Here is a 72,089-nt window from a genome sequence, read left to right as displayed (position 1 = left end):
CACTGCCAACACCCCACATGCCACAGTTCTAAATGCTAACATTTCGCGACTGCTTGCGCTGGAAATGTTGCCTTTTAGGCTGGTGGAGACAGAAGCATTCCGTGACCTGATGGCGGCAGCTGTCCCACGTTACTCGGTCCCCAGCTGCCACTATTTCTCCCGGTGTGCCGTCCCCGCGTTGCATAACCACGTGTCACAAAACATCACACGTGCCCTGAACAACGCTGTTTCACCCAAGGTCCACCTAACCACAGACACGTGGACAAGTGCTTGTGGGCAAGGCCGCTAAATCTCGTTGACGGCACACTGGGTTAATATTGTGGAAGCTGGGACCCAGTCTGAGCGAGGGACGGAACACGTCCTTCCCACACCAAGGTTTGCAGGCCCTACCTCAGTCAGTGTTTCACCCACACTCTACAGCTCCGGAATGTCATGCTCTTCAGCCTCCTCCTCCTCCTGCGCATCCTCATCCACTGTACCCTCCACACCAGTCACAAGCTGGAAGCACTGCAGCACTGCCTCGGCGAAGCGGCAACAGGCTGTGCTGAAGCTAATCTGCATAGGTGATAAACCCCACAATGCAGAAGAGCTGTGGACAGCTCTGAAACAGCAGGCAGATCACTGGCTCACACCTCTGAACCTAAAGCCAGGAAAGGTCGTGTGTGACAATGGCCGGAACCTGGTGGCGGCTTTGAGGCGAGGCAAGCTGACACATGTTCCATGCGTGGCCCATGTGCTCAACCTCGTGGTTCAGCGGTTTCTAAAGTCATACCCAGAGCTGTCTGATCTGCTGGTAAAAGTTCGCCGCCTGTCTGCACATTTTCGAAAGTCACCTACTGCTTCAGCCGGCCTTGCCGGCTTTCAGCGCAGTTTGCATCTTCCGGCTCACAGACTGGTGTGTGATGTCCCCACGCGTTGGAATTCAACTCTGCACATGTTGGTCAGGATATGTGAGCAGAAGAGGGCAGTTGTTGAGTACCTGCATCACCTAAGCCATCGGGAAATGGGTCAAACTCCACACATAACACCTGAGGAGTGGAGATGGATGTCAGACCTATGTACCATCCTCCAAAACTTTGAGGACTCCACCAAGATGGTGAGTGGTGATGACGCCATTATTAGCGTCACCATACCGCTACTCTGCCTTCTAAAACGGTCTCTGCTGAAAAACAAACATGATGCATTGCAGGCGGAGCGCGATGAGTTGCAGCAAGAAACAGTAGTGGGTGTGGGTGATGATAACACACAGCCCAGCCTCGTCTCATCACAACGTGCAGTGGAGGACTATGACGAGGAGGAGGATGAAGACATGGAGCAACTCTCCGGCCAAATTGAGGATATGACATGCACACCAGTCATATCCTCGGTTCAGCGTGGCTGGCCAGAGGACAGGGTAGATGAGGAGGAGGAGGAGGAGGAGGACAGCATGTTCAGTCATCTTGTTGGTCAGGCTACTGAAGTCCTGGCTGTTAAGAGTCTGGCGCACATGGCTGACTTTATGGTAAGCTGCCTGTCTCGTGACCCTCGCGTTAAGAACATCTTGGCCGACAATCATTACTGGTTGGTAACACTGTTAGACCCACGCTACAAGGAGAACTTTTTGTCTCTTATTCCCGTGGAGGAGAGGTCAACCAAAATGCAGCAGTTCCGGAAGGCCATAGTCACGGAAGTAGGCAAAGCATTCCCCTCACAAAACACTAGCGGCATAGGTCATGAATCAGTGGACAACCGAGGCGTACAGCCGAGAGAGGCACAAGTCCAATCCGCCAGAGGTAGGGGAACAGTCTTTAAGATGTGGGACAGTTTTCTCAGCCCCTCACGTACCACAGCCCCTGAGGTGCGGGGTAGTGCCACAAGAAATCCTAAGTTTGCCCAGATGCTGAAGGAGTACCTTGCAGATCGAACAACTGTACTCCGACATTCCTCTGTGCCTTACAATTATTGGGTATCCAAGCTGGACACGTGGCATGAATTGGCTCTCTACGCCTTGGAAGTCCTGGCCTGCCCTGCTGCTAGCGTTTTGTCAGAGCGTGTTTTTAGTGCCGCAGGTGGAATCATTACAGATAAACGTACCCGCATGTCAACTGAAAATGCTGACAGGCTGACTCTGATCAAGATGAACAAGGGTTGGATTGGGCCAGACTTCACCACACCACCAGCAAATGAGAGCGGAATTTAAAGTTTGCCATGTACCTCCACTCACCCATGGGTACACACTTCTGGACTTTGGATAATCGCTGGACTGCTCCTCCTTCTCCTCATACGCCACCATGATGATGACCGTTACAAATTGCAATACTTAGGCCTTTGTTTCAGGTATACCCCCAGTGGTAAATTTTTTCGCCCATTCTTTGCAGAATGGACATTACAACGACAGGAGACCCGCTCCTTTGCAATGGGAACAATGTTTTGAGGCCCTCATGCACGTCTCTACCCAGGGACAACGTGGAGCCTCCCAATTTTTGGCTGCCCTGCCTAAGGGCTTTACTACAATAGACCCACTTCCTTACAATGGACACTTCAGGTTTACAGGCCCTCATGCACGTATCTATCCAGGGACAATGTGGAGCCTCCCAATTTTTGGCTGCCCTGCCTAAGGGCTATACTACAATAGACCCACTTCCTTACAATGGGCACTTCAGGTTTACAGGCCCTCATGCACGTCTGTATGCAGGGGCATTGGTGAACCTCACAATTTTGGACTGCCCTGGCAAAGGAAAATACTACAAAGACTCACTTCCTCAAAATGGGCACATTAGACTCAAGAGGCCTTCATGTACGTCTCTTCTCAGGGACATCGGAGTGCCACACAATGTTTTCACGTAAAATCTTTCATGTATTAATCTCAAAAAGTAACATACACCAGCTCTATCTCACTATTGGGTATGTGCCCTTAACATTTCCTCCATGAAAAATCATTTTGGGGTCATTTTGGAAGGTTTTCTGGTGAGTCCGTAAAAATGGCGTAAAACGCGGACAAAATTGTTCACAGCTGTGACTTTTCAGTGATAAATGCTTCAAGGGGTCTTCCCCATGCTGTTGCCATGTCATTTGAGCACTCTTCTGAGACTTTTGTGACATTTTTAGGGTTTCTCCATGCTGCCGGGGGGTCATTTCACAAAAACTCGGGTCTCCCATAGGATAACATTGGGCTCGTTGCTCGGGCCGAGTACACGAGTATCTTGGGAGGCTCGGCCCGAGCTTCGAGCACCCGAGCTTTTTAGTACTCGCTCATCACTAGTGGATATCTTAACCAAGAACCAAATAAGGGCAAAACACATGCAAAACTCAGATATTTCCTTGATATTTGAAACTCCCACTAGTGGGGGTGGAACCACCTGTGTTACCTCAGCATTGGCTAACATTCAAACATTAGATCAAACTGCGTCTGGGTTACTACTCAAAGATATACTACTGGTCTTCAACAAATCGATACAAAAAGACCTAGCAAGCTTAATACTCCATGTACAAGTCCTCACACAAGAGCTGGACCCAAGAGTGTCACACATAGAACATAAGATGGGGGAGTTTGCAAGCTCTAACAATAAATTTGCTAATGCCCATAATGATATAACAGAAGAGTTAGAAAACATCAAGACCAAACTCATAGATCTGGATGACCGATCCCTCCACAACAATGGCAGGTTGAGGGGGATCCCTGTAGAAGTGACAAATGGCAACCTAAGTAGATATCTACAAGACCCAATCAAAATATTGCTCCCTGAGTGTTCTACTTTGGACTTAACTATTGACAGGATTCACAGAGTGGCACGACCAAGGCACTTACCCAAAACCATCCCTAGAGATGTATTAGTTTGCATTTATTACTATCACATCAAACATGAGCTTCTAAACTCCTTCAGGAAAAAAGGGTAACTTCTATCCCCCTTTACTCATATAAAGATTTTCTCAGATGTGTCTGCTTCTAGTTTGCGATTTCAAAGACTGCTGTACCCCATCACTCAAATATTAAAAGAGAACCCTATCATCTGTTGCTTGAGATTCCCACTAAAATGTCTTATAAACTAAAAGAACTCTTGCCACTCCATCACAATGCTGGAAGAGGACAGAGACCTTCTAAGAAATGGGGCTACAACATCAGTGACCAAACACTTAGAGGGATCCGCTTCAAGGCGTCTGGAAAATGGCTGGCAAGACATCATGAACAGGAAGAAAAGGGACCTTTGATGATCTTTACCTACACACACACACACACACACACACAACAGACTCTGACGAGAGCTGATTCTGTTCACCTCAAAACATAGGAGCTGCTAACCTTTATTTTCCCCTCTGTTATCCTTATACTATATACCCCTATTTTGTGATATCTAGGAGCGACAATGTTGTCCTACCAAATTTTTGGCTATTTGCAATGTTCTTAAATTTGTTTTCATTTTGTTTGTTTTATTCCATTTTATGCTCGGAACTCGAATAGTAATCTTCCTGACAAATCTGAAGTTTTACTTTGTTACATGATTTGGTTCTGAATTACTTTGTTTTTCAGGGCCAAATGACTATCGGCAAATTGGCTACTTAACCATGGTAATTAAGATCTACTCTTTAAACGTAAATGGGTTGAATACCCCACAAAAAAGAGCTTTCATGTGAAGGGAAGCACTGTCCAATAAATGTGCCATTTTTTGTCCTCGAAAGACTCATCTTCTAGAGAGGGACTCGCATAGACTAAAACTTCCCTGCTTCCCACATATGATTCAAGCTCATTATAGAAAAAAGGAAAGAGGTATCCCATTAGCCATTAATGCAGCAGTAGCTTATTCCTTTGATGCCACAGTTAAAGACCCTCATGACAGATATGCTATCCATGTAGCTTCTGTAAATAATGTTTTGTACCCGGTGGTGGTGACGTGTGTGCCAAATAACAGTCAGATTGGATTTCTGTAAACTACTGAAAAAAGTAAACAAGATGAAGCAGGTTCACCTGCCATACTTCAACTCAGTCCATGACCCTGCTATAGATTCTACAACGCTGAACCGCAAACAACATATTCAATTTTCTAAAATCATATGTACATAAAGAAGATCTATGTGACATTTGACGCCTACAACACAACAAAAAAGATTATACCCTCTTTTCTTCTATTTATAGGTCTTACTCAAGAGTAGATTCATTTCTTGAAAGTAGATCCCTGCTAGACATCATAATATCATCATCCATTACTCAAATTACTTTCTCAGACCACGCTTCAATTTCAATTTTCATAGACGAAAGATTCTTGAGCCCTCAATTTTTCTCATGGAGACTCAACCCATATATCGTAGCTAGCCCATCAAATAAAGAATACTTGAGAAGTAACTTAAAATAATTTTAAGAAATAAATGCAAACTCCGTAGACAACTATTTTCAAGTATGGAATTCCCACAAGGCTTTCATTCGAGGGCTGCTTATCAAAATAGGCCATAGAGCTAAGAACGAAAGGGAGGAGAGATTAAATACTATACTCTCTCCAATAAAAAAAGCTGGAAGAGATGAACAAGCGATCCTTCTCAGAAAAAAAAGATGTCCGCCCTTAAAGACCTCTGCATTCAATTAAAAGACTGTCTACTAATATGAAAAAAAAACCTCAGGAAAAAATAGCTATCTACTACTCTCAAAATAATAAATTAGGAAAATTACTGGAAAATTGAATCAAAGCACAGAATTTAAAGGTAAAGATCCTGTTCATTTTGACAAGACCTATCCATATAGAAAACTGTATAGCCCAACAAATATCGCTAATGAATTCAAACACTACTACTCCTCTTTATATAACTTACAATCAAATTTAAATGTCCAAACACCCCCAGACTCAGCAGTAGAGTTGAGCGCGGTTCGTGGTTCGTGGTTCTCCAGTTCGCGGCTCGAGTGATTTTGGGGCATGTTCTAGATCGAACTAGAACTCGAGCTTTTTGCAAAAGCTCGGTAGTTCTAGAAACGTTCGAGAACGGTTCTAGCAGCCAAAAAACAGCTAAATCATAGCTTGGTTTCTGCTGTAATAGTGTAAGTCACTCTGTGAATCAAACTATTATCACATTTCAGTGTATAGTGTGCGTGAACAGCGCCTTCAGATCACTGCTGTTTCTATAATGGCGATCGCCATTTTTTTTTTTTTTTTTTCTTGTCTTCCTTCCCTAAGCGCGCGCGTCTTGTGGGGCGGGCCAGCATGTCAGCCAATCCCAGACACACACACAGCTAAGTGGACTTTGAGCCAGAGAAGCAACGGCATGTGTGATAGGATCTGCATGTCACATGTCCCTGCATTATAAAACCGGACATTTTCTTCACGGACGCCATTATCTGCCTTCTGCGTCTTTGGTGTCAGACATCACTGTCGCAGCTCCGTCTTCCTGAGTCCTATAGCCGATACAGCTGTATGCGCTGCATACACAGCGTTAGACAGCTTAGGGAGAGCACTTTATAGCAGTCCTTTTAAGGGCTCCAACCGGCAGGGTCAGAGAGCCATAGGTGACAGGTCCTGCAAACAGCAACAGCGTCTGTGTAGCCCAGGTCAGGGATTTCCTACCTGCATTTCACCATTAGGAGGGAATAGAAAGGCAGTCTTCCATTCCTCTACCCAGAGCACCACAATCCTGCCACTGTACCCTCTTGTCCTCTGCACACTCCAACTGATAACTAAGCCATTATACTAGCAAACACTCAGTGTACCTAGTGGCATCCTATACGTGGCTATTGGACTTTGCTATAGTCCCACTAGTGCAAAGACATTTGCAGAGCGCGTCTGCCTGCATTGCACACTACAACTCATTCTAACCAAGCCATTATACTAGCAAACACTCAGTGTACCTAGTGGCATCCTATACGTGGCTATTGGACTTTGCTATAGTCCCACTAGTGCAAAGACATTTGCAGAGCGCGTCTGCCTGCGTTGCACACTACAACTCATTCTAACCAAGCCATTATACTAGCAAACACTCAGTGTACCTAGTGGCATCCTATACGTGGCTATTGGACTTTGCTATAGTCCCACTAGTGCAAAGACATTTGCAGAGCGCGTCTGCCTGCGTTGCACACTACAACTCATTCTAACCAAGCCATTATACTAGCAAACACTCAGTGTACCTAGTGGCATCCTATACGTGGCTATTGGACTTTGCTATAGTCCCACTAGTGCAAAGACATTTGCAGAGCGCGTCTGCCTGCGTTGCACACTACAACTCATTCTAACCAAGCCATTATACTAGCAAACACTCAGTGTACCTAGTGGCATCCTATACGTGGCTATTGGACTTTGCTATAGTCCCACTAGTGCAAAGACATTTGCAGAGCGCGTCTGCCTGCGTTGCACACTACAACTCATTCTAACCAAGCCATTATACTAGCAAACACTCAGTGTACCTAGTGGCATCCTATACGTGGCTATTGGACTTTGCTATAGTCCCACTAGTGCAAAGACATTTGCAGAGCGCGTCTGCCTGCGTTGCACACTACAACTCATTCTAACCAAGCCATTATACTAGCAAACACTCAGTGTACCTAGTGGCATCCTATACGTGGCTATTGGACTTTGCTATAGTCCCACTAGTGCAAAGACATTTGCAGAGCGCGTCTGCCTGCGTTGCACACTACAACTCATTCTAACCAAGCCATTATACTAGCAAACACTCAGTGTACCTAGTGGCATCCTATACGTGGCTATTGGACTTTGCTATAGTCCCACTAGTGCAAAGACATTTGCAGAGCGCGTCTGCCTGCGTTGCACACTACAACTCATTCTAACCAAGCCATTATACTAGCAAACACTCAGTGTACCTAGTGGCATCCTATACGTGGCTATTGGACTTTGCTATAGTCCCACTAGTGCAAAGACATTTGCAGAGCGCGTCTGCCTGCGTTGCACACTACAACTCATTCTAACCAAGCCATTATACTAGCAAACACTCAGTGTACCTAGTGGCATCCTATACGTGGCTATTGGACTTTGCTATAGTCCCACTAGTGCAAAGACATTTGCAGAGCGCGTCTGCCTGCGTTGCACACTACAACTCATTCTAACCAAGCCATTATACTAGCAAACACTCAGTGTACCTAGTGGCATCCTATACGTGGCTATTGGACTTTGCTATAGTCCCACTAGTGCAAAGACATTTGCAGAGCGCGTCTGCCTGCGTTGCACACTACAACTCATTCTAACCAAGCCATTATACTAGCAAACACTCAGTGTACCTAGTGGCATCCTATACGTGGCTATTGGACTTTGCTATAGTCCCACTAGTGCAAAGACATTTGCAGAGCGCGTCTGCCTGCGTTGCACACTACAACTCATTCTAACCAAGCCATTATACTAGCAAACACTCAGTGTACCTAGTGGCATCCTATACGTGGCTATTGGACTTTGCTATAGTCCCACTAGTGCAAAGACATTTGCAGAGCGCGTCTGCCTGCATTGCACACTACAACTCATTCTAACCAAGCCATTATACTAGCAAACACTCAGTGTACCTAGTGGCATCCTATACGTGGCTATTGGACTTTGCTATAGTCCCACTAGTGCAAAGACATTTGCAGAGCGCGTCTGCCTGCGTTGCACACTACAACTCATTCTAACCAAGCCATTATACTAGCAAACACTCAGTGTACCTAGTGGCATCCTATACGTGGCTATTGGACTTTGCTATAGTCCCACTAGTGCAAAGACATTTGCAGAGCGCGTCTGCCTGCGTTGCACACTACAACTCATTCTAACCAAGCCATTATACTAGCAAACACTCAGTGTACCTAGTGGCATCCTATACGTGGCTATTGGACTTTGCTATAGTCCCACTAGTGCAAAGACATTTGCAGAGCGCGTCTGCCTGCGTTGCACACTACAACTCATTCTAACCAAGCCATTATACTAGCAAACACTCAGTGTACCTAGTGGCATCCTATACGTGGCTATTGGACTTTGCTATAGTCCCACTAGTGCAAAGACATTTGCAGAGCGCGTCTGCCTGCGTTGCACACTACAACTCATTCTAACCAAGCCAAATGTGGTGCCAATATTCAAAAAGGGGACAAAAACTGAGCCGGGAAATTATAGGCCAGTAAGTTTAACCTCTACGGTTGGTAAAATCCTTGAGGGTTTCTTGAGAGATGCTATATTGGAGTATCTCAAGAAAAATAACCTTATGACAGAGTATCAACATGGGTTTATGAGGGATCGATCCTGTCAAACTAATTTGATCAGCTTCTATGAAGAGGTAAGTTCAAGTCTGGACCAGGGAAATGCAGTGGATGTTGTGTATATGGACTTTTCAAAAGCTTTTGATACGGTGCCACACAAAAGGTTGGTACATAAAATGAGAATAATGGGGATAGGGGAAAATATGTGTAACTGGGTTAAAAACTGGCTAAGTGATAGGAAACAAAGGGTGGTTATTAATGGTACGTACTCGGACTGGGTCTCAGTTCATAGTGGGGTACCACAGGGGTCAGTATTGGGCCCACTTCTTTTCAACATATTTATAAATGACCTTGTTGGGGGCATGCGGAGTAGAATTTCAATATTTGCAGATGATACTAAACTCTGCAGGGTAATCAATACAGAGGAGGATAATTTTATATTACAGGGAGATTTATGTAAATTGGAGGATTGGGCTGAGAAGTGGCAATTGAAGTTTAATGTAGATAAATGTAAGGTCATGCACTTGGGTAGAGGAAATAACATTTATGATTATGTACTTAATCGTAGAACACTGGGTAAAACAGACACAGAAAAAGACTTGGGTGTATTGGTGGATGGTAAACTTCACTTTAGTGGACAGTGTCAGGCAGCTGCTGCCAGGGCTAATAAAATAATGGGATGTATTAAAAGAGGTATAAGTGTTCATGAAAAAAATATAGTTCTACCTCTGTACAAGTCACTAGTGCGACCGCACGTAGAATACTGTGTACAATTCTGGTCACCGATATATAAGAAGGACATAGCTGAACTGGAGAGGGTGCAGAGAAGAGCCACCAAGATTATTAGAGGAATGGGTGGGCTGCAATACCAAGACAGGTTATTAAACTTGGGGTTATTTAGTTTGGAAAAACGAAGGCTTAGGGGGGATCTAATCACAATGTATAAATATATGAGGGGACAGTACAGAGACCTTTCCAAAGATCTTTTTACACCAAGGCCTGCGACTGGAACACGGGGGCATCCACTACGTCTTGAGGAAAGAAGGTTTAATCATAATCACAGACGAGGATTCTTTACTGTACGAGCAGTGAGACTATGGAACTCTCTGCCACATGATGTTGTAATGAGTGATTCACTACTAACATTTAAGCAGAGCCTGGACGCCTTTCTTGAAAAATGTAATATTACCAGTTATGTATATTAGATTTTATGACAGGGTATTGATCCAGGGAACTAGTCTGATTGCCGGATGTGGAGTCAGGAAGGAAATTTTTTCCCCATTGGAACTTGTTTGCCACATTGGGGTTTTTTTGCCTTCCTCTGGATCAACATGTTAGCCTACAGGTTGAACTAGATGGACTTAGAGTCTCCCTTCAACCTTAAAAACTATGATACTATGATACTATGATTATACTAGCAAACACTCAGTGTACCTAGTGGCATCCTATACGTGGCTATTGGACTTTGCTATAGTCCCACTAGTGCAAAGACATTTGCAGAGCGCGTCTGCCTGCGTTGCACACTACAACTCATTCTAACCAAGCCATTATACTAGCAAACACTCAGTGTACCTAGTGGCATCCTATACGTGGCTATTGGACTTTGCTATAGTCCCACTAGTGCAAAGACATTTGCAGAGCGCGTCTGCCTGCGTTGCACACTACAACTCATTGTAACCAAGCCATTATACTAGCAAACACTCAGTGTACCTAGTGGCATCCTATACGTGGCTATTGGACTTTGCTATAGTCCCACTAGTGCAAAGACATTTGCAGAGCGCGTCTGCCTGCGTTGCACACTACAACTCATTCTAACCAAGCCATTATACTAGCAAACACTCAGTGTACCTAGTGGCATCCTATACGTGGCTATTGGACTTTGCTATAGTCCCACTAGTGCAAAGACATTTGCAGAGCGCGTCTGCCTGCGTTGCACACTACAACTCATTCTAACGAAGCCATTATACTAGCAAACACTCAGTGTACCTAGTGGCATCCTATACGTGGCTATTGGACTTTGCTATAGTCCCACTAGTGCAAAGACATTTGCAGAGCGCGTCTGCCTGCGTTGCACACTACAACTCATTCTAACCAAGCCATTATACTAGCAAACACTCAGTGTACCTAGTGGCATCCTATACGTGGCTATTGGACTTTGCTATAGTCCCACTAGTGCAAAGACATTTGCAGAGCGCGTCTGCCTGCGTTGCACACTACAACTCATTCTAACCAAGCCATTATACTAGCAAACACTCAGTGTACCTAGTGGCATCCTATACGTGGCTATTGGACTTTGCTATAGTCCCACTAGTGCAAAGACATTTGCAGAGCGCGTCTGCCTGCGTTGCACACTACAACTCATTCTAACCAAGCCATTATACTAGCAAACACTCAGTGTACCTAGTGGCATCCTATACGTGGCTATTGGACTTTGCTATAGTCCCACTAGTGCAAAGACATTTGCAGAGCGCGTCTGCCTGCGTTGCACACTACAACTCATTCTAACCAAGCCATTATACTAGCAAACACTCAGTGTACCTAGTGGCATCCTATACGTGGCTATTGGACTTTGCTATAGTCCCACTAGTGCAAAGACATTTGCAGAGCGCGTCTGCCTGCGTTGCACACTACAACTCATTCTAACCAAGCCATTATACTAGCAAACACTCAGTGTACCTAGTGGCATCCTATACGTGGCTATTGGACTTTGCTATAGTCCCACTAGTGCAAAGACATTTGCAGAGCGCGTCTGCCTGCGTTGCACACTACAACTCATTCTAACCAAGCCATTATACTAGCAAACACTCAGTGTACCTAGTGGCATCCTATACGTGGCTATTGGACTTTGCTATAGTCCCACTAGTGCAAAGACATTTGCAGAGCGCGTCTGCCTGCGTTGCACACTACAACTCATTCTAACCAAGCCATTATACTAGCAAACACTCAGTGTACCTAGTGGCATCCTATACGTGGCTATTGGACTTTGCTATAGTCCCACTAGTGCAAAGACATTTGCAGAGCGCGTCTGCCTGCGTTGCACACTACAACTCATTCTAACCAAGCCATTATACTAGCAAACACTCAGTGTACCTAGTGGCATCCTATACGTGGCTATTGGACTTTGCTATAGTCCCACTAGTGCAAAGACATTTGCAGAGCGCGTCTGCCTGCGTTGCACACTACAACTCATTCTAACCAAGCCATTATACTAGCAAACACTCAGTGTACCTAGTGGCATCCTATACGTGGCTATTGGACTTTGCTATAGTCCCACTAGTGCAAAGACATTTGCAGCACGTCTGCCTGCGTTGCACACTCCAACTAATTATAACTAAGTTGCATTGTCAGGGATATTTATTCTTTATTATTCTGCTGTTAATAAAGCTAGACCACCACTGCAATCTTCACCACCTCTCAATTTTTACTACCACATTTTCAGTCCACAATCTTGTCGCAATCAACATGAGTGGCAAAATGACAGATGCTGGTGGAAAGGGGAAGAGGCGTGGTGGAAAAGGCAAAAAAGGTTTTGTCCGTGGGGAAGGTGGCAAAGCTCCATTATCATCTGCTGAAGATAGACCATCTACCAGCAAAAGTAAGATGTCTACTACTTACCGTGGACAATCCGATGTGCTCCCTTTGTTACGGACACGAACAACAGGAACAAAGGTAGATGATGGGCAAAAAAGGAAAATGCTTGAATGGATCTCAAGTGGTCCAACAAGTGCCCTCTCTGCCACTTCAAGTACCGCATCCAAAAAACACCAGTCCTCTGAGTTGTCATCCCAATCAAACTTGCTTTCTCCCAGCTCTGAAGTCTCCATCAGCCCTGCACAGTATGGTGGAACTGAGATGGCTGAGTCTGCAGAGCTGTTCAGTCACACTATAGCCTGGGAATCAGAGGTCTGCTCCCAAGCTACAGTGAGTACAGAACAGGAAATGGTCTGCAGTGATGCCCAGAACCTTTGTGACTCAGATTCAGGCCGTGAGGACCAAGTTTCTGAGCATAATGTTGACCCTTTGTCACAAACTGTAACACCTGTGGTTATAGACAATGAGGAACATACTGATGAAGATGAGACGCAGATACCCGATTGGGATGACAACTTAAATATTCCGTCAGGGCAAGAAGAGGCTCGGTCTGAGGGGGAGGGGAGTGCAAACACAACAATTGATGATGACGTTCTAGATCCCACCTACTGTCAACCCCCAGTCAGGCACTCGAGGAGGTCAACAGAGGCGGTGGAGGAGGATGCAACCGACGACGAAGTTACCTTGCGCCTTCCTGGACAGAGTCGGAGCACTGGTAGCACGTCTACAACTGCATCCTCAGCCACCACTCTGCCTATGAGCATTATTCGGGGTGGATCAACAGGTCGCATGGCCTCTAAGCCTTGCCTAGCCTGGTCCTTTTTTCACATCGAAAAAGATCGCCCAACTCATGTGATATGTAACATTTGTCATGATTCTGTTAGTAGAGGTCAAAACCTCAGCAGTTTGACAACTTCTTCCATGAATCGTCACATGACTAAATATCATAAGTCCCGGTGGGAAGCTCACCGTGCTGCAATGCGGCCTAGTGGAGCGAACCATCCACCGCCCGCCCCTTCCACTGCATCCGCGCGCTCTTCATCTTCTAGGACTGTGGGGACAGCTGCCACACCTGTTTTTCCACGCAAAACTTCCACCACTGTAACCGCAACAGGCAGTTTGCTTGTAAGGTCGTCAGTTGGTTTGGAAGGGGAAACAAGTGAGTGTGTACAGCTCTCTCAGACATCGATAGCACCAACGTTGGATGAAGGCAACATCATGTCTCCGCCTGCACTTTCCTCACAAACCTGCATTTTTCAAGGGACACCCTACTCAACACCGTCTACACACAGCAGCCAGATCTCTGTCCCTCAGATGTGGTCAAATAAAAGGCCACTTCCTCCGACCCATGACAAAGCTAAGAGGTTGACTCTATCCCTCTGTAAGCTGTTGGCTACCGAAATGCTGCCTTTCCGCCTAGTGGACACACAGGATTTTAGAGACCTTATGTCTGTCGCTGTGCCCCAGTACCAGATGCCTAGTCGCCACTACTTCTCTAAGAAAGGTGTGCCCGCGCTACACCAGCATGTCGCACACAACATCACCGCTTCCTTGAGAAACTCTGTGTGTGAACGGGTGCATTTCACCACCGATACTTGGACCAGTAAGCATGGACAGGGACGTTACATGTCGCTGACTGGGCACTGGGTAACTATGGTGATAGATGGTGAAGGGTCTGCTGCACAAGTCTTGCCGTCCCCACGACTTGTGTGTCAATCCTCTGTCTGTCCAAGTTCCGCCACTGCTTCTGCATCCTCCACCTCATCTGGGTCCTCCACCTCCGCCCCAAGCCTGCCTGGTCAGGCCACCAGCGTTCTCACTGCGCAGAAGGAATCACGCACCCCTCATTACTATGCTGGCAGCAGAGCGCAACGGCATCAGGCGGTCTTTAGCTTGACATGTCTTGGTAATAAGAGTCACACAGCTGAGGAGTTGTGGTCAGCTTTGCGGTCCGAGTTTAATAAATGGTTGTCTCCACTCAAACTGCAGCCTGGTAAGGCCGTGTGCGACAATGCTGCAAACCTGGGTGCGGCACTTCGCCTGGGCAAGGTGACACACGTACCTTGTATGGCTCACGTGTTGAACCTTGTCGTGCAGCAATTTTTAACACACTATCCCGGCCTAGATGGCCTTCTGAACAGGGCACGAAAACTGTCAGCTCACTTCCGCCGTTCAAGCGCCGCAGCAGAGCGACTTGCATCGCTCCAGAAGTCTTTCGGCCTGCCGGTTCATCGCCTGAAATGCGATGTGGCGACACGCTGGAATTCAACTCTCCACATGTTACAGCGACTGTGGCAGCACCACAGAGCCCTGGTGCAATACGTCATGACGTATAGCCTGGGCCAACGAGATGCAGAGGTGGGGCAGATCACCCTGATGGAGTGGTCTCAGATCAAGGACCTATGCACCCTTCTGCACAGTTTCGACATGGCGACGAATATGTTTAGCTCTGACAATGCCATTATCAGCATGACGATTCCAGTCATTTACATGCTGGAGCACACGCTAAACACTATTCGGAGTCAGGGGGTGGGACAACATGAAGGGGAGGAACTACAGGAGGATTCATATGCGCAAGGGACAACAACATCACGAAGGTCCAGACGTTCATCATCACCAACGCAGCAGGCATGGGACCATGGGGGACAGGGATCGACAAGGGCGCATAGTAGCAGGCGAAATGTTGAGCAAGGTGCAGGAGAACATGAAGAAATGGAGGACGAACTGTCCATGGACATGGAAGACTCAGCGGATGAGGGAGACCTTGGTCAAATTTCAGTTGAAAGAGGTTGGGGTCAGATGTCAGAGGAAGAAAGAACGGGTAGCACCTCTATGCCACAAACACAGCATGGACTTGGTCCGCATGGCTGCGCAAGACACATGAGTGCCTTTTTGTTGCACTACCTCCAACATGACAGTCGTATTGTCAAAATTAGAAGTGATGATGACTACTGGATTGCCACACTATTAGATCCCCGGTACAAGTCCAAATTTTGTGACATAATTCCAGCCATAGAAAGGGACGCACGTATGCAGGAGTATCAGCAGAAGCTGTTACTAGATCTTAGCTCGGCTTTTCCACCAAACAACCGTGCAGGTGCAGGGAGTGAATCTCCCAGTTGTAACTTGACAAACATGGGACGGTCTCGTCATCTTCAACAGTCTACCCGTACCAGTAGGACCTTTTCTGGTGCCGGTAACAGCAATTTTATGGAATCTTTTCATAATTTTTTTAGACCCTCTTTTGCAAGGCCACCAGAGACAACAAGTCTGACACATAGTCAACGGCTGGAGAGGATGATACAGGAGTATCTCCAAATGAACATCGATGCCATGACTGTGCAACTGGAGCCTTGCTCCTTTTGGGCTTCAAACCTACAAAAATGGCCAGAGCTCGCAACTTACGCCTTGGAGATTTTGTCGTGTCCAGCTGCCAGCGTTGTCTCTGAACGTGTATTCAGTGCTGCTGGGTGTGTGCTGACAGATAAGCGCACGCGTCTGTCCAGTGACAATGTGGACAGACTGACGTTCATCAAAATGAACAAGTCATGGATCCAGAAGGAATTTACTACCCCTGTGTCATCCTGGGGAGAGTAAATGCTTGTGGATTTGGAATGTGCTTGATGCAAATCAAAACATCCTGTTTGCAACTAGGGCCCAAGTGCTGCCACTGATGGGGTGGGTGTCTGTGTGGCCCAATTTTTGGAAAAAAGGGAGACTCCGCTTGGAGTAACCCTTGCTTGCTGTGTTTTTAAAAGAAGCCAAGATGAACAGAGCTGGGATCAGGAAAGACTTTGCTACCTACCCCGGTGTCATCCTGTGGACGGCTAAGAATAGCGTATTTTTGAATGTGCTTGATGCAAATCAAAACATCCTGTTTGCAACTAGGGCCCAAGTGCTGCCACTGATGGGGTGGGTGTCTGTGTGGCCCAATTTTTGGAAAAAAGGGAGACTCCGCTTGGAGTAACCCTTGCTTGCTGTGTTTTTAAAAGAAGCCAAGATGAACAGAGCTGGGATCAGGAAAGACTTTGCTACCTACCCCGGTGTCATCCTGGGGACGGCTAAGAATAGCGTATTTTTGAATGTGCTTGATGCAAATCAAAACATCCTGTTTGCAACTAGGGCCCAAGTGCTGCCACTGATGGGGTGGGTGTCTGTGTGGCCCAATTTTTGGAAAAAAGGGAGACTCCGCTTGGAGTAACCCTTGCTTGCTGTGTTTTTAAAAGAAGCCAAGATGAACAGAGCTGGGATCAGGAAAGACTTTGCTACCTACCCCGGTGTCATCCTGGGGACGGCTAAGAATAGCGTATTTTTGAATGTGCTTGATGCAAATCAAAACATCCTGTTTGCAACTAGGGCCCAAGTGCTGCCACTGATGGGGTGGGTGTCTGTGTGGCCCAATTTTTGGAAAAAAGGGAGACTCCGCTTGGAGTAACCCTTGCTTGCTGTGTTTTTAAAAGAAGCCAAGATGAACAGAGCTGGGATCAGGAAAGACTTTGCTACCTACCCCGGTGTCATCCTGGGGACGGATAAGAATGGCGTATTTTTGAATGTGCTTGATGCAAATCTAGCTGTGAAGTGTACAACTGGGGCACAACTGCTGCCACTGAATGGGTGGGTGTGTGTGGGGCCCAATTTTTGGAAAAAAGGGGAGACTCCGCTTGGAGTAACCCTTGCTTACATTGTTTTTAAAAGAAGCCAAGATGAACAAGTCATGGGTCAGCAAAGACTTTGCTACCTACCCCAGTGTCATCCTGGGGACGGCTAAGAATAGCGTATTTTTGAATGTGCTTGATGCAAATCAAAACATCCTGTTTGCAACTAGGGCCCAAGTGCTGCCACTGATGGGGTGGGTGTCTGTGTGGCCCAATTTTTGGAAAAAAGGGAGACTCCGCTTGGAGTAACCCTTGCTTGCTGTGTTTTTAAAAGAAGCCAAGATGAACAGAGCTGGGATCAGGAAAGACTTTGCTACCTACCCCGGTGTCATCCTGGGGACGGCTAAGAATAGCGTATTTTTGAATGTGCTTGATGCAAATCAAAACATCCTGTTTGCAACTAGGGCCCAAGTGCTGCCACTGATGGGGTGGGTGTCTGTGTGGCCCAATTTTTGGAAAAAAGGGAGACTCCGCTTGGAGTAACCCTTGCTTACATTGTTTTTAAAAGAAGCCAAGATGAACAAGTCATGGGTCAGCAAAGACTTTGCTACCTACCCCGGTGTCATCCTGGGGACGGCTAAGAATAGCGTATTTTTGAATGTGCTTGATGCAAATCAAAACATCCTGTTTGCAACTAGGGCCCAAGTGCTGCCACTGATGTGGTGGGTGTCTGTGTGGCCCAATTTTTGGAAAAAAGGGAGACTCCGCTTGGAGTAACCCTTGCTTGCTGTGTTTTTAAAAGAAGCCAAGATGAACAGAGCTGGGATCAGGAAAGACTTTGCTACCTACCCCGGTGTCATCCTGGGGACGGATAAGAATGGCGTATTTTTGAATGTGCTTGATGCAAATCTAGCTGTGAAGTGTACAACTGGGGCACAACTGCTGCCACTGAATGGGTGGGTGTGTGTGGGGCCCAATTTTTGGAAAAAAGGGGAGACTCCGCTTGGAGTAACCCTTGCTTACATTGTTTTTAAAAGAAGCCAAGATGAACAAGTCATGGGTCAGCAAAGACTTTGCTACCTACCCCAGTGTCATCCTGGGGACGGCTAAGAATAGCGTATTTTTGAATGTGCTTGATGCAAATCAAAACATCCTGTTTACAACTAGGGCCCAAGTGCTGCCACTGATGGGGTGGGTGTCTGTGTGGCCCAATTTTTGGAAAAAAGGGAGACTCCGCTTGGAGTAACCCTTGCTTGCTGTGTTTTTAAAAGAAGCCAAGATGAACAGAGCTGGGATCAGGAAAGACTTTGCTACCTACCCCGGTGTCATCCTGTGGACGGCTAAGAATAGCGTATTTTTGAATGTGCTTGATGCAAATCAAAACATCCTGTTTGCAACTAGGGCCCAAGTGCTGCCACTGATGGGGTGGGTGTCTGTGTGGCCCAATTTTTGGAAAAAAGGGAGACTCCGCTTGGAGTAACCCTTGCTTACATTGTTTTTAAAAGAAGCCAAGATGAACAAGTCATGGGTCAGCAAAGACTTTGCTACCTACCCCGGTGTCATCCTGGGGACGGCTAAGAATAGCGTATTTTTGAATGTGCTTGATGCAAATCAAAACATCCTGTTTGCAACTAGGGCCCAAGTGCTGCCACTGATGGGGTGGGTGTCTGTGTGGCCCAATTTTTGGAAAAAAGGGAGACTCCGCTTGGAGTAACCCTTGCTTGCTGTGTTTTTAAAAGAAGCCAAGATGAACAGAGCTGGGATCAGGAAAGACTTTGCTACCTACCCCGGTGTCATCCTGGGGACGGCTAAGAATAGCGTATTTTTGAATGTGCTTGATGCAAATCAAAACATCCTGTTTGCAACTAGGGCCCAAGTGCTGCCACTGATGGGGTGGGTGTCTGTGTGGCCCAATTTTTGGAAAAAAGGGAGACTCCGCTTGGAGTAACCCTTGCTTGCTGTGTTTTTAAAAGAAGCCAAGATGAACAGAGCTGGGATCAGGAAAGACTTTGCTACCTACCCCGGTGTCATCCTGGGGACGGATAAGAATGGCGTATTTTTGAATGTGCTTGATGCAAATCTAGCTGTGAAGTGTACAACTGGGGCACAACTGCTGCCACTGAAGGGGTGGGTGTGTGGGGCCCAATTTTTGGAAAAAAGGGAGACTCCGCTTGGAGTCACCTTGCGGTGTTTTACATGACTTTAGAAGGGCGTGCCATGCCTATATCTGTGTGTCCTCCTCTTTTTCCTTGTCCAGCTGTTTTGTTTTCGCATGAGTACATGTCCTTGTCACTTTCCCATGTGTTTGTGTTGTGTTGTGAGTTGTTTGTCACCTTTTGGACACCTTTGAGGGTGTTTTCTAGGTGTTTTACTGTGTTTGTGATTGCCTGCCATTGTTTCCTATGGGCTCGAGTTCGGTTCGTCGAACGTTCGACGAGCCGAACTCGAGCCAGACCCCCCGTTCGGCGAACCGCCTCGAGCCGAACCGGGACCGGTTCGCTCATCTCTACTCAGCAGTCTATTCCTTTCTTTAAAATCTAGATTTCTCTGTTCCCTCCCAGGAACAACTAAATTCCCTTCACACCCCACCTACCCTAATGGAAATTATTAAAACTATGAAATATCTACCACTAAACAAAGTCCAGATGGGCTGCCCAACTTATATTATGCAACCTTCGTTGACCTGTTATCTCCCCATTTACTAAACAGACTTCAACTGGCTACCAACATGGATCATTTCCCGAAGAAATGTTGTCGACAACCATTATTACCTTACCTAAAGAGAGAAAAACCCCAAACCGGCCCCAAAACTTCAGACCTATCTCCCTTCTTAATACAGATGTTAAAATATATGCAACATGCCTAGCCACTCACCTGGCCCTGATTCGCCTTTCAATTATATCCCCGGATCAAACCAGGGAAGGCAGACCAAAGAGAACACAAGAGATCTAGTTAACCTTATAGATTTAATGAACAGATGGATATCGCCAGTGCTGTTGGTCACTCTAGACGCCGAGAAGGCATTTAACCAGGTACGTTGGTCCATTGTATTCTCGGTCTTGCAACAAATGGGGTTTGGGGGTCCAATAATCTCAGTAATCTAAGCACTATATACTTCCCCTTCAGTAAAAGATAGCACAAACGGTACATTTTCAGATGTACTTTCCATAACAAATAGAACTAGACAAGGCTTTCCCCTCTTCCCCTTAATGTTTATTCTCTCAGTTAAACCTCTGATCCAAGCCATAAGACAGAGCGACATCATTAAGGGCATAACTACACAAGACAAATATCAGAGCATTTCATTGTATACGGACAATATTATTCTTACACTAGAAAATCCAGACATTCCTTACACAAAACCTTAAAACTAATCAACCAATTTGGAGAACTATCCTACTGCAAAATAAACGCAGACAAATCCCAACTTCTCTTCATTAATAACCCCAAGACATTATTGCCCTCACTTAAACTACAATTCCTGTTCAACTGGAAAGAAGATTATATCTCATACCTAGGACTCCTTTTAGCCCCACATATTGTCCCCCTCTACCAAGCAAACCACATCCGTTTACTACTTTCAGTAGAAAGAGAACTCCAACAATTTTCAAAACATGAAATTTCTTGAGTTGGCAGAGTAGACACCTTCCAAATGTTCTCCATGCCAACATTTCTATACACGTCTCATACTTTATCTATTTCAATCCCTAAAACTTTTTTCAAAAATCCGATCAAATAATAAATAATTCTATTTGGAAGGGTAAGATCTTTCATTTATCAAATTTGCTTATTAAAAAAAACAAATAAGTTGGGAGGCTTGGGTCTTCCAGATCTGCAAGACTTCTACACAGCAATTCAGTTAGACCAAGTTAGTGTCATGATCCAGGACATTCATAGATTCCTCGCTCCAGAGTTTCCCAGGGGTTAACTCTCATCAGCCTTGTTCCAGTTTCAGGAGACACTATATCTGGACACTACACTAGCATTTCAGTGCTGGTTATAGTTTTGTTCTGCAGCCTGTGACTGGCTCTGGTGAAAATTCTGGTTTGATCTGACTCTTTGTTACCATGCCCCGATTTGTACCCTCACCTGTTCGTCCGTCTGTCCCAGTCCCTGACTTCCCTCTCCTGTCGTTTGTTTACCCATCCTGGTTAATCCTCCTTTCTGTGTTTGTGTCTCCTCACCCTGCGGTCTTGTCTTCTGTTCCCTGCGCCCTTTGTGTTTCCCTCTGCATACCTAATCTCCCCATATCCGAACTTGGTTCTGTTTTCTGACTTGATCTTGATCCTCCCTCTGCAGTGACTTGATTTCCCGGCTAGACCCTGACTGCTTGACTACTCTATTGCCCCCTAGTGGTTCGCCTGTGAACTGCCTGCTGAAGTTACTCTGCTGTACTTCAGCCTCGTTTCTGTTACAGTGTTACTTTACTGCCACCTAGTGGGGAATACGCTGTACTACTTCTTACCAGTCCTTTGTACAGCGTGACAGTTAGGCAGTGGTGGTGTGATGGCCTTCTCCCACATTGGGCACAACTTGAAGCTTCTAATATCAGATCTACGGACCTGAATGCCTTTCTATACACTTCATTGCTATCTACTCAATTTCAGGTCACTCCTTTAACATCCAAAAACAAGACTGCAGCCACTTGGAGAGCTCTTCATGTTAAGAGTGTCTCCACAAGCAAACCCTTAAGGTCCAGTCACACTAAGCAACTTACCAGCGATCCCAACAACGATAGGGATCGCTGGTAAGTTGCTAGGAGGTTGCTGGTGAGATGTCACACTGCGACGCTCCAGCGATCCCACCAGCAACCTTACCTGGCAGGGATCGCTGGAGCGTGGCTACACGAGTTGTTGGTGAGCTCACCAGCAACCAGTGACAAGCCCCCAGCGCTGCGTGGAAGATGCTGCGCTTGGTAACTAAGGTAAATATCGGGTAACCAACCCGATATTTACCTTGGTTACCACTGCACGCAGCTACACGTGCAGAGAGCAGGGAGCAGCGCACACTGAGCGCTGGCTCCCTGCTCTCCTAGTTACAGCACACATCGGGTTAATTACCCGATGTGTGCTGCAGCTAAATGTGCACAGAGCAGGGAGCATCGCACACTGAGCACTGGCTCCCTGCTCTCCTAGTTACAGCACACATCGGGTTAATTACCCGATGTGTGCTGCAGCTAAATGTGCACAGAGCAGGGAGCAGCACACACTGAGCGCTGGCTCCTTGCTCTCCTAGTTACAGCACACATCGGGTTAATTAACCCGATGTGTGCTGCAGCTAAATGTGCACAGAGCAGGGAGCAGCGCACACTGAGCGCTGGCTCCTTGCTCTCCTAGTTACAGCACACATCGGGTTAATTAACCCGATGTGTGCTGCAGCTACATGTGCACAGAGCAGGAGCCGGCACTGACAGTGAGAGCGGCGGAGGCTGGTAACAAAGGTAAATATCGGGTAACCAGGGACAGGGCTTCTTGGTTACCCGATGTTTACATTGGTTACCAGCCTCCGCAGAAGCCGGCTCCTGCTGCCTGCACATTTAGTTGTTGCTGTCTCGCTGTCACACACAGCGATCTGTGCTTCACAGCGGGAGAGCAACAACTAAAAAATGGCCCAGGACATTCAGCAACAACCAACGACCTCACAGCAGGGGCCAGGTTGTTGCTGGATGTCACACACAGCAACATCGCTAGCAACGTCACAAAAGTTGTTCGTTAGCAGCGATGTTGCTAGCGATGTTGCTTAGTGTGACGGGGCCTTTAGCTGCACTAGCACCATTGAAGACAGTAGAATAATTAATCCAAGATTTAGGTCTACGACTCTAGAAAAACCTAGGACTCAAAACAATATCATTTCTAATGACAGATTTTGGTATTCAAACTTTATAAAACTTACACCGCCCATTTCAAATCCCCAATGGTGAATTTTATAAATACCTACGTATATGACATTATCTACTATTTTTTTCCTTTTTTACAAACCAAAGTAAACATAGACCTAGTTCAGATAATGAACAACAGTAACAACTCAACTAAAGGCTTAGGGTGCCACGGTGTCTCAGAGGTTAGCACTGCAGTCTTGCAGCGCTGGGGTCCAGGATTAAAATCACATCAAGGACAACATCTGCAAGGAGTTTGCATGTTCTCCCCGTGTTTGCGTGGGTTTCCTCCGGGTTCTCCGGTTTCCTCCCACAATCCAAAGACACACATATAGGGACTCTAGATTGTGAGCACCAATGGGGACAGTGTTGCCAATGTATGTAAAGCGCTGTGAAATTAATGGCGCTATATAAGTGAATAAATATTATTAAAACCTATATTTTCTATCATAAATAATAGGAATGTATTTGTAAAGTCAACTCCCTTTCTATCATTGGGAGCAGATACAACTACCTTTTCAACTGAAGATTAGACACATACACCAGCTTTCGCAAACAAATCCTTTACCTGCAGCAATCACATAGCAGCATATATGAAAACCATCTCGAGGTGGTATTACACTTCACCTAAGCTCAACAGCATGTTTCTCAGTGCATCTGACTTATGTTGGCGGGGCTGTGTTAATAAAGGAACGTATTTTAGGATTGTCCACATTTCAATAACCTGTGGGCCTCTAAATTCAATCTACATTGGTTTCATCCCTTCTGGGAAAAACAATATGACACTTTTCATCTCTAGCTTTACGTCTGCTGAATATACACACAGTTCCTGCCAAGGCGAGGGTCTTTACTGCCCATGTTCTGCTAGCCACAAAAATAGCCACTTCCAGATTTTGGACAAGACCAACTACCCCTAATATAATAGATATCATCTCAAATATAAACACCACTTGTTCTTATGAGAAGATGAATGTCTTCAAAAATAAGAGTACAGTGTTTCTTGCGAGACTGAAAACTGTGGTAATAAAACCGTGCTATTCAATGCCAAGTGTCATCGGCATGTACGCGCATACCTGAACGTCGTCACCGCCTTCAATGCCGGTTTTAGGCTTGGTGCGCATGATAATAAGTCCCGGCACTTCCGGTCATGCGCACTAGACCTCTGTAAAGCCGGGATACGAACAACCGGCTTCATATATACTGAACGTGTCATGATAAGAGGGCAGGCTAGTTGGGGAAATAATGCCCTTGTGACTAATCACTGCGCTGATTTTCATCTCATAAAGGATCTTTAGAAATACTTTTTCTAAAGATCTCTTCATGTATGCCCCTTGTAGCGGGGTGGGGGTCCCCTAGGACGACAAAGAGGCAGTGACAGTGACCCAAAAACGTCCGATCCAAACAGCTTTATTGTCATCGCTGAACAGGTAAATGTCCTCCGGGACACAGCCGGGTTACTCACAGTCCATACGGTTCCCCATTACACAGGCACTGCTTGCCGTAGGAGACGGTCTTACTATACTCCGTTTTGCTATTCCCGGGGGTCCACAGACCTGTGTTATAGTTCCACACAGGCCTGAACTCTCCTCAGCTTCCTGCTCTGCAGCTTACACAGCAACTCTGCCCCACCCAGGCCTTTGCAAAGACCTTTTAAATGAGAACTGTGGCCATGAGCCACCTGCATAACCCAGCCTGGAGGTTAGTGGACTGACCACTATGTAGGGCTCTAATATGTTCCTGTACGTATTCTGGGAGATACATACCGTCCGTCACATATGAATGGCCCCACTATCTCACACCCTATATGCTGGGACAGTTAGGCAGGGATTAGAAATATGCACCCAGAACTGCTCATGGTTCTGGATGCATAGGGGACCTGACATGTTCCCTTTAAATCTCTACTCCACAATGTTTTACATTTTAGCGCTGGAGTGGTGCTTAAGATGCAGGTCTCCTATCCCTGTCTCACCCTCATCTGCTGCCATCTTCATCTATTTTACAGCATCGCCCTGGATGGTCTCTTGTGATTTGTGACCTGCTGGCAGTTCCAGTGTTTCATGTTTTATCTACTTTATGTAAAATGTTACTTTTCATTATCATCTTGTCTGTGATGATAATGAGACTGCTGAAGAGGTATGTAGATAGGGCAGCTTAGTCTAGCAGTAGGCTTAGGGCCGTTTCACACATCCGGCTTTTTGCCGGATTGCAAAATCCGGCGCACTCCAGTACAGTGTGATACAGTACAATGGCAGCGCGACAACTTCCGGGTCACATGCTCAGGTCACAGGACAGCATGTGACCGGAGCTTGTCGTGCTGCCATTGTACTGTATCACACTGTACTATAGTGCGCCGGATTCGGAAATCTGGTGAAAAGCCGGATGTGTGAAACGGCCCTTAGTGGCCAGTGGGAAAATTGCAAGAGTTCTGATTTTAGTGATATGAAACATTAAAAATATGACAATCATATTTTAAGAATATACAATGAACACAAAATCATGATTTAAAGAATAGATCATGTTCTGATGACACATTCCCTTTAAGCTATTGCCGGCATATTATGAAGACAAAGGGGTAAAAAGTTCATGAACTTGCGCAGTCAGGTAACATCAAAGGTGTAGTAGCGGGCATGACTGCTTCATGATTACTTTATAACTTCTGTTTTGTCATCATTTCCATTACCAAATATTTATGCATTTGTGAATGCATCCGAGCTGTATCTTCTTTCTTGTAACATTTTGATGTTTATTTTTTTTTTCAATTCCTGTTTCATATTAAGGAATTAAACCCAGGATGGAAACTTTCATCACCACTCTTAAGTCCTGAAGCGTTTCATGTTTCTTTCTTCTCGGATCTTGTTTAATATGTTTTCTTTTGTCGCACATCAAAACTTCTTTAGGTTGGTATAGCTTCAGATCCAGTAAAATATCCATAAACCTATATGAAATAATAAACATTAATAAAAATAATTGAACGTAAAAGTATAAACTTTCTGAAAACACCTAAACTACCTAAACTCACTTCTACAAGAGGCGTACGACCCAACCTGAAGTCTACTCAAGACAAAACTTATCATTACCCAAGGAGAGGAACTCTACAGGGTGTAGAGATCAATTACAAGCTGGTCCTGGTACCTGAGACAACTTCTAGAAAAAGATAAATGAGTATTCCAGTAAGAACAAGTTTTCACCAATCCACCTATTCTGAAGTTGAGTCCATAAGAATCAAACTATTTTTTCGTGAGTAGCCTGCCACTATGTTTCATAGAGGGGGGAAGCTACTATATGATGTGTCAATATGTCCTAATATTGCATATACCGTGTTTCCCCAAAAATAAGACCTACCCCCGAAAATAAGGCCTAGCAAGAGTTTTCGGCAATGCTTAAATATAAGCCCTATCCCAAAAATAAACCCTAGTCGCGGTTCAATAATGGAGAGTCCATGTTGCTCAAAAAGTTAAAGAATACAGCAGGACACTTCATTATAGAAAGCAGACACCTCCAAAAGAGAGAAGAAAGAAGAGAGAAGACACCACGATCATACTCACCAGACACCGACCGGGAGCAGTGTAGCGCATCAAAGACCTGCGGTGGAATGCACACACACATCAGATCACACACACACACACATGAGATAGCACACACACAATCACATATTAGATTGCACACACACTCACCACATCCAGTGATATTGATTGTTTCTGGGAGGCATAAGGACCTGGGATGCTGTACAGTGGAGTGCCAGGACCTGCGGGTGGAACCCATGGAGGACCCAGTAGTGAAACACATCATAGAGACAAGAGAGCAGAGAGTCCCCTGCTGGCCGGAAGCAAGTTGTATCACCGGATGTGGTTCGTGTGTGCTCACGCGATTGTATGTGTGATCTCATGAGAGTGTGCATGAGTGAGTGTGTGTGTATGAGTGTGCATATGTGATTTGATATGTGAGTGTCTGCCAGAAGGAGGGGATAACGGCATGGAGTGCACCTGCTGGGAGCGACCACCAAAGATTGCAGGAGGATATGGGAGCCACGCAGACACCCTGGAGTCTGGTAAGTATGACGATCCTGGGAATGGGGATCTCCATTTGTTTGGGGGGTGAACTTCCCCCAACCATGTTTCCCTGAGAATAAGCCCTCCCCCCGAAAATAAGACTTAGCGCTTTTTTAGGGGCAAAAAAAAATAAGACAGTGTCTTATTTTTGGGGAAAGGTAGGCAGGGGTTGTGTTCATGATTGTTTAATGCATTGTAAAATGTATTACTTTATATACCTCTATGTTCTTTGTCTCCCTGATTGTTCTTAATAAGAAAGTTAAGAAAAGGTCAGTTTATCCCCTTCAGCATTGGCATTGTTCTTTCTTAATTAACCCACTGCCTTAATATGTTAAGATGAAATACAGTTTTGCTTGAATTTGGTTACTTTCCTTGTATTATTAATGAAGTCTTTTCTCTCCTTTCAAGTTTTCATACAAAATATCCAATTTCTTGTATTGATTACAATACTTTGTCATTACTTCACAATATCCTCTTTAATTTCCTTCATCTACAGGTATGTAGTGATTCAGTGTATAACACATTTGTAATGGTAAATGTCGCCTGTCTAAAAGTTCCTGCCCCTAGCTAATATCCCATTAAACCACAAAATTATGGTTATAATCACTATTAAATGATATTTACTATGGATTAGATTCAAAGTAATTACCCATCTCTGTTCTCAAATTAAATTGAGTGTAAAAGTGGTGTCTGGCTCTGCCGACCGCTACATTGGGAAGGGAATGGGGATAATGACATTGGAGCTGCACATGCCAACCAGAATGCATGCAACAAGCAGGCATTGGGCACCTGTCCCATTCATGGAAGGGTAGAGTGCACTTGTTCTGACACAGCTCATACAAATAGTACATATTATGTACAAAGGACAGTTGCCGTTCCTTTTTTGGATCTGCAAATAAATGATTGGTTGGCATTAGTGATGAGCAAATGTGTTCGGCTCTTTCTGTTACTTTCATGAATATTAAGGTATTCAAAATATCAGTTACTCGACAAGAATTTTGGGATTCGCCTTGTGAGATTCAGATCTCTTCCCAGCATGTTTGACGCCTGATTTTCAGCCACTAAACATGCTGAGATTGCCTTCCAATCACAGTAATTTCGTAGCCATTTTTGCTAAAGGCATTACTGTGACAGGGAGGTGCATAAAAAAATGACTTACTGAGTTTCCCCGCAGCTGTCACACTACTTCTGAGATCTCTCATTAGATCTCATACATATGCACAGCTTACCTCGCTCGCACTCTCTGCCGGCATCTGTGGCTGGCTGCAGTTAGACTGCCAGTGTTTCTGATTGGCTGCCCTCACAGTTGCTGTCTGGGTACCCTAAGGGAGTATGCAAATAAATAAATAAAAACTTGGCAACTGAACCCCCGTATATAGATACCCAGGAAAAATCAAGATAACGGCTGCAGGCTGCAGCTCCCAGCCGTGTGCGTTATCTTGACTGTGTATTAAAATAAAAGGGACCCCATGTGGCTTTCTTAAAGTTATTTAAATAAATAATTTTTAAAAAGCATGCAGTCCCCTCATCCAAATTTTGATTCCCAGACAAAATAAAGCCAACAGCTGAGGGCTGGTATTCTCAGGCTTGGAAGGCCCATTTTTATTGGACCCCCCGCCTAACAATTGTAAGCCCGCAGTTGCCCAAAATTGTCGCGTCTATTTTATGTGACATTTCTAGTGCTTTATGTGTCTCATTCCGATTGCCCTAGGGCAATCTCCTGGCAAAAAACGCATTAAAACTGCATTGTGTTTTGAAGCTTTTTTTTACAATAAGCTGCGGTATAGATGCAAGAATTTGGTGTATAAAATCCAGCACCAAATCTCCATCTCTTGGCAAAAAAAAAAAGATTTTCTACCAGGAGATGAGTTCAACGAGTTCACCAAAGGTGAGTTTACCTGTGGTCACAGCTGGGATACTGTGGGAACCTCCAGCAATGATTGCAGGTAAAACACATCACTGCTCACAGCTGCGGCTCAGTAACTATCTGCTTAAAGCTGCAGCAGGCGGTCAGGTGTTCTAATGTGCCCACGTGCTGCGACTTCAGTAGGTAGCAAAGCTGGTATCATTATGAGCATTGTGGTGTGGATTACAATGGACCTGGGCATTTTGGAGTTTAATAAATTGATGAAAAAGGGGTTTTTTTGCGTTTTGTTTTGTTTTCTTTTTATACATATAAAGGATTTGTTCTGTATGTTTTGTTTCCCTCCACATTACTTATTCAGGGCTTAGTGGCATCTTTAATTTTTGACAAATGTCATTAACCTCTTGTATTACCCCGATTGACTCCGCACCAGGGCAATCTGGATGAGCCAGGTAAAGTGCCGAAACTGTCAAATCTAATTGTGAGACAATTCTGGGCAGCTGAGGGCTGCAATTTTTAGGCTAATGTGAGGGTCCAATAACCATGGGCCTCCCAAGCCTGAGAATACCATCCCCACCTGTCGGCTTTATCTTGGCTGGGTATCATATTTGGGGGGAACCACAAGCTTTTATAAAAAAATATTTAAAAAATTTCAGAAAAGTCACATGGGGCCCCTCATATTTAGATACTTAACCAAGATAACGCGCATGGCTAAAAATAAAAAATGTTGTAGGGTCCCCCATATATCAGCACACTCAGCACAGATAAAGCAAACAGCTACAGGCTGCGGCCTCCAAGCCATTTGCCTATCTTGGTTGTGTATCAAATTAAGAGAAACCGCGTGTGGCTTTTTAAAATTATTTAAAGAGAACCTGTAAGGTTCAATATATACCCAGAACCAAGAGTAGTTCTGGGTGTATATTTCTAATTTCTGCCTAACTGTCCCTGTATCTAGTAGCATAGATAAAGGGATCTTTAGAAAAAGTATTTAGAAAGATCTTTTATCGTATGCTAATGAGCGCAGGGACTAGTCCCTTGGATGTTAGTTCCTCTGGCTAGTCGGCTCCATTAGCATGTTAGTACACCACAAACACCCAGAATCTATGTAATCCATGCAAGGTTCCACGACGATCCTGGCTCTACTACATCCTGAAGTCACAGAGTGCAGGTACAAAACATAACAGCCTGCTGCAGCTGCAGGCAGAGACTGATGGAGAAACAGCTGTGAGCGGTGACATCACTTAGTTTATGTGCAGTTACAGCTGGAGATTCCCACGGTACCCCACCTGTGACTACAGGTAAACTTACCTCAGGTGACCTTATTGAATTCAGTGACCTCACCTCAGGTGAACTGAATTCAAGCAGACCTACTTCTCCCGGCAGAAAACTGTGTTTTTTGGTGAAGAGATGCAGATTTGGTGCTGCAATTTATTAATCAAATTCCTGCAACAAATCTGTATATTTTACCAAAAAAACCCATGCAAACACAATGTGGTTTTGATGCAGTATTGATGTGGTTTTTTTTGTCAGGAGATGCAGATTTGGTGCAGGAATAATTTGGTGTGTAAATTCCAGCACCAAATCTGCATCTCTTAGCAAAAAAATGCACAAAAACAGGTTTGATGCTGTTTCAGTGCAGTTTTCTGCCAACAGATGCAAATTTGGTGTTAAAATGTCTGTACCAGATATCTGCACCAAATTTGCATCTCCTGGCAGAAAACCGCATCGAAACGACATCAAACTGTTTTTGGGCATTTTTTTGCCAAGAGATGCAGATATGGTGCTGAAATTTATATACCAAATCTCCTGGCAAAAAAAAGCATCAAAATCGCATTGTGTTTTGATGCAGGGGTTTTTTTTTGCCAGGAAATGCAGATTTGGTGCAAAAATTTATTAAGTGTATGAATTTTAGCACCAAATCTGCATCTCCTAGCAAAAAAAAACAAATGCTGTTTTCTGCTAGGAGATGATCCGCAATCCAACAGTCTGAAAGTGGCTTGAAAGTGAAAGTGCTGCTGAGTGGTCGGACTGCGGCTTGAAAGTGAAAGTGCTGATGGATTGTCGGACTGGTAGCACTTTCACTTTCGCTTTAAAACTGCTGCCTGACTGTTGGATTGTGGGTCACAGCCGAGTCTCGCCGTCCACCAGTCCAGCAGTCAGGTTACCAAAGGTCAAACTGTGAGAATCAAGCTGTGACCTCAAATGAACTGAGTGATGTCTCTTGCTCACAGCCGGGCTCCCCCACTGCTGTCAGTGTTTCCCAAAGCCATGTTTTCCCCTCTCTCCAGGCTCTGGAAGTAGTAGAGCTGAGGATCATTCTGGGACTTCCTATGGATTACGATTACGTTGGATCTGCAATAGTGTTTTGAGATTTAATAAAGGGGTGTGTATTTATTTCAAATAAAGAATATTTTTGTGTCTATGTTTATTTCTTTTCACTTACAGTATTAGTAATGGGGGAGTCTCATGGATGCCTCACATTACTAATCTAGGGCTTAGTGGCAGCTGTGAGCTGTGATTAACTCCTTATATTACCACAATTGCCACCACACCAGGGCAATCTGGATGAGTTGTGCAAAGCCTGGAATTGTCGCATCTAATGGATACAAAAATTCTGGCCAGCTTCAAGCTGGTATTTTTAGGTTGGGGGGCCAATATTCGTGCCACCTCTCTTTTGATAACATCAGCCCTCACCAGTCAGCTTTACCATAGCTGGTTATCAAAATGAGTCAGACCCTACATCTTTTTTTCCTCTCTATTTTAATATTCAGCAACGGTATAGATCACAGGTGGGGGCCGCAGCCTGCTTGTTACGGGGGGCTGTCTGATAAAACCCAAAGGAAAATCAGACAGTCAGGGTCCACCGTGCAAAGACTCTGCTGCAGAATATGGCAGAGGGTAAGTGGTATATAAGTTTGACACTGTAAATAGTAATAGCACAAGTGCAGAGTGCAATACCTCTGTTAAACTCACAGAGGAATATAATTAGGAAAAAAAGTAATTCCTCCCTTGCTTGGAGGGTGTGTGGTATGGTCTCTGTTAATGGTCACAGAGACAAAAGCAGTGAGTGGGAAATGGCACCTACCTAGGTCCGTTCCTCTAGCGGTGCCAGGAGACGGACAGCAGCGTAAGCCAAACATAGCTCCTACCTGCGTTCGCTCCACTAGTGTGCGAGGACACGAACCACTAGATATGGCACCTGCCTAGGTCCGCTCCACTAGTGGTGCAAAAGAGACGGACAGCAGCGTAAGCCGCACAAAGCTCCTACCTGCGTTCGCTCCACTAGTGTGTGAGGACACGAACCATTAGATATGGCACCTGCCTAGGTCCACTCTTCTAGTGGTGCAAAAGAGACGGACAGCAGCATAAGCCGCACAAAGCTCCTATTTATGTTCGCTCCCCTAGTGTGTGAGGATACGAACAACTGCCAGATGCAGTATAAGGAACGTTACCCTAGCGGCAACGTCCATCTACGAGTAGAATCACAAGGCCCAGCCGGACCATGTGCCTCAGGCACCTGCCTATGTCCGCTCCTCTAAGATGTAAGGATACGGACCGCAGCCTAAGCTGTAAGGTATAAGAACACTACCCTGCCGGAAGCACTCACCTAGCATAGACAGAGAGATGCCTAGAGGGACGTGCACAGAGCGTCTACTCTCATGCATGAACCAAGAGGACTGAGCGCCGGGCGGCGTGCGTCAGGGTCTTATATAGACTCTGTGCCTCATCCAAGATGGAGGACACCAGAGTCAATATGCTGCCAGAACGACAGCAATGACGTCACGCTGGCCTATCACCGAGCAAAGCGTCACAAGCACATGACCAGCAACCAATTGGCATAGAAGGTGTCAGAGACATGTGACCACGTGCAACAAGCACATGACCAGCGGCCAATCAGCTTAGAAGGTGTTAGAGACATGTGACCTCGTGTCAGCGATGATGTCACCCGCACATGTGCAATGGCTCCAAGATAGGACTTAGTCTCCAGCGCTTGCACATGTGCAGTAGCAAGAAATCCGAACATAGTCTCCAGTGCCACAGCAACCATAACAGTATCTCCTCCTCAAAGGCCCCCCTCCCGGCGACGCAGGTAATCGGCAACTAAGTCGGGAGCATGGACAGCCTCCTCAGGCTCCCAAGAGCGATGTTCTGGGCCGTAGCCCTCCCAATCTATCAAGAAGAACCTGCGCCCTCTAACCATCTTAGAGCCAACTATGGCTCGTACCTCATAGCTAGAGCGAGAGGAATCAGAGACAGGAGAGTGCACTTCACGAGCGTAAGGTAAAATAGCCGGCTTTAGCAGTGAGACATGGAATTTGTCATGGATCCTAAGATAGACGGGTAACTTCAATTGGTAGACTACAGGATTTACCTGTCGAAGAACGTCATAAGGACCCAGGAAGCGAGGAGCAAATTTGACAGAGCTCACTCTAAGTTTCACGTGTTTTGCAGAGAGCCACACAAAGTCCCCCGGAGAAAAGACAGGAGCCGGGCGACGAAACCGATTAGACACTGTCTTCATACGGTCCTTAGCTGCTTGGATAGACTCTTGAGTCCGATCCCAAACCTCTCTGGCATTAGTTGCACAGTCGGCCACAAGAGGAGGAGGTACAGCAGCGGGAAACGGTAACGGTACCCTAGGGTGTTGCCCATTATTGAGTACGAACGATGTCTGCCCAGTGGCCTCAGCCAGCGAATTGTTAAGGGAAAATTCTGCCCAGGGTAGGAGGGAGGACCAGTTATCGTGGTTCTCAGCAACAAAGTGTCGAAGGTATATAATCATGGAGTGATTGGTACACTGAACCAAACCATTGGTCTCCGGATGGTATGCCAAAGAGAGATTCAACTCAATTTGCAGAAGGCTACAAAGATCTCGCCAGAAACGGGAAGCAAATTGCGGACCTCTATCACAAATGATACGATCTGGCATCCCGTGTAGCCTAAAGACATGCTTGAGGAATAGTTTGGCTAGTACCCTGGAAGATGGGATTCTCGATAACGGTACGAGATGAACCATCCGGGAGAAATGGTCCGTAATGACCCACACAAATCTATGTCCCTGTGAACACGGAAGATCACCCACAAAGTCCATGCCTACCACCTCCCATGATCTATCTGGCACTGGTAAAGGATGCAAGAGCCCAGCCGGTCTCTGCCGTAACGGACGGTTACGAGCACACGAGTAGCAGGAACCGACATATCTCTTGACGTGGCTGGCTAAGTGTGGCCACCAATACCACCTCTCGAGTAACTCTCGTGTCCGTCTAATACCAAAATGCCCACCCACCTTTGAGGTGTGGGCCCACGACAGTATATCATTCTGTCGATCCGGCGGAACAAAGGTCTTGCCCGGTGGGATTTGGTCTAACGTCACAGGGGAGAGCGTATGAAAAACCCTGGAGGGAAGGATAAGACGAGGTTCGTCAATCTCTTCCTGGGTAGAAACCATAGAGAGAGACAGGGCGTCTGCCTTGTTATTCTTACTTCCAGACAGATAGTTGATGGAAAAGTGAAAGTGGGAGAAAAACAAGGACCAGCGGGCTTGGCAAGGATTCAGACGCTGAGCGGTTTGTAAGTACGTCAGATTCTTATGGTCTGTATAGACCTGGAAAGGATGTTTCGCTTCTTCTAGCAAGTGACGCCACTCCTCCAAGGCTAATCTCAGGGCGAGCAGTTCCCTATCCCCAATGGTATAGTTTCTCTCTGCTGGTGAAAAGGTTTTAGCAAAGAAGAAACACGGCCTTTTTCTACCTACACCGTTCTTTTGATACAAGACCGCACCAGCACCCACTGAAGAGGCATCAACCTCCAAGAGGAAGGGCTTATTCTCATTGGGTCTTTGAAGAATGGGAGCAGTTGAAAAGTGTCTTTTTACTGCCTCAAAAGCCTGGGATGTCTCAGTAGACCAGACTTTTGGATTAGCACCTTTCTTAGTCAAGGCCACCAAAGGGGCCACCAAAGTAGAGAAATGGGGTATGAACTGCCGGTAATAATTTATGAATCCTAAGAAGCATTGCACCGCCTTCAAGGAATGAGGTTCGGACCATTCCAGGACAGCAGAAAGCTTCGCAGGATCCATAGCCAGACCCTCTTGTGAGATAATGTAACCCAAAAAAGGCAAGGATGACTGCTCGAATACACACTTTTCAAGTTTAGAAAACAATGAGTGCTCCCTTAAATGGGAAAGGACATGAATGAAACCCTGACGATGAGGCTCCAGATCAGGAGAAAAAATCAGGATGTCGTCCAGATACACCACGACGGAGGATAACAGTAAATCCCTAAACACATCGTTTATGAAGTCCTGAAATACTGCGGGTGCATTACATAAACCAATAGGCATGACGAAGTATTCATAGTGACCGTCTCGGGTGTTAAAAGCGGTCTTCCATTCGTCACCCTCTCGAATTCGTACCAAGTTATACGCACCCCGCAGATCCAACTTCGTAAAAACCTTAGCTCCCCTCAGTCTGTCAAAGAGCTCCGAAATTAAAGGTAACGGGTATTTGTTCTTTATTGTGATTGCGTTGAGACCCCTGTAATCTATGCAGGGACGCAAATCACCCTCTTTCTTCCGAACAAAGAAAAACCCAGCTCCCGCGGGAGAGACAGGCTTACGAATGAACCCCTTCTCTAAACTCTCTCTTATATAGGTCGACATGGCCTCTGACTCAGGTATTGACAGGGGGTAAACCCTGCCCTTAGGTGGAACCGAACCTGGGATAAGGTCTATGGCGCAGTCATACGACCTATGGGGTGGAAGAACCTCAGCACCCTGTTTGGAGAACAGGTCAGCGAAATCCAAATAGGGTGTAGGTATGGGAGAGAGATCAGTTGATGCAACCGCAACGACCTTAGGTGGTAAGGGAAGACATCGGGACTGACATTTCGAACCCCAACTAATAATGCTGTCAAACTCCCAGTCAATTAGAGGAGTATGGGTCCGAAGCCATGGGAGACCCAGAAGAACGTCGTCTATACCCTCAGGCAAAACAAGAAAAGAAATCTCCTCTATGTGACCCTGAGACAGGGAAAAGCGCAAGGGAACTGTCCTCAATGTAATGGAGTCAGACAACATAGTCCCATTAACAACACGGACATTAATAGGCGCCTCTAACATGATAGAGGGAATATTGTGTCTCTTTACAAATCCTGAGGACACAAAAGTCCCATCAGCTCTGGAATCCACAAAAGCCATAATAGGCCATTTATTCTCAGAGAATGAGAGTTGACCTGGGATACTACACTTAGAGGGTGCAGATGACGTCTCTAGTAATCCCCCTCTAATGGTTACTAGGCCTGGGAGTTTCCCTGACGGCTAGAACACTTGTTGGCATAGTGCCCAGCCTGACGACATACGTAACATATAGGAGGACCAGACCTGCGTAGTCTGGAGGACGTATGACCTAACTCCATAGGAGTGGGAGATGTCTCAGATGCTGAGTAAGATGGTAGTGGACCCTCAAGAACTGGAATAGCCCGATGCTTAGGGCGTGAGGAAGAGACCTCGAGTCTACGTTCCTTATGGCGTACGTCGATCCTTGTTGCTACAGTGATTAAGTCCTCCAGAGAAGCAGGGACCTCACGAGTAGCAAGGGCATCCTTGACATAGCCTGCCAACCCTCTCCAGAAGATAGGAATCAACACCTTTTCTAGCCAATCTAGTTCTGCCACCAGAGTTCTAAAAGCAATGGCATAAGAACTAGTGGATAACGAACCCTGAGATAGATCTAACAGTCTCAGGGCCGCATCATGGGTAACCTGTGGACCCATGAATACCGCTTTAAGAGCTTCAAGAAAGTCTTGATGTCTCAGAGTAACCACATCAGAGCGCTCCCATAGGGGAGTCGCCCATTCTAAGGCTTTATCCTGAAGTAAGGATATGATAAAGCCTACTCTGGACCTCTCCATAGAGAAGCAAGAAGAGTTGACCTCTAGGTGTATCTGACACTGACTAATGAAACCACGACATGATCTGGCATCGTCAGAATACCTGTTTGGCAGAGCAAGTTGAGGATCATGTGCAGATGTCACCATGGTCTGAGGTTTATCCTCAATAGTCTTGAGCCGTGACTCAAGTACTTGTATGTAACGGTGTAACTGCTGATATTCTGCCATAACTGCCAGACCCTTGGCTCAGTCCTAATGTTACGGGGGGCTGTCTGATAATAAAACCCAAAGGAATATCAGACAGTCAGGGTCCACCATGCACAGACTCTGCTGCAGACTATGGCAGAGGGTAAGGGGTATATAAGTGTGCCACTGTAAAAAGTAATAGCACAAGGTCAGAGTGCAATACCTCTGTTAATCTCACAGAGGAATATAATTAGGAAATAAAGCAATTCCTCCCTTACTTGGAGGGTGCGTGGAATGGTCTCTGTTAAAGATCACAGAGACACAAGCAGTGAGTGTGAAATGGCACCTACCTAGGTCCGTTCCTCTAGTGGTGCCAGGAGACGGACAGCAGCGTAAGCCGCACAAAGCTCCTACCTGTGTTCACTCCACTAGTGTGCGAGGACACGAACCACTAGATATGGCACCTGCCTAGGTCCGCTCCACTAGTGGTGCAAAAGAGACGGACAGCAGCATAAGCCGCACAAAGCTCCTACCTATGTTCGCTCCCCTAGTGTGCGAGGATACGAACAACTGCCAGATGCAGTATAAGGAACGTTACCCTAGCGGCAACGTCCACCTACGAGTAGAATCACAAGGCCCAGCCGGACCATGTGCCTCAGGCACCTGCCTATGTCCGCTCCTCTAAGATGTAAGGATACGGCCCGCAGCCGAAGCTGTAAGGTATAAGAACGCTACGCTGCCGGTAGCGCTCACCTAGCATAGACAGAGAGATGCCTAGAGGGACGTGCACAGAGCGTCTACTCTCATGCATGAACCAAGAGGACTGAGCGCTGGGCGGCGTGCGTCAGGGTCTTATATAGACTCTGTGCCTCATCCAAGATGGAGGACACCAGAGCCAATCCGCTGCCAGAACGACAGCAATGACGTCACGCTGGCCTATCACCGAGCAAAGCGTCACAAGCACATGACCAGCAACCAATCGGCATAGAAGGTGTCAGAGACATGTGAGCACGTGTCACAAGCACATGACCAGCAACCAATCGGCATAGAAGGTGTCAGAGACATGTGACCACGTGTCACAAGCACATGACCAGCGGCCAATCAGCTTAGAAGGTGTCAGAGACATGTGACCTCGTGTCAGCGATGATGTCACCCGCACATGTGCAATGGCTCCAAGATAGGACTTAGTCTCCAGCGCTTGCACATGTGCAGTAGCAAGAAATCTGAACATAGTCTCCAGTGCTCGCACATGTGCAGTAGCAAGAAATCCGAACATAGTCTCCAGTGCCACAGCAACCGTAACACTGCTGCTGTAGTTTTACCTGCACTGCCTATCAAGATATTTTGGGACCCTGTGTCATTTTTTTTTAAGTATTTATTTATTTCTTTTTACACTACTATACAGCAAACTGACTGAATCCAATCACAAACGTAGACACATTGTGGGAGACGTGTACAGGAGTCTGCAACAAATCACAGTCACTGACACAGAGGGTGGGCGAGAGAAGCAGTGAATATTCCTAAACTTTAATTAGCAGACTGGGAAAGAGTCTGACTGCAGCGTGATCCTCTGGGAAACACCTGGAAACATGGTATGTATAAGTGTCCTGCTCTTACTACCATTTAACTTCCACCACAGCCCCCTTTTGCTTACTACGGACCCGAACGTCTCGTCCCCATTGACTTGTATGGGGTTTATTATTTACGGTTTGCTTACAAATCATGATTTTTCTTTCCCGTGCTGGTTAGATGAACCCGAATATCCATGGGTTCACTCATCACTAGTGACGGATGCATAAATAATAGAAATTAACCAGCTCGAATAATACGAACCCAAATATTTCACTATTCGCCCATCTCTAGCCGACATACCAGATGAACCCCACTATGAAAATGATATTCTATCCTGAGGATAGACCATCATTATCAAGGTCCTCATTAACCCCACAAAGCCCCACTAAGCCTTATTGACTCTGTGATCTAAGAGCAGCAAAATATCAATTAAGAACCCTGATTCTAACGATATATCAATTACTGGGATGCTTGGTGCAGTTTTGATAGAATCCTTGTTTGTCTGATGTAGATATAGCAGAGGTAATGCCCGCTTTACACACTACAATATATCTTACAATGTGTTGGCGGGGTCACGTCGTAAGTGACGCACATCCAGCATCGTAAGGTACATTGCAGTGTGTAATAGCTACGTGCGATTGCGATTGAACAATAAAACGTTCATCGCATGCACGTCGTTCAATCCTCATGAATTGAACGTCAGGTTGTTCATCGTACCCGGGGTAGCACACATCGCAGTGTGTGACACCCCGGGAACGATGAACAGATCTTACCTGCGTCCTGCAGCTCCTGGCCAGCAATGCGGAAGGAAGGAGGTGGGCGGGATGTTTACGTCCCGCTCATCTCCGCCCCTCCGCTTCTATTGGCCGGCTGCCGTGTGATGTCGATGTGACGCCGAACGTCCCTCCCACTCCAGGAAGTGGACGTTCGCCACCCACATCAAGTTTGTATGGACGGGTAAGTACGTGTGACGGGGGTAAATCGTCTGTGCGGCACATTCAACAAATTGAACGTGCCACACATACGATGGGGGCGGTTACGATCACATACGATATCGTATGCAGAATCGTAACGTGTAAAGCAGGCTTAAGACTTCTGGATTGTGTTTAACACCACCCACAACCCAGATTGGCACCTTCCTGTGATCACTATGAATTGTCAGCAAGTTACTACTCAGTGGTGTGGGCAGAGTTACACAGATTAGGCTTAGTGCTGTGCATGTGAGATGTAGTCCTGTAGTGATAATACTTGCTGATAAGACACTGATTGTATAGATACTGCAACATACAGTATAATAAGGCATACATCTGTACCCAGGGATATGGGGTACTTGGTTCCGGGTAGTGTCTCTATTAGGAGTGTCACGGTGGTGGCCATTCTCGGTTCCGTGCCCTGGGCCCTTTTTGTAATGGGGGATATTTACAAGGGATTTGTGAATAAAGTTATTTGTGATGCCACTTGTGGTGATGCGGCTAAGTGTAGGGAGCCGCCTCTGCAGGTTTTGCTGGGGCTGAAGGAATGTGCAGCTCTGATGACTTAGGCCCTCTGCAAGTAGGGTGTTACCCGAGCAGGTGTATGGTGCAGTGAGCATTGGAAGAAGGAGTCCAGACAGGTATTCAGTGCAACTGGTTTACTGACTGGTTTTAACTGATTGCCCGAGGCCGGCTGGTTTCGCCTCCAGGTCCCTTTTCATCCCAGTGCTAGTCTGGTTCTCTGGTACCTTCTTCCCCTGCACCTGTCTCTGGTAAATGGATCCCCGTGGTATAGAACACGGGGGGTCCCCAGCCTGTGGTTTTTCCACCTCTTTTTGCCTGACAGTAGCGTGAACCCTGTGGGGATGGAGTCTCTCGTCCTGTCCCCGGCTCTCCCATTGCTACCGAGTCTTTGGTACTTTAGGGTCAGCAAGGTCCTTGATGGTCCCCTTGCTGTGCAGGTGTTAACAGGTCGGCTTGGAGCTCTTTCCTGTCCTAGGGTCCTGTACCCCCTCGATGCGTAGTTCCAGGAGTACTCCACCGTACTCCACTGGTAACCACTTCTCCTGGTACCAGGTCACCGTCAACCTGCGTCAGTCACTTCTCCTCTCCGACTATTCCTCACACTCAACTGACACTGTCCACAGTCTGCCCCTTCCACCTGGTCAACTAGTGGACTGGAGTGGCTCCACCTCTCGGCGGCCATCCATGGTCCCACCCTAGCTTGGTACCACTGTATAGGGGATTGTTGGTGAAAACTGGGATTAACTGAGTTTTTGGTGTTACCGACACTGGGGTTCTGGGTCCCTAAGGGGGTAGGCCCTGCATCCCAGGGGGATGCAGTACCTTGTGGCTCCCTGATGGCTTCAGGGGCGCTACACATCCCTGGAATCAGGGGCTCATGCCCTACATTATACTTCTCTCAGAATAAATATCAAAAACTTGATGATATATTCCCTTTAAGATCTTTAACAGAATGGTTGCTCAGAATGTGTAATTGCTTGCTGTCTGTTTATTTTCTGGCAATTAGATTCTCTCCATTTGAGCAATTCACAAATAATAGCACACTGAAGGAAATCTATGCACATTGAATAGGCGATATGAATTATTACTAGACACGGTAACTGTTGCAGAGAAAATTGCTTCCGAGAAAAACTAAAGGCCGCTTTACACGCTGCAACATCGCTCAAGCGATCTGGTTGGGGTCACGGAAATTGTGGCGCACATACGGCCGCATTAGCGATGTCGTTGCGTGTGACAGCTATGAGCGATTTTGAATCGTTGCAAAAACATTCAAAATCGCTCATCGGTGAGATGCCGCCCTATTCTCGATTATCACTGCTGCTGTGTGTACGATGTAGTTCATCGCTCCTGCGGCAGCACACATCGCTATGTGTGACACCGCAGGAACGAATAACCTCACCTTACCTGAGGCCGCCCACAATGAGAAAGGAAGGAGGTGGGCGGGATGTTACATCCCGCTCATCTCCACCCCTCCGCTTCTATTGGGTGGCCGCTTAGTGACGTCGCTGTGACGCCGAACGAACCGACCCCTTAGAATGGAGGCGGTTCGCCGGTCATAGTGACGTTGTGCACAGCGATTTACCCGTGTCGCACAACCGATGGGGGCGGGTACCCACGCTAGAGATATCGGTCACGATATCGCAGCGTGTAAAGCGGCCTTTACTCTGGCAAAATCCACTGACTGTTTGAGATTCCATGACCTGTGTCAAAGCACTGACTGCAAAGGTGGTTTTTCTATGGATTGTATTTGTGAAATATTTTCATTAAAGCTGAATATTCCAAGTATATTTTAATGGAACTATCAGCTGAATTTAGGCCCTCAAAGTGCCACCAAGTCATGATTTCTTCTGCCATCATTCCACCATTCATGGAGATGTTCTCTCAAACAATCAAGATTGCCAGCCCATTCTGCTGGGGTGATTGACATCCCAAAATGCTGGAGGATAGTACAAAACCAACGATTGTGGCACTGCACTCTGCATGAGGTATTATTACATTATATCAAAATTCCTTCATATATCATTAGATCATAATACAAATTAACACTACTACAACTAGTGCAGGCTAAGAAGCAGCACAAAATAAACAGTTACAAAATTTATCGGGTATTATTTCATTATATGGAGATTTTGAATGCATGTTTAATAGCAGCCAACAGATCTGTTACAAAGGAAGGGGCACTACCAAAGGACATGTATAGTTGTTTCCTTTACAATATGGTGTCTTAGGCAGTATTGAGTGCTATACAAGTTCAAGCAACAATAGATATATCAGGGTTTATGTACTCAGTGGATAATCTGCCAGAAATTACATTAGTTTATAAAGTGTTTTAAAGGGATTAGATAAAATGGCGGCCCTGATATAACTGAGTCTGCATCCTGTCCTAGTCACTTGTCATTTCAGGCTGCAGGCTTAAGATATACAGATCTCTAGACCGGTATGTCAGCTATTAAAAGCTGTATCACACATACCACAGTCAGAAGCTAGGAGTAGGGCTGTGATTTGTGTAGAATTTATTCTTCTCTGGGGACAAAGGGTGTTATCTCCAGCTTCATTCTCCTCAATTTTTATTTATTTTCCAGTTGGATGCAGTCAGCCTCCATGCAATGTTATAAAGCTGTCAGACTGATAGAGTAGGATAAGGCTAAAGATCTCCTTGACAGACACAGCATGAGTTAAACATACAGTATCTCTTCATATTTAATAGCCATGTTCCCATCAGAAAACTGAGGTATGTGTGATACAGCTCTTGTTGGTTGACACACAGATCTTTGGAGGTGTATGTCTTCAATCTGAAGCCTATACTGAGAAGTGACTAGGATGGGCTGTAGTTTGAATTAAATTAGGAACACCATTTTAACTAAATTTTGAAGAATCCCTTTAAGTAGCAGCATGGAGCCCAGCAAAAACTCAAGCAAGTCCTCTTATGAGCTTGTTGATCAGCTTGGGTTTTCACAACTCTGACTTGAATCCCTCAAGTTAATACTTGTTCACAGACTGGAAAATGTCTGAATACAACCAGTGGTAAGGAAAGGTGCTTTCCTACTTCTAATAATGCCCAAACTGAGGCTTGGATGAAGAGTTAAGGCTGCTTCGCTAGCGATGTCGCTCGTGAAAGCACCCGCCCCTGTCATTTGTGCATCATGGGCAAATCGCTGCCCGTGGTGCACAATATCGCTAGGACGTGTAACACGTACTTACCTTCCTAACGACGTCGCTGTGGGTGGCGAACAACCTCTTTTTAAGGGGGAGGTTCATGCGCCGTCACAGCGACGTCACAAAGAGGCCCGCCAATAGAAGCGGAGGGGCTGAGACCAGCCGCATTAACGACACACCCACCTCGTTACCGGAGGACGCAGGACTGCTGCTGTTCGTCGTTCCCGGGGTGTCACACATAGCGATGTGTGCTGCCTCAGGAACGACGAACAACCTGCATCCATCACTAGCAATGATTTTTTGAAAATGAATGACGTGTGAACGATTAGGTGAGTATTTTTGATCATTAACATTCGCTCATAAGAGTCACACGCAACGACGTCACTAACGACGCCGGATGTGCGTCACGAATTCCGTGACCCCGACAACATATCGTTAGCGATATCGTTGCGTGTAAAGCCCCCTTTACTCGGCAAAATTAGTCACACACAAAGCAGACCTTAAGCAATTGAGATATCAAGAACATATTGTGCTTCCCCCATTTTCTGGGTTCCCTTTACATCTACTTTAGTTTTTTAATTTTGGAGCACCAGATAATACTCCGAAAAGAGGAAATAATGGACAACACGGGGATAAGTACTTCATTGCTTTACCTTCAATAGTGACTTATTTGAAGCTTTACTATCCAAATTCTGGGTTACCTTGGACAAGTATACTTGTCTTAATTTTAGGTCACAACTGTCTTTGTCCAATCAAATGTAGAGGCAGAGAAGAACAGGGGCATCACGGAGAACACTTCTGATTTCCCATAGCTGCCTTTTTCTCTTAAGAACCAGCCAAAGTATGTTGTCACACATCATAAACTCCACTTTTTTAGTAATATGACCCTATTTTCTGAAACATTTTGTTTAGTTTATCTTTACGTACCCTTCATGTGTTTTCTAAATTTAAAGGGAACAATCAGGTTGGAATCTAAGGGGTACTTTACATGCTGCGACATCACTAGCATTTGCTAGAGATGTCGAGCGCGATTGCACCCGCCCCCGTCGTATGGCCGATATGTGGTGATCGCTGCCGTAGTAAACAATATCGCTACAGCAGCGTCACACGCACATACTTGCTCTGTGATGTCGCTGTGACCAGCGAACCGCCTCCTTTCTAAGGGGGCAGTTCGTTCAGCGTCACAGTGACGTCAGAGCAGTGTCACTGAACCGCCGCCCAATAGAAAAAGAGGGGAGGAGATGAGCAGCCGGAACATGCCGCCCACCTCCTTCCTTCCTCTTTTTCCGGTGGACGCAGGTAAGGAGATGTTTGTCGTTCCAGCGGCTTCACACATAGCAATGTGTGCCGCCACAGGAACGACAAACAACATCGTACCTGCAGCAGCACCGATATTATGGAAATGAACGACGTGTCAACGAGCAACGTTTTTTAACGTTTTTGTGCTTGTTGATCGTCTCTCATTTGTTTTACACGCTGCGATGTCGCTACCGGCGCTGGATGTGCGTCACTAACGACGTGACCCCGACAATATATCGGCAGCGATGTCGCAGAGTGTAAAGTATCCCTAAGACATGGCACTGAAAAATTCAGTTTGTAGAAGAAAAATCTGTGCCCCCTAGGATTAGAAAATAGAATGACAAATTTAATTATGAATTAAGTATTTATCATTATTTAAAATTTTAAGTAACATATTGGAATATTTAAGGGAACCTGTCACCGGATATTTATAATACTCACCCAACAGTTGGTGCTGAGCAGACTGGTCGTATGGGCGTCTGCGTTCTCCGGATCCTACGCCTCCTCTTTCAGAGGACCTCACTGTCGGCTTGTGTGTATGACGTAGAACGTGTCATCCAAACTAGCTTCAGAAGGAGGACAAAGGAGGATGTGCAGGACCTGGAGACCAGAGATGCCCATCCGACCAGTCTGCTCCGCACTGACCGTTAGGTGAGTATTATAAACATCCGGTGACGGGTTCCCTTTAAACGTAAGAAATAGAAAAGTGAGCTGTGTGATGTTGTTTCATGCTGTATATCTACAGAAAATATTTACACTAAATAGAAACTCCCGTAGACATATTATTCATTCTCATCACCATCACCCACCCTAATCTAGCTAACAGATTCTGCAATTGTGTACAGTTATTGCCATCACTAACATCAATCCTTGTCCCCAGTAGCAATCTAATTTCCCTATCTGAGTTACACACACTATGGCTAGTTTTATGGAAAGCCAAATACCTTTTACTATGTATCGGAAGTGTGAAAGAAAAACAGAGAATCTAGAGGAAATGGAACCTTGTTGAACAAAAATCTGCTTAAGTTCATATCAATACTTTAAAGATATGTTCACATAAGATGGATTTGGTGCCTACTTTATGTCCAAATTTATGGATAGAAAATCCATAGAGTATTGCATGACCAGCAGAGCCAATGAGATTTGGTTAAGGGCTCTTTGACACTGGCGTATAAACTGCATGAGTGCAATGTGAGAAAAAAATCATATTGCACTTGGAGCAATGTTAGTCAATGAGGCAGAGCCGATCTGTGGGATTTTCCTCAGCTCAAATCGGACTGCTGAAAAAAATCACAACATGCTGCGATTGCACTTGTCTATTAAGGTCCAGTCACACTAAGCAACTTACCAGCGATCCCAACAACGATAGGGATCGCTGGTAAGTTGCTAGGAGGTTGCTGGTGAGATGTCACACTTTGACGCTCCAGCGATCCCACCAGCAACCTGACCTGGCAGGGATCGCTGGAGCGTCACTACACGAGTTGCTGGTGAGCTCACCAGCAACCAGTGACCAGCCACACATGCAGAGAGCAGGGAGCAGCGCACACTGAGCGCTGGCTCCTTGCTCTCCTAGTACAGCACACATGGGGTTAATTACCCGATGTGTGCTGCAGCTACATGTGTACAGAGCAGGGAGCCGCGCACAATGCTTAGCGCTGGCTCCCTGCTCTCCTGGCTACAGCACACATCGGGTTAATTAACCCGATGTGTCCTGCAGCTACATGTGCACAGAGCAGGAGCCGGCACTGACAGTGAGAGCGGCTGAGGCTGGTATCAAAGGTAAATATCAGGTAACCAAGGACAGGGCTTCTTGGTTACCCGATGTTTACATTGGTTACCAGCCTCCGCAGAAGCCGGCTCCTGCTGCCTGCACATTTAGTTGTTGCTGTCTCGCTGTCACACACAGCGATCTGTGCTTCACAGCGGGACAGCAACAACTAAAAAATGGCCCAGGACATTCAGCAACAACCAACGACCTCACAGCAGGGGCCAGGTTGTTGCTGGATGTCACACACAGCAACATCGCTAGCAACGTCACAAAAGTTGTTCGTTACCAGCGATGTTGCTAGCGATGTTGCTTAGTGTGACGGGGCCTTTAGACACGACTTATCAATACAAGGCAATAGGAGAGATAGGGAGATAAATACGTGGCTTAGAAATTGGTGCAGGAAGGAAGGGTTCGGGTTCATGGAGAACTGGGCCGACTTCTCAGTCGGCTATAGACTCTACGGAAGGGACGGCTGCACCTCAATGGGGAGGGTGCAGCTGTGCTGGGGGAGAAAATGGTAAGACGGATGGAGGAGCTTTTAAACTAGGATCTGGGGGGAGGTGGACTAGTGGAGCAAAAAAGGGGATATATAGAGTAGATAGAGACAGTGAGACGGTAGGGGTCAATGAAGGATTAAGGGGTGATGGGACATGCAAGGAACATAGGGAGGCTAGGAGTAATAAAGGTGTTAATAGGATTAAATGTCTACTGGCAAATGCAAGAAGTCTTGCAAACAAAATGAATGAATTGGAGACTCTTATGTCAACCATGGACTATGATGTGGTGGGCATTACGGAAACCTGGCTGGATGAAAGCCATGACTGGGTGACAAACATACATGATTATACTACATTTAGGAAGGACAGGAAAGAAAAAAAAAGGGTGGTGGGGTGTGTATATTTATCAAATCTAACCTAAAACCTGTGTTGTATGATGACATTGAGGGGAACTGCAACAATGTGGAGTCAGTATGGGTAAATGTACATGGGGAGGGGAATAATGGAAAAATGCTAATTGGAGTTTGCTATAAGCCTCCTAACATACCTGAACAAATAGAGGGTGAAATGCTGGAACAAATTGAAAAGGCAGCTAATAATAATAATAATAGGGTTCTTATTATGGGGGATTTCAACTATCCAGACATACAGTGGGACATAAAATCTTCTGGTTCTGCTAAAAGCTGTAAGTTCTTATCTACCATTCAAGACCATTTCCTCTCTCAGATGGTAGATGAACCGACCAGGGGAGATAATTTGCTAGACCTGGTCCTGTCAAATAGACCGGATACAATTTCAGATCTACAGGTCCGGGAGCACTTGGGCACCAGCGATCATAATATGGTAAGCTTCAAAGTAATACTCAATAGAACATTTCAAAGGGAAAATGCTAAAACCTGGAATTTTAGGAAAGCTGATTTCAACAAACTAAGGGAAGAGCTTAAATGTGTAGATTGGGACAAAGTCATGGAAACTGGGGATACCGAACATAAATGAGGTAAGTTTAAGGATATACTCCTAAAGTCCTGTAGAAAACATATACCCTCTGGTAATAAAATGTCCAGGAATCAAAAGAAACCACTGTGGATAAATAAGACTGTACAAAGTATAATAAAACAAAAACAAAGGGCATTTAAAATTTTAAAGACTGAGAATACAGAAATAGCATTTCAGAAGTATAAATATATCAATAGGAAGTGTAAAAAAAGAAATCAAACAAGCAAAATTAGCTACTGAAACAAAAATCGCCAATGACATTAAAATAAATCCCAAAATTTTTATAAATATATTAATGCCAAAAGGAAAACAAAGGATAGTGTCGGCCCCTTAAAATATAATAACAACTTAGTTATAGAGGACAAACAAAAGACTGAGATATTAAATAGGCATTTCTCATCTGTGTTCACCAAGGAGCTGACTGTACCAGGGATCATTCAACAAGTGAAAAATCAAAGTTCACCACCCGATATAATTAATTTAACACAAGATGAAGTATGCCTGCGTCTGAGTAAATTAAACATTGACAAATCCCCAGGGCCAGGTGGCATTCATCCACGAATATTGAGGGAATTGAGCTCCATAATCGACAGACTGCTGTATTTCATCTTTTTAGACTCGCTTGTAACAGGGTTGATGCCTCAGGATTGGAGGATTGCTGATGTGGTACCGATATTTAAGAAAGATCCAGGCAACTACCCTCCAGTAAGCCTGACATCAGTAGTATGAAAAGTTTTTGAGGGCACTTTAAGGGATGACATGCAAAAATATATTGCAGAAAATAATATAATAACTGACAAACAGCATGGATTCATGAAAGATAAGTCATGTCTAACCAATCTGTTGGGGTTCTATGAGGAGGTAAGTGCAAATCTGGATATTGGTAATGCAGCTGATGTGATTTATTTGGACTTTGCAAAGGCATTTGATACTGTACCACATAATAGTCTTATACTAAAGCTCCAGAAGCAAGGACTAGGGGAAACTACATGCAACTGGGTAAGGAATTGGCTAAAAGATAGGAAACAAAGAGTAGTCATAAATGGTTCATTCTCTAAATGGGCTATAGTCAGCAGTGGGGACCGCAGGGATCTGTGCTAGGACCAATTCTTTTTAATCTCTTTATTAATGACCTTGTGGATGGGATTGATAGTAAAGTGTCAGTCTTTGCTGATGACACCAAACTATGTAGGATATTAAAAACTGACCTTAATAGTACAATATTACAAAAAGATCTGGGTAATATGTCAGAATGGGCAGATACTTGGCAAATGAGATTTAAAGTTGATAAATGTAGAGTAATGCACCTAGGACAGAGTAATCCTATAGCTGTGTATACATTAAATGGAAATAAACTCGGGACTACAGAACAGGAGAAGGACTTGGGTATTCTCATTACAAATAAGCTGAGCAGCAGCACTCAATGTCAGGCAGCAGCTGCAAAAGCAAACAAGATTTTAGGGTGTATAAAAGGATAGATTAGATCCCGTGATTCCAACGTATTGTTACCTCTCTATAAATCACTTGTGAGGCCACATCTGGAATATGGGATCCAGTTTTGGGCTCCACATTTTAAAAAGGACATTCAGAAGTTAGAGTCAGTTCAAAGGTGGCAACTAGATTATTGCAAGGAATGGAGGCCGCCCGTATGATGACAGGTTGAAGAAGTTAGATATGTTTAGCTTAGAAAAAATACATCTCAGAGGAGATCTCATTTATATGTATAAATACATGTGTGGTCAATATAAAGGACGGGCACATGACTTATTGCTTCCAAAGACAATACTAAGGACCAGGGGGCATCACTGCGAGTGGAAGAAAAGCGATTCTGGCAGCTAAATAGGAAAGGGTTCTTTACAGTTAGAGCAGTCAGACTGTGGAATGCCCTACCACAAGAGGTAGTAATGGCAGATATTATAACAGCTTTTAAAAAAGGGCTGGATGATTTCCTCAGTACACAAAACATTGTTGGTTATAAATGGCTTAGTGACCAAATGTAGAACTGGTGGAGGAAGGTTGAACTAGATGGACCTAGGTCTTTTTTTCAACCTAAGTAACTATGTAACTATGTAACAGGTGAGAGAAAAAATTGGATGTCACACACATGTCCATGGGAAGCCAATTTTATGGATACATTACCATTCTGTAACATTGAACATGGTAAATGATTCTGTAAATGACTGTAGAGTAATAGTTTCTGAGAAAAAAAAATCATTGTATATGGATGGCATACAGATCACATGACATATGGAACAGCAAATGCATTTCACTTGTCCCACATTTCTGGATGAGAATGGAGTAATTATTAAGCTGTGTGCCCACGATTAGTTTTTGCAGCGTTTTGAATGTAGCGTGTTTTAGCTGTGTCCAAAATGCTGCATTGTACAGTACAAGCATAGTAGATGAGATTTCTTGAAATCCTGTGACTACTGTGTTTGTCTTTTCCGCAGCAAAGACTGACCTGTTGTGCGTCTTTCCAGACCGCAGCATGTCAATTGTTTGCTGCGGATACACATGCGTCCTCCGTAGGGAGACCACAAGCAGTAGACCGCAGTGCACTGAACCCTGATCATAGGTACGAGCAGCTGCAGTGTCCTGCAGAGGTGATTGGCGGCCCCGCAGGTCAGGACTCACTGCGTGCAGAATGCAGTGAGTCTTGATCATGGGCACATGCCCTTAATCTGTCCTGCAATTTGGTTTTTAATTTTTTCAAATAATGTGTGGCAATCTTCAAAAAAATCCTATCTTGTCAGCATGCTAATAACCTTCACTTCCACTTCCACTTAATACAGACGAGTTCAATCTGATAAAACATAGGAAGGCACTTGTATCAATGTTAAACAATTAGAAAGTGTTCATCTGTATTTTTTTTTCAAGCCAAATTGGCATGAGAAAAAAAATTACAACAACATGCTGTCTTTGGCAGGGTATATCAGGTTACAAGCACTCATACAAGTCTATGGGTGAATGTGAAACATCGGACTGCACTCGCATGACATCTGAGTGCAGTGAGATATACCCAGAGACCAGTGAATGGAGAAGATGGCGAGATTAATCCCTCCTTCTCCTTCACACTTGTGATTCAACTATTGCATGCTAATGAACCGGAACACAATAATATGACTCTTGGCTTATATTCCAAGAGTAGAGGCAGAGCTTGAGCCTAGTGTCATTAGCATATCGCATCTGATTGTCTTGTACAGGATGTTGTATGCTAATGAGAGTGAGGACTTATGCAGATTTTAACAGATTTATAGGGGCTTTTGCTGTAGACTCAAAACAAAGTATGAAGTGGATTACTTTACTTTATATCAGCATCATTTTTGAAACATCATTTTTTGCCAGTAAAGTCTATGAGAATTCACATTTGCTGTGCGCACCTTGCAGTTTTCTTTGTAGTTTATTTGTCAGAAATGTCTGACAAAGAAAACTGCAACATATTCTATCTTCTTGCGTTTTTGGCTTGCTTCTACTGAAAAAAAATGTATCAAAAGCGCACCAAAATAGCAACAAAAATGCAGCATTATTACAAGCATTTCTTTTTACATTTTCACACACTCTGGGACAAGGTGCAATTTTGGCTGCAGTTTGGGTGCAGTTTTTGTGACAACAAAACTGCAGTGTGCACATATAGTTTTAAGGGTACTTTACACGGTGTGATATCGGTACCGATATCGCTAGCGAGCGTACCCGTCCCCATCGTTTGTGCAACACGTGGAAATCGCTGCCCTTGGCGCACAACATTGCTAACACCCGTCCCACGGACTTACCATCCCTGCGACGTCGCTCTGGCCGGCAATCCGCCTCCTTTCTAAGGGGGGCGGTTCGTGCGGCATCACAGCGACGTCACACTGCAGCCATCCAATAGCAGAGGAGGGGCAGAGATGAGCGGCCAGAACATGCCGCCCACCTCCTTCCTTCCAAATTGCCGGTGGACGCAGGTAAGGAGATGTTCGTCATTCCTGTGGTGTCACACATAGCGATGTGTGCTGGTGCAGGAACGACGAACAACATCATACCTGCAGCAGCAACAATATTAAGGAAATGAACAACGTGTCAACGAGCAACGATTTTTCATGTTTTTGCGCTCGTTGATCGTCGATCATTGGTGTCACACGCTGCGATGACGCTAACGGCGCCGGATGTGCGTCACTAACGATGTGACCCTGACAATACATCGTCAGCGATGTCGCAGCGTCTAAAGCACCCTTTACTGCAACCTTTGGGAGGAAGAATAAATAAATTAACAGCAGGTCAAGAACTGCTTTTATTTCTTTTTATGCCATTCAACATGCGGTATCATTGATTAGGCAGATTTGTTCTTCAGCTTGGTGTGATTACAGCAATACCATATTCATACAGAAGATTTTATTTTTGGTTATTATCACAAACTAAAAAACACTAAAATAAAATGTTTGCATCGCCATATTTGAGACTGAGTCCTGTGAGGGTTGTGGGTTTTTTATTGTTGTTTTTTTTTGTTAAATGAGTTAATGTTTCTATTTTTACCAATTTTGAGCACATTTTTGATCGCTTTCTAATCCAGTGTTTGGGAGGCAGAATGACCATGAGACAACAATTCAGTATTTTTTTTTTGTTATGCCATTCAATGTGGGGTAAAGTTGATAAGAGAGATTTATCCTTCAGCTCATTAGCACATTTATATTGATTTTTTTATGTTTTGCCACTTTTACACAATAAAATCAATATTATTGGGGAAAAAAGAATTGTTTTTGCATTGTTATATTCTGAAGGTTATAACTTTTTTATTTTTCTGCTGATGGAACTGTTTGGTAGCTTGCTTTTGCGATACAAGATGTTTTCAGCGTTACCATTTTTACACACCTACAACTTTTGGTTGCATTTTGCTGTACTTTTCTTCAGCAATATGATGAAAAAGCAGGATTTTTGGCACTTCTTTTTTGTATTTTTTTTTACAGTTTTCACTAAAGGGGTTAACTAGTGTGACAGCTTTATAGCTTTATAGGGCGGGTCGTTCTTAATGTGGTAATACCAAATATGTGTACATGTTTGGTAATGTTTATTTTTACATAAATATATGTGGTACAATACTTTTTTTCATTTGTTTTGGTCTTTAATTTGTGATTTTTTTTATATTTTTACTAAACTTTTAACCTTTTTTTTTCTTACTTTTTTACTTAGGTCCAGGATGGAACATTAACTTTTCCATCCCTAATTGCTAATCTAGTACTCTGCAATACTTTTATATTACAAACCTAAGATCCACAATAACCATTTTACGTGATCTAGATTGGCACATAACTAAATGGGCCAAAAGGATATAAGCACAAACTCCATGGTAAGTAGAAGCAACAGAGAGGAACAGGGATTATATTGTATAAATAAATGTATTTAAATATCAATTTGCAGATTAAGTATCCAGGTAACAATGAACACACAGTGGGGAAAAAAAGAATTTAGTCAGCCACCAATTGTGCAAGTTCTCCCACTTATAAAGATATCGTCGGCCTGTAATTGACATCATAGGAAGACCACAACTATGTGAGACAAAATGAGAAAACAAATCCAGAAAATCACAGCGTCTGATTTGGAAGATTTTATTTGAAAATTATGGTGGAAAATAAGTATTTGGTCAATAACAAATGTTTATTTCAATATTTTGTTATATATCCTTTGTTGGCAATGACAGAGGTCAAACATTTTCTGTAAGTCTTCACAAGGTTGGCACACACTGTTGCTGGTATTTTGGCCCATTCCTCCATGCAGATCTCCTCTAGAGCAGTGATGTTTTGGGCCTGTCGCTGGTCAACACAGACTTTCAATTCCTTCTAAAGGTTTTCTATAGGGTTGAGATCTGGAGACTGGCCAGGCCATTCCAGGACCTTCATATCCTTCTTACGCAGCCACTCCTTCATTGCCCTGGCAGTGTGCTTGGGATAATTATCATGCTGAAAGACTCAGCCACGCTTCATCATCAATGCCCTTGCTTTTGGAAGGAGGTTTGCAGTCAAAATTGCACGATACATGGCCCCATTCAATCTTTCATGTACACGGATCAGTCGTCCTGGTCCCTTTGCAGAGAAACAGCCCCAAAGCATGATGTTGCCACCCCCATGTTCACAGTAGGTATAGTGTTCTTTGGATGCAACTAAGCATTCTGTCTCCTCCAAACATGATAAGTTGTGTTTCTCCTAGACAGTTCTACTTTGGTTTCATCAGACCATTTGACATTCTCCCTGTACTCTTCTGGATAATCAAAATGCTCTGTAGCAAAGTTCAGATGGGCCCGGACACGCACTGGCTTAAGCAGGGGAACACGTCTAGCACTGCAGGATCTGAGTCCCTGGCGAGCAGCGTATTGTGTTACTGATGATAACCTGTTATGATTCAGTGACCGAGGTGGATCAGAAAAAGGACAAAAAACTAGGAAACTCAGAATGTTACCAGAGTGGTTGGAATCTCAGCGAACTGCAGACCTAACACTAACACACAACTAGAAGTAGCCGTGGGACGTGCCTACGATGACCTGGTTGACCTCAACACAGCCGGAGAACTAATTATTCCTACAGAGAAAAATACAGGAAAGACTTATTTGCCTCGGAGAAGTCCCCAAAGATATAGGTAGCCCCCCACATATAAAGATTACGGTGATGTAGGAAAACACATTACACAGGTGGAAAACAGATTCAGCAAAGATGAGGCCCAAACTATCTAAATAGGAAAAGACAGAAAAGAGCACTGTCTGCATTCGTGATATACCCTAGAAAAAGAACCAATACGCCTGATATGGAAAAATACTGAGCCCACACAGACTCTCCCCACTATATCAGGACTCTGGTGTTACTGGGATCCAAATTAACACTAATATAGTGGAGGACTAAAATTTAGTACCAAGCATGACAAAACAAAATACATAGCAGAATATGGAGCAAGGTACACAGACATTCCCAGCTTGGAATGATCCAACTCCACCCAGAACTCCACACAGGCAAAATCAGGAAACAAGCCTTTGTACCTGAACAGAAAAAACAACAAAAAAGTGGAAAACACCAGCAAAGGTACAAAGAAAAAACTTATTTGAAAAGAGTTCTGGTAAACACAGAAGGAAGGGCTGGCTTCAGAATGTCCTTAGCACACAGGAGACAACATTGAGCACCGGCAAGGAACAAGAGAACACTAGGTCCATCTAGTTCAACCTTCCTCCACTAGTTATACATTTGCTAACTAAGTCATTTAAAACCAACAATGTTGCGTGTACTGAGGAAATCATCCAGCCCTTTTTTAAAAGCTGTTACAGTATCTGCCATTACTACCTCTTGTGGTAGGGCATTCTACAGTCTGACTGCTCTAACTGTAAAGAACCCTTTCCTATTTAGCTACCGGAATCGCTTTTCTTCCACTCGCAGTGTATGCCCCCTGGTCCTTAGTATTGTCTTTGGAAGAAATAAGTCATGTGCCAGTCCTTTATATTGACCACACATGTATTTATACATATAAATGAGATCTCCTCTGAGACGTCTTTTTTCTAAGCTAAACATATCTAACTTTTTCATTCTCTCATCATATCGGAGGCCTTCCATTCCTTGTAGTAGTCTAGTTAGTTGCCTTTTAACTGTCTCTAACTTCTGAATATCCTTTTTAAAATGTGGAGCCCAAACCTGGATCCCATATTTCAGATGTGGCCTTAAAAGTGATTTATAGAGGGGTAACAATACGTTGGGATCACGGGATCTAATCTCTCCTTTTATACACCCTAAAATCTTGTTTGCTTTAGCTGCTGCCTGACATTGAGTACTGTTGCTCAGCTTATTTGTAATAAGAATTCCCAAGTCCTTCACCTGTTCTGTAGTCCCGAGTTTACTTCCATTTAATGTATACGCAGCTATAGGATTACTTTGTCCTAGGTGCATTACTCTACATTTATCAACATTAAATCTCATTTGCCAAGTGTCTGCCCATTCTGACATCTAATCCAGATCTTTTTGTAATATTGTACTATCAAGGTCAGTTTTTAATATCCTACATAGTTTGGTGTCATCCCCAAAGACTGACAGTTTACTATCAATCCCATCCACAAGGTCATTAATAAAGAGATTGAAAAGAATCGGTCCTAGCATAGATCCCTGTGACACCCCACTGCTGACTATAGCCCATTTAGAGAATGTACCATTTATGACTACTCTTTGTTTCCTATCTTTTAGCCAATTTGTTACCCAGTTGCATATAGTTTCCCCTAGTCCTTGCTTCTGTAGCTTTAGTATAAGGCTATTATGTGGTACAGTATCAAATGCCTTTGCAAAGTCCAAATAAATCATATCAGCTGCATTACCAATAGCACTAGCCCCCTCATAGAACTCCAACAGGTTGGTTAGACACGACTTATCTTTCATGAATCCATGCTGTTCATCAGTTATTATATTATTTTCTGCAATATATTTTTGCATGTCATCCCTTAAAATGTCCTCAAAAACTTTGCATACTACTGATGTCAGGCTTACTGGAGGGTAGTTGCCTGGATCTACCCTCTTAGCTTTCTTAAATATCGGTACCACTTCAGCAATCCTCCAATCCTGAGGCACCAACACTGTTACAAGTGAGTTTAAAAAGATGAGATACAGCGGAGTGTTGATTACGGATCTCAATTCCCTCAATATTCGTGGATGAATGCCACCTGGCCCTGGGGATTTGTCAATGTTTAATTTACTCAGACACAGGCGTACTTTATCTTGTGCTAAGTTAATTATATCGGGTGGTGAACTTTGATTTTTCACTTGTTGAATGATTCCTGGTACAGTCAGTTCCTTGGTGAACACAGATGAGAAGTGCCTATTTAATATCTCAGTCTTTTGTTTGTCTTCTAAAACTAACTTGTTATTATATTTTAAGCGGCCAATACTATCCTTTGTTTTCCTTTTTTGCATTAATGTATTTATAAAAGATTTTGGGATTTATTTTAATGTCATTGGCGATTTTTGGTTCAGTAGCTAATTTTGCTTGCTTGATTTCTTTTTTACATTTCCTATTGATATCTTTATACTTCTGAAATGCTATTTCTGTATTCTCAGTCTTTAAGATTTTAAACGGCCTTTGTTTTTGTTTTATTATACTTTGTACAGTCTTATTTATCCGTAGTGGGGTTTTTTTTGTTCGTGGAGATTTTATTACCAGAGGGTATAAGTTTTTTACAGGACTCTAGTAGTGTATCCTTAAACTTACTCCATTTATGTTCAGTATCCCCAGTTACCATGACTTTGTCCCAATCTACACATTTAAGCTCTTCCCTTAATTTGTTGAAATCAGCTTTCCTAAAATTCCAGGTTTTAGCATTTCCCCTTTTAAATGTTCTATTGAATATTACGTTGAAGCTTACCATATTATGATCGCTGGAGCCCAAGTGCTCCCGGACCTGTAGATCTGAAATTGTATCCGGTCTATTTGACAGGACCACATCTAGCAAATTATCTCCCCTCGTCGCTTCATCTACCATCTGAGAGAGGAAATTGTCTTGAATTGTAGATAAGAACGTCCAGCTTTTAGCACAACCAGAAGATTCTATGTCCCTCTGTATGTCTGGATAGTTGAAATCCCCCATAATAAGAACCTGATTATTATTATTATTAGCTGTCTTTATCCAAATGTATTCACAACAGTAGCCTTTGTTACGGTGGTCCCAGCTCTATGCAGGTCATTCACTAGGGACCCCATGTAGTTCTGGGATTTTTTTCTCACCATTCTTGTTATCATTTTGACCCAACGGGGTGAGATCTTGTGTGGAGCCCCAGATCGAGGGAGATTATCAGTGGACTTGTATGTCTTTAATTTTCTTATTATTGCTCCCACAGTTGATTTCATCACACCAAGCTGCTTGCCTATTGCAGATTCAGTCTTCCCTGCTTGGTGCAGGGTTACAATTTTGTTTCTGGCGTCCTTCGACAGCTCTTTGGTCTTCATCATAGTGGAGTTTGGAGTGTGACTGTTTGAGGTTGTGGACAGGTGTTTTTTATACTGATAAGTTCAAACAGGTGCCGTTACTACAGGTAATGAGTGGAGGACAGAGGAGCCTCTTAAAGAAGATGTTTCAGGTCTGTGATGGCCAGAAATCTTGCATGTTTTTAGGTGACTAAATACTTATTTTCCAACATAATGTGCAAAAATAATCTTGCCAAATCAGACAAGGTGATTTTCTGGATTTTTTTTCTCATTTTGTCTCTCATAGTTGGCTTCACCTATGATGTGAATTACAGGTCTCTCTAATCTTTTTAAGTGGGAGAACTTGCACAATTGGTGGCTGATTAAAAAAAAATTCCCCACTGTATATCAACATTCATATACACAAAACTGGACAAGAAAGAGTGTGATTGCATATGATTAAAGAAGATGGCATAAATAAATAAGAGCAGCATTGGGTAACCGGGTGGATAATTAATTATGGAAAGAGGTAGTGGATAAGTAAAATTAAAACCTGTATATGTAAAAATTAAGGTGCATGTAAATATACAATAGATGGAAAATAATACCCTCTACAATAGTTTTCAAAATCGATTATATCATGTCTGTGATGGCAGTACATTACAATTCAAATCATTGGTAAATTGCCTGTGCAGCTTAAGATTCTAACTAGCAACACAATCAGGAAACAATTGCATGGAGAATATGCATAAACATCCACCTCACCCACAGCTTCAAAACCCTTACGTACGTTTTGCTATTTTTAATGAATAGTGAATATGCCAGGTAATAAGAACAGCTTCCTCAGGGGAGTGTATCCATGCGGCATGTGGACAGTTTTTTTTATACATATGGCCCTATCATTAGTGGCCACAGTTGTGCAAGCGGCGCCTGCGCAATATGTTGTGAATGTTATCCGAGTGGGTGCTGTGTGAAGCTCCCTCTAGTGGCCAGGAATGGTAATAAAGCTGAGTCTTAATCTATGACTCAGACAGGTGTTCTAGTTAATTGGGAATCCAGGAAATCCTATTGCAAATCAGCCTAGTGTATTTAGGAGGGCATTTTCTGCCTGGCGGCTGCCGGTGATGTTGCTTCTGAAGATGTCTGGGAGTTTTCCCTTCAATTTCTCCCATTTCTTCTGAGCCTGAATCTACTCCAGATAAGTTTGCTAGTTTCTGTGTTTAATTGCTGAAATTGCACTTAAGGTTGTTTCTGCTTATTCTATCTGGTTCTGTTTGGTTTCTTGTTTGTGAGAATCTGTCTTTCTGCTTTTGTGAGCAGGGCAGTTCCTCCAGCAAGAAAGGGAGCTTGTTCCCTGTTCATGGTTGGATTATTTGCACTTTAGAATATTATTTGTTCTGTGATTTTGTTTCTTTCCATTATATCTGCAGTTCTGTCTAAAGTGTCTGGCACAAGAGTGCCTGATAAAGTGGGGTAGAGACTGTGTGGTCTCAGTATTTTTTATTATCAGGAGTTTTTTTTATTGTCGTATTTTTTACAGGGTTTTTTGCTGGCCACAATCAGTTATCTGTCCTGTCCTTTTGTATCTAGTAAGTGGGGCCTCACCTTTACTAATCTATATTTTCTGTGTATTGTGATTTCTTACATCACCGTTGTTGCATGTTGGGGGCTTGCTATTCTTTGGGGACTGCTCTGAGGCAAGTTATGATTCCTCATTTCTATCTTTGAGGTGTAGAAAGTTTTTCAGGCAGTGATGAGATTTCTAGGTGTGTTAGGAACATCCCACTGGTACTTCTAGTCTTTTCTGATAGATAGGCGATTGCAGTCAGCTCAGTTTCCAACTACTCTTGTGGTTTTGTTTTTTCTTGATTAATGGGATTGTTTGTGATCGTCCACAGTTAGCAGATCATAACAGCAATCCATTGTGACATGTCAGATTCAGCTGCGTGTATGGCGCATGCGCGTGTCGAATGCAAAAGCAACAGAGATCGGGGTGAAAATGGCACATGCGCGGGTATTAGGACGCATCACCTAGGAAACCACGCATGCGCACACACCCATAAGGATCCCGTACACCGAAGTCAAATCAGAAGACAGTTACAGGGCATAGATCAGTGACTTACCTGGATGACTTTGTGGCTAAAGATGAGCAAACCTTTGAAGGTTCGGTTCGCTGGCAGCACAACAAACCAAACCTCCACGTTTATGAACCTTGCCCAAGGAGGTTTGGAAACACTGATTAGCAGTTTGAGTCTCCACCCCATACAGCCAGCCATAAGTTGATCCCTTTTGGGGGAGGGTGGGCGGATATTTTCAAATTTTTTTTTTTGGTTGCACACTACATGTGATCACACTGTTGTTACCCCCACTGTGCGCTGTTCGAAAACTGCAAGAAACTGGCACAGGGCTGAGCACCAAGCGTACATGAGCACAGTGTTGCTCGTGTGCGTTAAGTTCGCACGTAAAGCATTTCAACTCTGATCCTGAGCTCTATGTTTTTAAGTTGGTGTTCAGTTCGAAAACTGCTCATCTCTACTTGTTTCCATTTTTCGGCCTGGGGTAATCAAGGAATCTATGTGCACAATTAGCTATGATACATAGCTGATACCTTCTGATGAGTTTTCTGGCACTGCACGGGAGCTGCCGCCATTGTAGTGCCACATATGCATTGCAGTTAGCGGTAATGCAAATGCCGTGGTGATGTACATGTTACATAGTTACATAGGTTGAAAAAAGACCTAAGTCCATCTAGTTCAATCTGCCTCCACCAATTATACATTTTGTCACTAAATTATTTATAACAGACAATGTTTGTGTACTGAGGAAATCATCCAGCCCTAATATAAAAGCTGTTATAGTGTCAGCCATTACTACCTCTTGTGGTCGGCATTCCACAATCTGACTGCTCTAACTGTAAAGAACCCTTTCCTATTTAGCTGCCTGAATCACTTTTCTTCCACTTGCAGTGTATGCCCCCTAGTCCTTAGTATTGTCTTTGGAACGAATATGTCATGTGCCAGTCCTTTATATTGACCACACATGTATTTATACATATAATGAGATTTTCTCTGATAAGTCTTTTTTCCAAGCTAAACAAATGCAACCTTTTCAATCTCTCATCATATGGGAGGCTTCCATCCCTTGTAGTAGTCTAATTACCTGTCTACCTGTCTTTGAACTGACTTTAACTTCTTATTATCCTTTTCAAAGTGTGGAGTCCAAAACTGGATCCCATATTCTAAATATGACCTTACAAGTGATTTATAGAGAGGTAACAATACGTTGGGATCACGGGATCTAATCTCTCATTATACACCCTAGAATCTTGTTTGCTTTAGCAGCTGCTGCCTGACATTGAGTGCTGCTGCTCAGCTTATTTGTAATGAGAATACCCAAGTCCTTCTCCTGTTCTGTAATCCCGAGTTTACTTCCATATAATGTATACGCAGTTTTAGGATTACTCCGTCCTAGGTGCATTACTTTACATTTCTCAACATTAAATCTCATTTGCCAACTGTCGGCCCATTCTCACATCTCCAGATCTTTTCATAATATTGTACTTTCAAGGTCAGTTTTTAATATCCTACATAGTTTGGTGTCATCAGCAAAGACTGACACTTTTCTATCAATTGCATCCACAGGACATTGAAAAGAATTGTTCCTAGCACAGATCCCCAAGGTCGATTTTTAATATTCTACATAATTTGGTACGGTGGATGTTGTAAAGAGGATAATGCAATGAAACTTTATCAATACATGACCGGGTGAATTATGTATATTCTTAATATAGAGAATCCCTATGCAGACATATATACTATATATATCTAATATATAAAGCTGAATGTGTGTATGTATGTGTGTGTGTATGCATGTATGTATGTCCGGGATTGGCATCTGCACCGTCGCAGCTACAGCCACAAAATTTTGTACACTCACACTTCTGGACCCCGAGAGTGTCATAGGCTATGTTTTGAGGGGAAATTTTAACCCTGCACTTTACAGTTATTCACCAAAAAACCTGCCTCCATTAAAGCGAATGGAGCTGGGAGCCACAGTGCAGCCAGAACTTCAGAAGAATGCGCAGCCACGCCCTAAATGGAATGTTGGCGTGTCACAATGCAGCCAGGGAAAGAGACAGACACAGACAGGGAAAGAGGCAGACACAGACAGGGTAAGAAACAGACATAGACAGGGTAAGAGACATACACAAAGACAGACACAGACAAAGAGACAGACTGACAGGGAAAGACAGACAGGGAAAGAGAGGGAAAGAGACAGACAGGGTAAGAGACAGAGAAAGACAGGTAAAGAAACAGACAAAAAGACAGACACAGGGAAAGAGACAGAGGGAAAGAGACAGACAGGGAAAGAGAGGGAAAGAGACAGACAGCGAAAGAGAGGGAAAGAGAGGGAAAGAGTCAGAGATAGATAGACAGACAGGGAAAGAGACAGACAGGGAAAGAGATTGAGACAGACGGAGAAAGAGACAGATACAGTCAGAGACAGACAGGGAAAGAGACAGACAAAGAGATAGAGAGACAGAGAGATATATACAGAGGGGGAGACAGACATTATAATTACATTTATATCTATTTGTTTTGTGGTTTTTGTGTGCAGCACATATTTTCATTAATACATTCTGCTTTGTTAACAACAGTTATTAACCCTGGCGAAGCCGGGTACTACAGCTAGTATATATATAGCTAGATTATATATATATATATATATATACAGTTAGGTCCAGAAATATTTGGACAGTGACACAAGTTTTGTTATATTAGCTGTTTACAAAAACATGTTCAGAAATACAATTATATATATATAATACGGGCTGAAAGTGCACACTCCCAGCTGCAATATGAGAGTTTTCACATCCAAATCGGAGAAAGGGTTTAGGAATCATACCTCTGTAATGCATAGCCTCCTCTTTTTCAAGGGACCAAAAGTAATTGGACAAGGGACTCTAAGGGCTGTAATTAACTCTGAAGGTGTCTCCCTCGTTAACCTGTAATCAATGAAGTAGTTAAAAGGTCTGGGGTTGATTACAGGTGTGTGGTTTTGCATTTGGAAGCTGTTGCTGTGACCAGACAACATGCGATCTAAGGAACTCTCAATTGAGGTGAAGCAGAACATCCTGGGGCTGAAAAAAAAGAAAAAATCCATCAGAGAGATAGCAGACATGCTTGGAGTAGCAAAATCAACAGTCGGGTACATTCTGAGAAAAAAGGAATTGACTGGTGAGCTTGGGAACTCAAAAAGGCCTGGGCGTCCACGGATGACAACAGTGGTGGATGATCGCCGCATACTTTCTTTGGTGAAGAAGAACCCGTTCACAACATCAACTGAAGTCCAGAACACTCTCAGTGAAGTAGGTGTATCTGTCTCTAAGTCAACAGTAAAGAGAAGACTCCATGAAAGTAAATACAAAAGGTTCACATCTAGATGCAAACCATTCATCAATTCCAAAAATAGACAGGCCAGAGTTAAATTTGTTGAAAAACACCTCATGAAGCCAGCTTAGTTCTGGAAAAGTATTCTATGGACAGATGAGACCAAGATCAACCTGTACCAGAATGATGGGAAGAAAAAAGTTTGGAGAAGAAAGGGAACGGCACATGATCCAAGGCACACCACATCCTCTGTAAAACATGGTGGAGGCAACGTGATGGCATGGGCATGCATGGCTTTCAATGGCACTGGGTCACTTGTGTTTATTGATGACATAACAGCAGACAAGAGTAGCCGGATGAATTTTGAAGTGTACCGGGATATACTTTCAGCCCAGATTCAGCCAAATGCTGCAAAGTTGATCGGACGGCGCTTCATAGTACAGATGGACAATGACCCCAAGCATACAGCCAAAGCTACCCAGGAGTTCATGAGTGCAAAAAAGTGGAACATTCTGCAATGGCCAAGTCAATCACCAGATCTTAACCCAATTGAGCATGCATTTCACTTGCTCAAATCCAGACTTAAGACGGAAAGACCCACAAACAAGCAAGACCTGAAGGCTGCGGCTGTAAAGGCCTGGCAAAGCATTAAGAAGGAGGAAACCCAGCGTTTGGTGATGTCCATGGGTTCCAGACTTAAGGCAGTGATTGCCTCCAAAGGATTCGCAACAAAATATTGAAACTAAAAATTTTTTTTTGGGTTTGGTTTATTTGTCCAATTACTTTTGACCTCCTAAAATGTGGAGTGTTTGTAAAGAAATGTGTACAATTCCTACAATTTCTATCAGATATTTTTGTTCAAACCTTCAAATTAAACGTTACAATCTGCACTTGAATTCTGATGTAGAGGTTTCATTTCAAATCCAATGTGGTGGCATGCAGAGCCCAACTCGCGAAAATTGTGTCACTGTCCAAATATTTCTGGACCTAACTGTATATATAAACTGTATATATATATATATATATATATAGATATATATAGATATATATGTATATATATCTATATATATATATATCCTACAACTATTCGACTTTGTAGCTGGTGTAATATACAGCACTTAGTGTAATTAAGAACAAACATGTAAAAAATCGTAAATGTTCAAATACTCTACCAACTCATCAAAACTTAACAGGATAAAGATAACAGTATTGTTTTTCCAACTGAGACTTTGTAGTCTGTTTCCATAGCAGCTTGCCAGCTGTGATAACGCCGCCATCCAGCACGCCGCAGCCCAAAATGTTCATTACAGGGATCTCTTCCTGCTGTTTGTTAAGTGAATGTGACCAGCGGGAGTTTATCTAATCTCAGTTTTTTCTGATTTGCTGGTAGAATTGTATTTTATATTATTAGGAAAGAAATCCATTAACATATTATAAATAAGATCAGTGTAATCATCTTGATTACATAGTAAGTGCTGAGCCTTTATAATAATGAATTTAGATGCATCAGGAGGACAGTATTTGACATCTTTCTGCCCTCTATATTATTGTATCATTTATTCATTTAGGGACTATGGTTGACTTTGCATAAGAACCTTTCTTGCAATGACGCCTATTGGGAACAGCACTTCAAAGCTATGACTCACTCAAAATGGAGAGCATCTGATCCATCAGTAATTGAAAATGTGCTTGATATGTAAAATAGTCAGGAAGAGCAGATCTTTTGAAATCTGACTTTGCCCGAATTATCCCAAAAATTGATTTGCTTCGAATACATTTTTATATTGGAAAGCTTGTAATAACTTGTAAAATACATGTGGGTGAGCGGTGAGAGAGAAAGAGAATCTCACTGAACATAAGAGACTACACTCTACAAGAGAAAGAGGACGCCACTGATTATAAGAGTTTACACTGTATGAGAGAGAGAAAGGGGACCCCACTGACCATAAAAGCTTAGGGGTACTTCTCACATAGCGAGATGGCTGCTGAGTCACAGCTTTTGTGACATACCAGGACCTCATCAGCGATATCGCTGTATGTGACACTAAACAGCGACCTGGCCCCTGCTGTGAAATCGCTGATCGTTACACACTGTTCTGGTTCATTTTTTGCTCGTTCGTCTCCCGCTGTGTAACACGCATCGGCGTGTTTGACGGCGGGAGACCAACGAGCACCGACTCTTTGTAAGCGGTGTACGCTAGTAACCAGGGTAAATATCGGGTAACTAAGCAAAGCACTTTGCTTGGTTACCCGATATTTACCTTGGTTACCAAGCGCAGAGTCGCTGGTGGCTGGTCGCTGGTGAGATCTGCCTGATTGATAGCTCACCAGCGACCATGTAGCGATGCACCAGCGATCCTGACCAGGTCATATTGTGGTCGGAATCGCTGGTACGTCATTTAGTGAGATGGTACCCTTACACTCTACAGAACAGAGAAGACACTGATGACCATAAGAGCTTACACTCTACAGGAGACAGGACCTCACTGATCATAAGAGTTTCCACTTTACAGAAAAGAGAGTAACCTACTGATCATAAGAGCTTACTCTCTACAGGAGAAAGAGAGAGAGATAGAGAGAGAGAGAGATAGAGAGGACCTCACTGCTCATAAGAGATTCCACTTTACAAGAAAGAGAGGAACCCACTGACCATAAGAACTTACACTCTACAGGAGAGAGCTAGAACCTCACTGATCATAAGAGCTTCCGCTTTACAGAAAAGAGAGAGAGGGGACCCCATTGACCATAAGAGCTTACACTCTACAGGAGAGAGCAAGAACCTCACTGATCATAAGAGCTTCCTCTTTACAGAAAAGAGAGAGAGGGGACCCCATTGACCATAAGAGCTTACACTCTACAGGAGAGAGCAAGAACCTCACTGATCATAAGAGCTTCCGCTTTACAGAAAAGAGAGAGAGGGGACCCCATTGACCATAAAAGCTTACACTCTACAGGAGAGAGCAAGAACCTCACTGATCATAAGAGCTTCCTCTTTACAGAAAAGAGAGAGAGGGGACCCCATTGACCATAAGAGCTTACACTCTACAGGAGAGAGCAAGAACCTCACTGATCATAAGAGCTTCCGCTTTACAGAAAAGAGAGAGAGGGGACCCCATTGACCATAAAAGCTTACACTCTACAGGAGAGAGCAAGAACCTCACTGATCATAAGAGCTTCCTCTTTACAGAAAAGAGAGAGAGGGGACCCCATTGACCATAAGAGCTTACACTCTACAGGAGATAGAGAGGACCTCGCTGACATAAGAACTTCCACTCTACAGTGAAGAGGGAGGGGACCCCACTGACCATAAAAGCCTACACTCTACAAAATAGAGAGTACTGACAATAAAATCTTACACTCTACAGGAGAGAGAGGTGAGGACACTACTGACCAAAAGAGCTTACACTCTACAGGAGATAAAGATGTGGAAGAAGGAAACCGGGATATGCCGCATCATACATCAGGAATTGTTATTGGACTCATATTTTGTGTCAATCCTTGCAAAATACCTGTGGTTCTTCTCCGAGTTGCTTCATTTGCCTTACTAGTCCTGGAGCTGAAAAGAAACCTACAGAATATGAAAATATGAATTGTGAAAATTTAGCCTTTGTCAAAAAGGAATCTCTGAAGTATCCTTTTGTTTTAAATGGAATTTTAGGGAAATTCACTGAACTCTAAAATTCTACAACTCGAATATGTCAATACAGATTTTACCTCATAATTGAGAATTTTGATGATGATCCATTTTGGTACAGAAAGAAGCAATTTTGTTTGATAAGATATATAACAAAATTGCTTATTTTCATGTGTACTATAGAGTTAGGAAGTAAAAATAAAAATTACACTTACACTTTAAATTTTAGATCTTGTTACCTAGAAGTTTTTTCAGGACTATTTTAAAACAATTTGATGCCCTTTTCTCAAAATCTTTCATTTTTGTGTCGAAGACATTGTCCTTGATGAGTTTCAGAATATTCGGAGCCGCAAAAATGCCTTTCTTCAGTTTTGCTTCATACAGTCCCTGAAACTTAGTACACAGGAACTTAAAAGTTTCTCCTTCTGTCACTAGAGCTTTCACAATCTGCTTCATCAGTCCAAGCTTAGTGTGGAGTGAGGGCAGGAGAAATTTAGTAGGATCAACTAAACTTTCCACAACTTGAGTCTTGAGTCCAGGTTGCACAGATGTTCTCTTTGACCAACTTTTGAGGCTCCAGTGATGAGACTCATCCTGGCTTTCCAATTCATACAAAAAATATGGGTATTTCATCTATCTTCCTTGCTGCCCAAGGAGCAAACAGAGAACTTTCAGATCACCACATATTGATCATTCTTAATAATCACAGTTTCTTGAGAATAAATTCTAGATTCTTATAGCTTTCCTTCAAGTTCACAGAAAGCCTTACAGGCAGTGAAGCATACTCGCGGCTATTGTGCAGGAGCAGATTTCAAACTTTCTTTTAAGATGAATCAATATAGAGTCTCCACTCACTCACTTTGTACTCAATGTTACATTTTTCCATCATCCCAGTAACATCACACCATTACACCACAACACCGTCTTGAGAAAAGTATGGAAGAAATTCCTTTTCTCGGCTTCTGTACCATGAAAACCAGGTTCCAGGAACTAGCAAGCTATTTTCCTCTAGTTTAGAGACTAAATGATCTGTAGAATGTTTCATAAGGTCCAAAATCCTTTATTTTGAACTGTGAAAAAGTTGTGACTCGTTGGGATTAGCTTGAAAGTCATCATCAGAATTCTGCTCTTCAGGTTCTAAATATTTGGAGTCAGGTGTATCTTCAAGTTTCTACGGAGAGGAAGGGACTGGCATTTGTGGACTGTGAGATACAGGGCGAATCGCTGATGGGAGGTTCAGGTATATAATTTCCTTCTTACTTTAAGGTTGAATCCCTTCATGTTGTATGTACAAAAGTAGCAATTGGAACTATGATTTTGATGTTCTGTCCAGATCATAGGTGTACCAAAACGAAAGCTCTTTTTTCACTTTAGACCACTGAAGTAGTTCTTCTACACAAACAGATCACAGTAGATGTGAAGCTCATAACTTGCTCTCATCACCTAGTTTTACAACAAAGCACGCATAATATCCTTCTCTAAAGAAGTCTGTAATGTTCTTAAGTTGTTTCTTCACTACAAAACAAAAGCAAATTTATCAAAAGTTGTCAGATGGTTCACGACACCCTCTTCGGTTACATTGTGTTAGAAACAGAAGCTTAATCTACCACAACCACTAAATACTGAAGGGAATTGTGGTAAACACAGTACCACATTCTTATGAACTCTATCTAAAAGAAAATCTGCCTTTGTTCCCCATAGAAAGCATGGTGCAAGAAAAAAACAATAGAGTCAGTTTGTGACAAAAACTCTTTGTGATGGAATTTTATTGATAATCCTTCTGAGTTCAGCGATCGAAAGTATATTAAAATCACATCTTGCTTTTCAAACAATTTTATCTTTGCAGACCTATGTAGTTAGCCAAAAATATATATATATATATATATATATACAGTAAAGACCAAACGTTTGGACACACCTTCTCATTCAAAGAGTTTTCATTATTTTCATGACTCTAAAAATTGTAGATTCACGTTGAAAGCATCAAAACTATGAATTAACACATGTGGAATGAAATACTTAAAAAAGTGTGAAACAACTGAAAATATGTCTAATATTCTAGATTCTTCAAAGTAGCCACCTTTTGCTTTGATTACTGCTTTGCACACTCTTGGCATTCTCTTGATGAGCTTCAAGAGGTAGTCACTGGAAATGGTTTTCACTTCACAGGTGTGCCCTGTCAGGTTTAATAAGTGGGATTTCTTGCCTTATAAATGGGGTTGGGACCATCAGTTGTGTTGTACAGAAGTCTGGTGGATACACAGCTGATAGTCCTACTGAATAGACTTAGAATTTTATAATGGCAAGAAAAAGCAGCTAAGTAAAGAAGAACGACTGGCCATAAGTACTTTAAGAAATGAAGGCCAGTCAATCCGAAAAATTGGGAAAACTTTGAAAGTGCCCCCAAGTGCAGTGGCAAAAACCATCCAACGCTACAAACAAACTGGCTCATATGAGGACCACCTCAGGAAAGGAAGACCAAGAGTCACCTCTAGAGATGAGCCACCCCCTTGGAGTTCAAGTTCGGTTCGGTTCGCCGAACGGAAGCTCCGTTCGACGAACATTCGACGAACCCCATTGAAAACAATAGGAGGCAAACACAAACACATAAAAACACATAGAAACACCTTCAAAGGTATCCAAAAGGTGACAAACAACTCCCAAGACATCACAAACACATGGGAAAGTGACAAGGACATACACTCATGCAAAAACAAAAGAGCTGGACAAGGAAAAAGAGGAGGAGACACAGATATAGGTATGTCATGCCCTTCTAAAATCATGAAAAAAACACCGCAAGGGTTAATCCAAGCAGAGTCTCCCTTTTTTCCAAAAATTGGGCCACACAGACACCACTTCAGTGGCATCACTTGTGCCCCAGTTGCAACTGGACAGGTTGATTTGCATCAAGCACATTCAAAAATACGCCAACCATTACTCCCCCCAGGATGACACAGGGGTAGTAAAGTCCTTGCGGATCCATGACTTGTTCATCTTGATGAACGTTAGTCTGTCCACATTGTCACTGGACAGACGCGTGCGCTTATCTGTCAGCACACACCCAGCAGCACTGAAGACACGTTCAGAGACAACGCTGGCTGCGGGACACGACAAAATCTCCAAGGCCTAAGTGGCGAGCTCAGGCCATTTTTCAAGATTAGAAGCCCAAAATGAGCAAGGCTCCAGTTGCAAAGTCATGGCATCAATGTTCATTTGGAGATACTCCTGTATCATCCTCTCCAGCCGTTGACTATGTGTCAGACTTCTTGTCTATTGTGGCCTTACATTGGATGGTCTAAAAAAATTATGAAACGATTCCATAAAATTGCTGTTACCAGCACCAGATACGGTGTTGCTGGTACGGTTTGACTGATAATGACGAGACAATGCCATGCTTGGCAAGTTACAACTGGGAGATTCACTCCGTGCACCACTGGTGTTTGGTGGAAAAGCCAAGCTAAGATTGAGTAACAGTTTCTGCGGATACTCCTGCATACGTGCGTCCCTTTTTATGGCAGGAATTATTTCGCCAAATTTGGACTTGTACCAGGGATCTAATAGTGTGGCAACCCAGTAGTCATCATTACTTCTAATTCGGACAATCCAAGGGTCATGTTGTAGGTAGTGCAGCAAGAAGGTGCTCATGTGCCTTGTGCATCCATGCGGACCATTGCTGTGTTTGTGGCGGCAAGGTGATAACCGTGCTTCCTTCCTCTGACATCTCCCCCTAACCTCATTCAACCAAAATTTGACCAAGGTCTCCCTCATCTGCTGAGTCTTCCATGCCCATCAACAGTTTGTCCTCCATTTCTTCCTGGTCTGCTGCACCTTCCTAAAAATTGTGGCTGCTACCATGCGCCCTTGTTAATCCCTCTCCCCCACCGTCCCATGCCTGCTGCCTTGGTGATGCTGAATGTCTGGACCTTGTAGATGTTGGTATCCCTTGCGAATATGAATATATGAATTCTGCTATACTTCCTCCCCTTCCTAGCTGCGGGCTTAATGCACCACTCCACTGGAGGTTGTTTTTTTTTTTTTTTTTAAATTCACAGCTTGAATGGTGCTTTAAACTTGTCCCCTGCAGCCAGTTTTTTACTCACACTCCGGCATCTTCACCTTTTTTCAGCATCGCTCTGGTCCAGAGATGCAATCTTGTGATTGTAACTTCTAACTAGTTGGAAGTCCGAGGTTACATCACTAGCTCACAAAATAAGTCTATGAGAGCCATCAAAGGCTAGGACAATACTCTCATAGACTTGTCTTGAATTGGGACCTCCATCTCTCTCCATGAAACACTGTAGATACCGGCAGATCACTAATCACAAAAGACCCACCAGATTGACGCTGGAAATAGATGACGATGCTAGAAGGTGAGTATCAGACAGGATGCCGGGGACTTAGATTTAGGCTAAGGACACACGGCGAGTAAAACGGAGATAGTTGAATGTGATAAAAAAAAATCACATTCCACCCAGACCAATGTTACTCTATGACACAAAGCAATGTTGTCAGCTCACCTCCTCTGGTTCTCTGGTGTCCTAGTAGCAGCCTGGAGTTCGTTTGGGCAACCGTATGAAGACAAACAAGAATATAGATCTGGCGCTTGTAAGGAACCAGCTTGAAGTAGTTCATAGAAAATATCCAATTTTATTTAGAAAAGTTGCAAATAAAAATACAGGACACTCTTGACTACCCCTTGTCCACACTGACCATCTAGTCCTATGAGGGGTTAGTCAACTAATTCAAGCTGGTTCCTTACAAGCGCTGGATACTTAAAACGCCATAATGTTACTCTGTGAGGCTGCTCTCATGAGCGATTATTTTCTCAGCCCTAATTGGACTGAGAAAACAATCACAGCATGCTGTAGGTGTAATCTGACTTATTTTCTCTCGCACCCATACAAGTCTATGGGTGCGAGAGAAGCATCGCATTGCACTTGCATTACACAGAATATGCAATATATGCATCATCAGCTGACAACGGAGGAGATTGGGAGATTAATCGCTCCCTCTCCTCCACAGCTGTGATCTGATCGCTGGATTGCATCAAAGTGTCTTGACAGTCACATGACACTCCAGCAGAGTGGGAGCTGAGTGTCATATGATGCACTTGCAGTAATGCTCGTGTGGCCCCAGCCTTAAAACACCACTCCAGAGGTGAAATAAAAAACCCGCTGGCGAGCTGATATAAAGTGATTTTTTAAAGTTAAGGCCCC

This window comes from Anomaloglossus baeobatrachus, chromosome 6 (genome assembly GCF_048569485.1).
Source record: "Anomaloglossus baeobatrachus isolate aAnoBae1 chromosome 6, aAnoBae1.hap1, whole genome shotgun sequence".
NCBI classification, from domain to species: Eukaryota; Metazoa; Chordata; class Amphibia; order Anura; family Aromobatidae; genus Anomaloglossus; species Anomaloglossus baeobatrachus.
The sequence above is the reverse complement of the archived record's forward strand: the minus strand, read 5'-3'. Positions refer to the sequence as shown.